Source organism: Lithobates pipiens, unplaced genomic scaffold (assembly GCF_037356315.1).
Source record: "Lithobates pipiens isolate NorthernLeopardFrog02 unplaced genomic scaffold, aLitPip1_a1.2 Scaffold_10, whole genome shotgun sequence".
In the NCBI taxonomy this organism is placed as follows: domain Eukaryota; kingdom Metazoa; phylum Chordata; class Amphibia; order Anura; family Ranidae; genus Lithobates; species Lithobates pipiens.
In genome coordinates this window covers 225,301,714-225,373,802 of record NW_027507686.1, presented here as the reverse complement: position 1 = coordinate 225,373,802, position 72,089 = coordinate 225,301,714, and the positions used below count along the sequence as shown (strand labels likewise).

At 44.1% G+C, this 72,089-nt stretch overlaps 1 protein-coding gene across 4 annotated transcripts; it reads right to left on the bottom strand.

The window, feature by feature from the left end:
* Positions 1-39,785: 39,785 nt before the first annotated feature.
* SMIM38 (small integral membrane protein 38) lies at positions 39,786-58,194 on the bottom strand. Of its 4 annotated transcripts, none has more exons than XM_077462133.1 (3): positions 58,004-58,127; positions 52,635-52,850; positions 39,786-40,344 (listed from the first exon to the last, which is right to left on the bottom strand). In XM_077462133.1, exon 3 carries the CDS (start codon positions 40,054-40,056, stop codon positions 39,916-39,918), a length of 141 nt encoding a protein of 46 aa, XP_077318259.1. In that variant the 5' UTR covers positions 40,057-40,344; positions 52,635-52,850; positions 58,004-58,127; the 3' UTR covers positions 39,786-39,915. The 4 variants fall into 4 exon arrangements, with proteins under 4 accessions (XP_077318259.1, XP_077318268.1, XP_077318278.1 ...); XM_077462142.1 differs by lacking the exon at positions 52,635-52,850 and adding an exon at positions 53,721-53,900 and having other exon boundaries at positions 58,004-58,074; XM_077462152.1 differs by lacking the exons at positions 52,635-52,850; positions 58,004-58,127 and adding an exon at positions 58,172-58,194.
* Between the last annotated feature and the right edge of the window lie 13,895 nt (positions 58,195-72,089).

The window sequence follows — 72,089 nt, the reverse complement described above, 5'->3', positions numbered from 1 at the left end:
AGCGAGCATGAGTCCATCCACAGTGAGTGTACCGAGCACTCTTCAGACACCATGTGCACTGCTGAGCCACCTCAAAGCTCCTCCTCACACAAGGGACTCCTCACGTACCCTTCTTTCTATTGTCTTTATCAGTCCTGACTACAATGGGAACCCGAGTGTCAGAGACGAGCAGGGATCTTTCAGTGCCTGGCGCAACCGCAGTGTCATTCCCGCCTCCTGGACCTGGCAGAGCCTATGATGGACATTACACGTCCTGTGGTCCCGACATTGGACCAGTATGACATCTTTCATAGGAACCGGGTCCAGGAGATGGGACTTTGTGTACATCACTTGGCTGCCCTGGGTAAGTGGGAGATCGATCCCCGCTCTCTGTGGAAATGGCTCGGGTCTAAGAATCGACGGAGCGAACCCCACTGAGCAAGCGGATGTCCAGGGGGCGGATCATCACCTGTGTGAAAGAGCCCTTAGAGTGCTGCATCGGGAGAGCCACATTCTCCCAGTGTAATTTGCAGGACTGAACGGGCACTTTGGGCTCTTTTTGGCCACTGAAACTGCAGAATTAAAGTCATGAGTAAGCTCCAAACAAACTTGTCAGAACTTACACGGGGCTATAGATTCCTTTCCTGCTCCCCATGTGACAACATTGGGCCAATTACAACAAAAGAGCGCTGTCACATGGGAGAAGGGCAGCAAGTCACATGACCACCTGGAGCGGCGTTCCCTTTTCCTTGAACTCTCACATGATCACCCATGCCTGGAATTCCCACGTATTTCACTTTTGCTCCCAGCTGCCAAACAGAGCGACAAAGAAGCAAATTAAAGGTGAGCACATGCTGCTGTGTAGATGGTGGAAGTAAGTGAATTAGCCTTTTTATTTTGCCCTGTTTGCCCTGTATGGTTGAATAAAGGATCACTTTGTTGTAAATCTTGTACTTTTTAAGACCCCTTTATCACTGGAGGTGTTTTTCAGGTGTTTTAGCGCTAAAAACCTGTGAAGCGCCTAAAAAAAGCCTCAGCTGTAATCCCAGTGTGAAAGCCCGAGTGCTTTCACACCGGGGCACTGCGCTGGCAGGACGTCAAAAAAAGCTTCTTTGCAGCGCTGTAGGAGCGGTCAATACACCCCTCCTAAAGCACACCATGCCAATTGAAATCAATAGGCAGCACCACCGAATGCAGTGCTTTGCTGGTGGTTTTAACCCTTTTTCGGCCGCTAGAGGGGGGTTAAAAGCACCCCATTAGTGGCCAAAAAGCACTGCAAAAACAACGGTAAAGCACCGCTAAGAATAGTGGCGCTTTACCGCTGAGGCACGGGCACTGGCAGTGTGAAAGTGCCCTAACATCTACTATTTCAAGTGAGTTGGGGGAACCCCATGCTCCTTTTTACATGTTTCTAACATTCAAAAAAAAAATGGCCCCTTTTCCTGCCTGCTGTGTTTAGGAGAACACATCAGACAAAGCTAAACACAAATGGAGGAGCAGTTGATAGAAGTGCCTTTAATGCCTGGTACACACGATGATATTATCGGACGAATGATCATCTGTTTTTTTTTTTTTTGCATGCTAATTTCATATCGAAAATTAAGAATTTATGAAAATTCTCGTACGACAGAATAAAAATTCATAAGTGATGCCACGTGTTTTATTGTATTTGACATTCCATGTCTTTATGGACCTTGCTTTGTGCACTGGTGCGCAGTCATGTTGAAACAGGAAGGGGCCGTCCCCAAACTGTTCCCACAAAGTTGGGAGCATGAAATTGTCCAAATTGTCTTGGTATGCTGACACCTTAAAACTTCTCTTCACTGGAACTAAGGGGCCAAGCACAACCCCTGAAAAAACAACCCCACACCATAATCCCTCCTCCACCAAAGGATTTGGACCAGCGCACAAAGCAAGGTCCATAAAGACATGGATGAGCGAATTGGGGGAGGAACTTGACTGGCCTGCACAGAGTCCTGAACTTAACCCAATAGAACATATTTTGGATGAATTAGAGCACAGACTGCGAGCCAGGCCTTCTCGCCCTACATAAGTGGCTGACCTCACAAATATGCTTCTGGAAGACACACTCCTAAACCTTATGAACAGCTTTCCCAGAAGAGTTGAAGCTGTTATAGCTGCAAAGGGTGGGCCAACTCAATATTAAACCCTACGGACTAAGAATGGGATGCTAATACAGTTCATGTGCATGTAAAGGCAGGAGGACCAATACTTTTGGTAATATAGTGTATATTACAAAGGGAGAAGCTACTGCTTTGTTCTAATTTTAGAAAACCAAGAATGTTCCATAATACCAATGTGATGGGTCCATCAGGGCCGTTTTTAAGGCAGGGCAAAAGGGGCAGCTGCCCTGGGCCCTGTCATTGTTGTGGGGCCCAAAGCAGCTGCTTCATACTTGCCAACTATCCCGGTTTAAATTTCCTCGCCCCTTGAGATTTTAGTCCTATGCTGTGTCCCAGATGACTCACCTGGAGACCTTGTGTTTACATGTAAATTGTCGGCATTCATATGTAAATAGAGGCGGCCGGCAGCATTGATATCTATATATCATGCCCCCCTAAGGTCATATCCACAGTAATCTCTAGCAACCAATCAACAAGCAGAAATCATGTGCTGTAACCTCTAGCAACTAACCAGTGAGCTGTAATGTGTTCTGTAACCTCTAGTAACCAGTCAGTGAGCGGTAATGATACACTGAAACCTCTGGCAACCAATCGCAATAGCTGCCTGATCTGATTCAGTAAACTGATTTTGAGTCTAGCTGCTATTTATTTTATGTCTCAGAGCAGGTGGAGAGCGAGACTGCATGGGTAGGGGGCCCCCAAGAAAAGTTTTGCCCAGGGTCCAATCAATATTAAAGACGGCCCTGGGGTCCATCCCGCATTCAATGTGTTTAAGTTGATCATTTTAAAAAGAAAACATAAAACAAAATTCACTCCACAAAGTTATAATTTCCAAATTTACCATCCAAGGTCAGTTTGAGACCATTTTGCACTTTGCTTTTATTCCTCTATACAGGTCAATGTGAATGCGTGGGAAACTCATGACAAACACATTGCAAACATCCGTGTATTCTAGTCCTAAAATCTGTCACAAGTTCACTTTAAAATCCCACAATGGAGCTTCATGTACTGTACACGTATATCTATAGAGAAAAAAAAATATTGACAGAACAAACTATTTAAAATGAACATAAGAATATTTCACTTTTATAGGGAACATCATCTCCCCAGCCAATCTTCCTTTACTTAGATGTGGTCTGGTTATAGGCAGTTTACTTAGACAAACCTGGCAAAGCATCAGCAACATTAAATAAAGCAAAGGAATAAAGTATGCTACTTGTATGATGAGAGAAAGTTTGGAAAGGCTTCTTATTACTCTGCAAAAAATTAATGGAAAAAAGGAAACTTTCCTCTGCACAATTTTCTATATTTCAATGCTATCTAAAAATACGTTCCCTTGTATCTGTATTTTACATTAGGGTAAAAATTTCCATTTCCGGCCAGCCTGCAACCAAAATATGTAAAATACAGTCTTAAAAATGTAAAATAAAAAGTGCATTCAAATGAAAGGAGAAGCTATCAGTGAGAGTGAAAACCCATCATAAGACGGCTTTCACACCAAGCCACCCATAGCGTCGGCGGTAAAATGCCGCTATTTTTAGCGGCATATTACCGTCGGATTTGCAGCGCATTTCGGCCGATAGCTGGACACTTTTACCCCCGTTAGCGGCTGAGAAAGGGTTAAAACCGCCCGCAATACGCAGCAATAGCGCCGTTTTGCTGGCGGTAATGCAGCGCTGCCCCATTGATTTCAATGGGGAGCAGCGGCGGAGGAGCGGTCGAGTTCACCGCTCCAAATAAGCTGCTGGCAGGACTTTTCCTGACGTCCTGCCAGCGCACCGCTCCAGTGTAAAAGCCCTCAGGGTTTTCATACTGGAGTGAATGGAGCAGCAGTTTGAGGGCGGATTGCAGGCGCTATTTCTAATGCTATAGCGCCTTCAAAACACCCTCGGTGTGAAAGGGGTCTTAATGTTATGATGGATGGGTGGGATTGGTGCAGAGATCTAAGGCTGACCACAATGTCTCCCCAAGGGATCAGTGGTGTAATTTGGTTTTATGTTGCCCTAGGCAAGACTAAAATTGGAGGGGCCCCCCCCATCTAAATTTGTCTCACTCTTTCCTGTCTGTTGACACCGGCCGCCATCCGATCTGTTCCTGTCCGCCAAAAACAGACGGGTGGGAGATCTATTCCCCATCTGTCTGGTGGATCTGATGGAAATTAACTAGGGCTGTGGAAATTAAAGATTAATTCCTCGATTAATCGTAAATTTTTTTGATAGATCAAAATTCCTTTGATCGGTACTCACCTCTCCGCCGGCTTTTGGGTCTTCAGGGAGTTCCGTCGGAGATACGGTGGCGTCACGTACAGGAGGAGTTCGGTGACATCGAAGTTCTGATTGAACGTAATGCGCACAGGGGGAGGAGCTACGCATGACGTCACCCGCTGCTGCCCTACGGAACTAACACGATTGTCGGCTTTACATGCTGTGTGTGTTAATCATCTTTATGTGAGTAGTTTGTGTTTGAAAACAAAAATTGGAGGTAGCGAGTTCCAGAGGATGGAAGAGGCTCTGGAGAAATCCTGGAGCCGGCATGGGCGGAGGAGATGAGAGAGCTTGAGAGTAGGAGGACTTGAGAAGAGTGGAGAGGATGATTAGGGTGATATTTGGAGACAAGATTGGTAATGTAGCTATAATAATCGCTGTATACAGTCAGAAGAATTCATTATCGCTTCTCTGAGAATGAGATTGATATGTTTATTGTGACCCCAGAAACCTTAAAAAAGCCAGTAGGTAATTTAGGGCCCATTTGCGTCAAATGGGTTTTAATTTTGCATACATGTCTACAAGGATGCAAAACCCGATTGATGAATTATCAAATGCACCTGTCAACGAATTCTGAATGATCTCAGAAGTGTCTCAAATCAACATAGGCCCTTCACCTGCCAGCATGCATTAAAGTCAGAAATGTATTTCTGGGTGTTATTAATGTAAGTATAATAAAACTGATTGGTTGTTCTTGGCAAATTTTACACCTATATTGGAATGAGAGCTTACTTGAGTGGAGGTCTAGGGTCAGATGAACTACAAAAAGCTGCTAGGATAGAGAATACAGGAAGATGCAAGTGAGGAGAGAAGATTTTACCCTGTCCCCCCTCATTTAGGCATGAAAAGATAGAAATGGGAGGATGACAAAATGACTGCCACAACAGCAAGGCGGGTTGGGTGTCTTTGGGGGTGACTGGCAGAGTTTGGAATATTACGATATGAGGGGGGTAGTTTGGTGCTTCCTTTTAATGGGTTGTTGGTGGTTCCTGCAAAAACTATGTTTCCTGGTGGAAAAAAAGTAAATGATTCTGGCCCGATGCATCAGAATCATAATACAGGGCTACTTTGCAGCCTACAGTATGTGCATTTCAAACTGTAAAGCCTAATGCCGCGTACACACGACCAAACTTTCCGTCGGATATTATGATCGTGTGGGCTTCATCTGACTTTATTCTTCAAAAATTCAGACGGACCTAGAAATAGTACATGTTTCAAATCTGTCCGACGGAATCAATTTCTATTGGGAAAACCATTCATCCGTATGTTGGTCTGACGGACCAAATACGACGCAAGGGCAGCTATTGGCTACTGGCTATTGAACTTCCTTTTCTAGTCCCATTGTACGTCATCACATTCAAAATGAACGGACTTTGGTCTGTTTGTGTGTGGGCAAGTCCGTTCCTTCGGAAGTCCATGGTAACTCCGTCAAAAGTCAGTCGGAACTCCATCGGGAAGACCATCTGACCTTTTCTGCCGGAAAGTCCAGTCGCGTGTACGCGGCATAACTCCATCCATGTTTTTTTTTAGTTTTGGACAGACTAGGGTTTGATTAAAATTATTTGTCAGGTTTTTTTTTCTGTATGTAACTCACTGAAGACATTTTTTCTGTGACAGTGGTACAAGAAGTAGGGTTTGTGGTTGTTACCAGGATGGGACGGTTTAGACGATAGTAAACCATTGTTCTAAACCTGAAAGACAAAAACAGGAAATTCCCAGCTCAACTCACCAACCAGTCTAATTCGGTTGGTAAGAAGACTGGTTGGTGAGTTGAGCTGGGAGTTTCCTCTGTTTTTGTCTTTCATGCGTTTGCCCTTCCATGTGCCCATTGCTATGAAGGCCAGTTATAGGTAGGGCAGGGGCTATCTCTTTGTGACCATTGTTGTAAACCTTTCTTACCCTACTAAAAAGGTGTTTTTCCATGTCCCTGTTGGAGAAATAACTCATTAGGGTAAATCTCCCCAACAGGGACACAAAGGGCAATAAAACCCTGGCAGAGACTGCAAAACAAATTAAAGTAGAACTATATGCAAAACCTTTTTTTTTTTTTTTCATTTTGAAGGATTATAACCCCTGTAGGTTTTTTTTCTCCATCTTCGCCCCATTGGGGAGATTTACTTTCACTTCCTGCCCTATAGTCAAAACAGGAAGTGAGAGGAAATCCCTGCAAATTAAGGGGATATCTTGGGGACCCCCAGGTCATCAGAACTAGGGGGTGATTTCCCCTCTATTACTTTTCTGAGGACAACCTAAAATTTGGGATTTTCTTTTACTTTTACTTTCACTTTCAATGATAATGGTAAACAGAGAGGGTGACACTCCCTAACATTGACACAGGCAGTAATAAAAACCATACAGGTGTTCTAATCCTTCTCCACTCTATCCAAAACGAATACAAAAAAGTTTTACCATTAGTTATACTTTAAGTTTTAGCTAGAGTTGGCCTTTGACGAAAGTGTAGCTTTAATTTCCAACTGCCTAGCCCATGTTCATTTTTGGTAACCAAATAGGTGGTGGATCATTTTTACAAAAAGGCCAAATCTTTTCAACAAACAAATGCTAGTGCAAAAATACCTGAAATGGAGCTTGAAAAGCAAACACATCATAAAAAAAAATGTTGTATAAATTCTACAGAAATAGCTTTCACTATGAGAGAAAGATGAAAGAAAGGCGGAAATCCCCTTCACATGTGGAGCCGAGGAGAAGAGCCAAGTCTCACTGCCTACGTACACCCAAGAGCCGCACCCGGCCAACAATGAATAGCTTTTATCATGTTGCTGCTACTGTGCTGTGCATATTCTGGGAGTGATACAAAATAAATATACAGCCTTCAATTTAATTGTTATTAAGCAGGAACCATTACAGCATTAGTTAACCCTTCTCATGGCCTTGGCTGGCCAAACAAACATAGCTCAATGAGAACTGGCAGAGAGAGATTTACTCAAGCTTGTTTGAATGCGCATGTACAGAAAACTCTGGTAGGCTTTGCACTGGGGTGGTTGAAGTGGTTGTAAACCTGAAAAATCAAAAGTAAAATAAGCAATATACCCATACCTCCCAACTGTCCCAGATTTGCCGCCCCGGCTCGGAGGAAAACTATCTGGCCTTCAGGAAGAAGCTCAAGACCCATCTCTTCTGAAAACCCAGACGGACACTGGCAGCAAAAGTGCCCTGAGGTGATTTAGTTTGCATATATAGCTCTATACAAGTTATTCATTCATTCATTCATTCAAATTTCATGAGTTGACACACGTCCATGTGTCTCCCCTATGTTATTCAAGGTTTCCCTATATATGTGATCCAATTTAATTTGGAAACGTTCCAGGTACTGAGGGAAAAGGTTCCTGCTCACCCTTAGTTACAACTTGTACACGTTCATAGGATTGCTTCAAGTTTTGAGTCAATGTGCTGATTGCCATGATCTCTGGCTAGAGATCTGTTCAGCCTTGAAGTACCCAACTGCCAGTGGCTACTCTCTGGGTGGAATTAGAGACTTTGCTGGACCTGCAGTTCAAGGTGCCTGAGTTCCTCACCCGTGCCCTCTGTTCCCATGAGAGACTGTGTTATTGGATGCTACTACTGCAAAATACCTTTGAAAAAGGACTTTATCCATGTCAGTGTTCAAGTCGTTGGGTATCAATCCTGGGAACCCTTAGACGTGGAAGAGCAGGCCAAGAAAAGGTAACTGGTAAGCCCAATAAGTCAAGGCCGCCCTGCAAGGGTTGTGACCGCTACACTATTCTTCCACCATTTCTGTTGCAAACAGAGCCAGCACCCTGTTTAATTGCGAAGACAGCTGTCCTTAGGAGAAGTGATTACCCTGGAGCGGTGAACTCCCATATTTCTCTAGTAATTATATCAGTTAGCTTACTGTGAGCAAACAGTTGCTTTTACCTGCTTATTGATATTTGTGCATTGCTATTTACTTTTATCCCTAGCCAATATACTTGCTTTACTTATAAATAAAGTGGTTTTAAAAAGAAAGTAAACTCTCCCACTCTGATGCTTCTTTTCATTTAGTCCATTATAATAAGTAATTATCAAACCATAGCCACTGTAATCCAGCCCAAATCGCATATTACTTACTGTTTAAAGAAACTTTAAAAAACTTGTTTCCAGGGGTTAGGCAGCGCCATCTTAAGTATTGTTTTCTGAGTCCACAGTGGAGTGTATTTCCGCTCTTGAGCACTTCCTGTACTGTTAACCAAGCCTCCTTCTCAATCCAACGTTTCTATGGCAACTCTGCTTCCCTAATCATAGCTGACTTGTTTTATTTCATAGTGTTTACTTGTGCCGATTGTCTAATGTTTGCCTTTGTCAGTCTTATCAGCTTTGACTGCAGTAATGGCCAGGTTTACACTGCATGTGATGACACATGGTCACATGGTGTGTAGGAGGAAGCTCTAAATGATTTTGCAGCCTTCTGGGATATCAGTGGTGTGCCGTAGGAAGTCCTGATAACAGATAGACAAGCACATAGACAGTGTGCCGTAAATCAGGGGAGATCTGGGCATGCTCAGGGACATCATTCTAAAAAACAAAAAGGATTACAACAATACTAAGCAAGTAAGGAGATATCTACAAGCAGCTTTTTTTTCAGCTTTTTATGCTGATTTACATGGGTTAAAGTTTTTTTTTGGGGGGGGGGGGGGTTTACAACCACTTTAAAGGCTCGTGTGTGTGTGTGTTTTTTTTTTTTTTTACAATAAATATGTTATACTTACCTGCTCTGTGCATTTTTTTTTTTTGCACAGCACCCCCAAACCTGCCATTCTGGGGTCCCCCGCTGGTGCTCCTGGCTCCTCCTTTTCTACATGCATCACGTACGGTGCCCTCTAGTTGGTGGTCCAATAATAGTGACCAGGTCATGTAATGTATCTGAGGTCAGCTGGGATTGCCCCCGAGGTGGTGTCTTGCAGGTGGGGGCAAATCTTAGCTAGTGGGTGCCACAGACACAATGTTTCAGTAAAATGGTGCCTTCAAGGACTCCCAACCCAAGTTGACCTGTAATGTAATATTTTGTTATTTATTCGTATGTTGTTTCTCATAAAAGGACTTACGGCCATTTAATCCCACTTTGAGTAAAGTATTTTATTGGGTAGTGGGAGGTAGAGCTTGGAAGGCAGGCCAGGTATCATTGGTAATTGGTGACCTCTGATTTACCTTAGTCAAGTATCTAATTTACAGTATATACAGGTATTATTCCCACAATGTTCTCCAGCAAGGTCCTAGCATGTGACGCACTTGCCTCAGTTCTCCGGGTTTAATGCCTGCAAGGTATTCACTTTGTTGGTATAATAGCTAAACATTGGGTGGAAAGCTAAGTATGCGCTGAAATACATATTTATAAATTTTTCATCGCTAGGCGATTCGCATGGACTCCTGGGATATCGGTGTCATCTATCCCAGGAGTCCACGGGAATTGCATTATACCAAAATCTTGCATTATAACTGGAAACCTATGATTGACAGGTTGCTATAGCAATTGCAACTTGTCAGGAAGAAGAAGCGCCGCACAGTGGCATTAACGCGCAGGCACAAAATCGGGAGGAACCACCTGCACCGAATCCCAGGAACAAATACAAGAGGGCTTCAGATGCCCCAGCATTGATGGACCCTGCCTGCTTTTGAGATCAGGCTAGTTTTGCACAAATTAAACATAAAATAAAAGGACCAAATTAATGACATGATCTAAATGTTACAGTTGAAGTGGACACAGCGGCAGCGGTGCTGTAAGCTGCACCTGCCCCTCCCAGGGGGCACTTAAACAACGGAAGTAATGCACTGCAGTTTCATCGCCCTGCGGGCAAAGAGCTTTATGCATATTCTCCTTATCCTGCACACAGTGCCGGGATAAGGTCACCTGGAGCCCAGGGCGAATATGCCAAATTGCACCCTCCCTAAGATGTATGAACAAATGATCCCCCCCCCCAAATAAAATTGAGGACCAGTCTGCATGCTTACCCTTTAAGCACAAGTTACCCCTCCTACCAGTACTAACCCACCCCCCTGCTGAAAGCACAAATCTTTGCCCCCCCACCCCCCCTCAGCTCACATCCACTCTCTCTTTCAGTATGCCCCCAGCACAAATACCCCCCGAAAACAGTCCCTCCCTCCTAGCATAAATCGTCTACCCCTCAAATTTCCCCCTCGAGCACAAATCCTCTCCCCCCAACTCCAGATTCCCCCTCCTAGTACAAATTCCCCCACCCATCCTAGCAAAAATCCTCTTCCCCCATCCCTCTTTCCAAAACAAATCCCCCCAAATCACCACTCTGAGCACACCTCTCCAAATCTCCCCTCCTAGAACAATTCTTACCCCCTACCACCCTCCAAATTCCCCTAACAACATAAATCTCCTCCCCCAATCTCTTTGTGGTGCCGCCCCCCACCTCACATGATACCACAATGCCCAATGCAGCTGTCTCTCCTGCCCACCCCTTGTCCTGGACCTGTCTGGGCATCATTTACCGTAAAGCACCTTTGAGCAGAATTCAGTTTATGTAAAAAAAAAAATTCAAATTAATTTATGCAGGAAAACATTTTCCGTCCAGGTCTAGAAATTCAGCTCACTTATCTTCCCTTCTGAGAAGCTCCTAAAACATTTGCATGTATTGATTAAAAATTATTAATTAAAAATTAAAAAAGGGTTGTAATTGTAGCTCGTTCCTTTTTAATAGCATCCCTGTGTGGTTTCCTTTTAAGGCACACTAACAATAATAGAAGCAGCATGCAGAAAATGTGGGGAATCCCAGAATATTCACTGCGTGCTGGAACTGGAAATGAGTCAGCTCTCAGTTAATGGAAAATAATACTGCTATAAACTACCTTGGCAACAGGAAAGGGGGACGTTGATTGGTTCGCTAGAGGTGAAACAGATAGTTCTTCATGCAGATACTTGAAGCTCATTGTGCCTGTCTACAAGAGATACAGATTAGATTTCTGCATTCGCCCCAACAAATCTTTGACATATTTGTACAGTTACGCTCCAAATTAAATTACTGGTCGAGGGAGGTGCGACTTTATTCTTTTATTGCCACATAACAGGATTGAGAATGAACAGCTGATTTATATACAGATTCTATTTTTTTTTTTTTAAGATGGCCAAAATTAAAAGGAAATGTTATATGAAATTATTTATAACTTTTCTTTCTTGTTCTTTTTCTAATCTGCACCATTTCTCTCCCATTCTAGGGCTGTTCGCACGACTCTTCGTGTTTTTGTTCACCTTTCCTATTTTTCTTCTTACTCCTTCAGTTCCCTTCTTTTTCCCCTCTTTTTTTTAGTCTTTGAAAGGTTTGTTTAATTGACCAGTAGCAGGCTGCAGGAATCTAACTCTCCAGGTAACGGAGTGTCATTGTAATGTACTGCTTGAGTTGATGCAATGCTGTACTCTATGCCTTTGCTTGCTGTGGTCTGTGACCGTTTGCTTTTATTACTTGTGCCTTATTGTTCCTTCTTTGATTTTTTTGTTTCCCTTGAAATTTCAATAAAATGTCAGTTTTCAAAAAAAAAATTATTTATAACAATGTTTATAACAATGTTCTGCATAAAGAACTCCAGGCAAACAGCTAAATACACAGATAAAAAGAAAAAGCGTTACGTAGAAGAAGAGAAATGGGAATGCTCTAGGAGCATATTAAACAAAGGTATCAAACAGTGAATTTGAATGGGCAATAAATATAGAAGAACGGAAATTAAACCTGGGTGGTTAAAACGTAATGTGAGTAGCCTCATCAAGGAGATAAGTATGGCCTTTAAATATAAAGGGAATGGGTCACCATCAGCACTCCAGCATTACAGGGAATGCAGTAAGAAATGTAAAATCGCAAAGAGGATGGCTAAAAAGGATTACGAGAGACACATAGCGGAAGAGCGTAAAAATAACCCAAAACATTTTTTCAGATATATTAACAGTAAAAAGACAAAATCGGAGCACATATTGCACACTTAAAAGATGAGGATGGGAGGATGGTTACAGATGACACAGAGAAGGCAACTGTACTAAATGCCTTCTTCTCCATAGTTTTATACGCTAGAAATAGAAGGGTTTACTGACAGCGACTGCAATGTTAGTGACACAACACATGGCTAACAGAGGCGGGATTCGATGAAAGACTTAATAAACTTAGCACAAATAAATCACCAGGACCAGATGGCTTACACCCGAGAGTCCTCAGAGAACTCAGGCAAGTTATAGCCAGGCCATTATTCCTGATCTCTGTGGACAGCATAAAGACAGGATTGGTACCAGCTGATTAGAGAAAAGCCAACGTGGTACCAATATTCAAAAAAAGGCAAAGACATATTCTTGCCAATTGTAGGCCAGTCAGCCTAACATCAATAGTGGGTAAATTATTGGAGGGGATGATTAGGGACTATATCCAAAGTTTTACTGAGGAGAAGAATAATATTAGTGGTAATCAGCATGGGTTCATAAGAGGATGTTCCTGACAGACCAATCTGCTAACATTCTGCGAGGAAGTGAGCAGCCATCTAGTTAGGGCAGGGATGTGCAAACTTTTTTCAAAGAGGGCCAGATTTGATAAAGTGAACATGTGTGAGGGCCGACCATTTTGCCTGACATTCATTAAACCATTAAAATTCAGTCTAAGTGTGTGTCTGAGCACTAATTCACTGCCCAACAAGAATTCTCTTGCCTTTGTGGCTGTGTGTGGTGAAGAGATGAGCTCAGGCGTGTTATTTGGATATACCGTATTTATCGACGTATAACACGAACCTTCACTTTAAAAAGGATGTTTCAGAAAACAATCTTACATTTTAAATAATGAACTGTGAAGCAAAATAAGGGTCAGTGCCCATGAATGCAGCCCAATCAGTGCCCACCTGCAGCCTCACAAGTGCCATGAATGCAGCCCCGCCATTGCCATGAATGCAGCCCCACCATTGCCATGAATGCAGCACTCATATTGACATGAATGCAGCCCCACCATTGCCATGAATGCAGCCCCACCATTGCCATGAATGCAGCACTCACATTGACATGAATGCAGCCCCACCATTGCCATGAATGCAGCCCCACCATTGCCATGAATGCAGCACTCACATTGACATGAATGCAGCCCCGCCATTGCCATGAATGCAGCCCCACCATTGCCATGAATGCAGCACTCATATTGACATGAATGCAGCCCCACCATTGCCATGAATGCAGCCCCACCATTGCCATGAATGCAGCACTCACATTGACATGAATGCAGCCCCACCATTGCCATGAATGCAGCCCCACCATTGCCATGAATGCAGCACTCACATTGACATGAATGCAGCCCCGCCATTGCCATGAATGCAGCCCCACCATTGCCATGAATGCAGCACTCACATTGCCATGAATGCAGCACTCACATTGACATGAATGCAGCCCCTCCATTGCCATGAATGTAGCACCCGCATTGACATGAATGCAGACTCACCGTTGCCATAAATGCAGCACCCACGTTGCTCGGGGATTCGTTGGGAGGCCACAAAAGATATACATGTCAAAATTACCAGGCAGGCCGTCCGAAACCAGAACTGGACTTTGGACATGCCTGAGATAGGGGAAGGTCTGTGTATGTGGTGTATCTGGACTTTGCAAAAGCATTTGAGACAGTCCCCCATAAAAGCTTAATTTACAAGCTGAAGTCTGCAGGCTTGGACCATAGGGTTTTTATTTGGGTAAAAAAATGGTTACAGGGTAGTGATAAATAACATTTATTCAGACTTGTCTGGAGTGGTGAGTGGGGTACCCCAAGGTTCTGTCTTGGGACCAATTCTATTCAACATATTCATAAATGATATAGAGTATGGGATAACTAGTTCAGTCTTATTTTTTGCGGATGACACAAAGATAAGCAAAGTAATAAACTCGCATCATCAAAACTATAATTCTGCCACTTTTTAAAACTCTGGGATTTGGCGTTTTCCATCCAGTTTTGGTCACGAGTCCTCCGAAGGGATGTGCTGGAGCTGGAGAGAGTTCAAAGAAGGGCAACAAAACTAACAAGGGGACTGGAGAACCTCAATTACGAGGAACGGCTGCAAACACTAAATTTATTCTGGCTGGAGATGAGACGTTTGAGAGGGGACATGATAGTGATCTACAAATATCTCAATGGGGATCCCAGCATAGAAAAAAAACGATTCCGACCTAGAGTGTGTAAAAGAACATGGGGGGGCACACGATGAGACTGGAGGAGAAGCGGTTTATGTCCTTATCCACCTACAGTCAACCTGCTGACATTTGCTACAGCACCTTTCTACTCCCACCGGCTCCCGATCATTATTAGGGACCAGGAGCTTTCTGTGACAGTTCATTCTCTGTACTGGGAGTATGCAGTGAGGGTGCGCTCAGCACAGAAACCCCTGCTGCTCATGGATGCACTTTGCAGCATGTGGTTGTTATAGCCCACCCTCTTTGCCCCTGAACATAACCATTATGTGCAGTGCAATGACAAGGTCATCTAGAACCCAGGGCGAACATGCCAAAAATCTTTGCCCCCCATCTCCCAAATTCCCCAGCACAAGTGACCCCCCCCCTCCCAAAAAAAAGGCACCCCTCCTAGCACAAAACCTCTACCCCCTCAAATTTCACATCCTCTCTCCCCCCACTCCAAACTCCCCCAGCACAAATTTCCCCCCAAACCCCCCTGCTAGCATAAATCCTCCTCCCCCTCAATTTCCTAGCACACCCCCCAAATTTCCCCTCCTAGAATAATCCTTACACCTTGCAACCCCCCAAATTCCCCCTCCCAACACAAAAAACCCTCACTCCCAATCTCCTCACGGCACCCCCCCACCTCACCTCACATGATACCACAGTGCCTAGGGCAGCTTCCCCTCCTGCTTACCTCTTGTCCTGGCCCTGATTACATGGGTGGCAATAGGTTAATGAAGATTATACCATTTTTTTTTTTTATTGAAGTTCCTTTAGATTTACCTTCAACTATATAGTAAAAGCGCCTGCCTGATTGCATACAAATTGAAAGTGTTTAGTTTTAACCTCATATCATATGGTTTTGGTAAGTCCAAAGGAAAATTTAATAATAAAATTGTATAATGTATGGCCAGCCTATCCTTTCTAGACTGATTTTTGAATGGTAGGGTATGTGTTCATTATAACCACCTGGCGCACTTTCAATGTTTTGAAAGTCCTATTATGGGGATGCCACAATTTTACTTGCATCTTAGTGCAATTGTCTAAAAAGTATAGCGAGACAGAATACAAAGCAGCGCTGTGTCTTATGTCACTGAAACTCATCAACCATGTCTGATGATATAAAAACACTTCTGAGAATTGGTTTGTGGTCCCTTAAGGGGTTTCCTGGATGTGTTTGCGGATGGATTCAAAAATACAAACTAATCTAATAATACAGTTTGTTTTAAGCAATTAACACACAAAATTATTATGCTGGTTTAAACAAGTCATGTTCAATAATGGAAAAATGGACATGGACCTCGAGGATAAGGACTATCAATGAGTTAGGTATTGCAATCAATTCAGGCGTAGGTTTGACATGTCCTGTATTGCAGAACCTTGATCAGAAGAATGTTGAAGTGCTGTATGATCTGATCAAAAGCTAATATGATTAGAGCTGATCTCCAAGCTGGTCAAAACAAACCATTTCCATCACTAAGTGCTGTATGAACTGTATGTACCTTCAGCTATATACAGTAGACAGTGATGGGTTCAGTCAGAGATTGTGACGTCATCAGCCCGCCTCTCCACCTCAGCCAATCAGAGGAAGCTTTGCATTCATTCACAGCCTGCTGCTATTTTGATTGTGAAAAACTTGGCTTCCATCTTTCCATAGTCAGCTCAAAATTTGAATTTCTGTCACTGCTTTCTCAAGGGGTTACCCTCTTATTTATGCTATATGACCAACACAGGGATGTCTTCAGACAATGTTTTTGGGGGAGCTAATGTGGCACACAAAACGCGCTGCCTCCCACACATTCACACACCTATGGGCATGGTCAAAAAGTGGTTGTTTCATTTGCATTCAGAAGTGTGCTGTGTACAGAGTGCAGTAATCAGAAGTGTGCTGTGTACAGAGTGCAGCAATCAGAAGTGTTCTACGTACAGAGTGCGGTGTTCAGGAGTTCTTTATGTACAGAGAAAATTTACTTAAAGTGAAGCAATACCTTTTTTCACTTCTCAATGCATGTAAATTCACTAGCTCTATGGGAAATCTTGGTCAGTTTGACATGGCACTGCTCCCAGTTTTTAACTTTTAACATTTGTATCTATGGGAAATTTTGGTTAGCTTGACATGGCACTGCTCCTGAACCATAAGTGACAGAGACACCAAACTTGGGGAGCACTGAGAGGGGACCCCTGACTATTACAAGGTAGATTACTTAGGCAAGCTGGCTGACTCCAAAATCGGATATGCTGTAGTCCTAGGCCCCCTCTCGGTGCTCCCCAAGTTTAATGCCCCTGTCACTTATGGTTTGGGAGCAGTGCCATGTCAAGCTGATCAAGATTACCCATAGATGCCAATGTTAAAAACTGGGAGCACTGCCACATCAAGCTGACCAAGATTACCCATGGACTCCAATGTTAAAAACCGGGAGCAGTGCCATGTCAAGCTGACCAAGACTACCCATAGACGGCAATGTTAAAAACCCGGGAGCAGTGCTATGTCAAACTGACCAAGATTTCCCATAGACATCAATGTGTTTGTACTTGGGAGGCACTTTATGTACACTCGCACGGGTATGTCAATATTAGCGAGTGTACGCAAAGTGGGGTATGCCCGTATAGCCTGCTGTCTGCATGCTGGCAGAAGTTGCTTGTGCCCCTCTATAAGATCATGTGCAGGGAAAAACTCACGTGGCTCATTGCAGGTGCTTCGATGTCTCTCTTTCTCTCACCCCTAAGGCTGTGCTCTTCTCTCCATCCTGATCCAGCGGCCAGCACCACTTTCTTCCTGTACAGCTTAGATGTCAAATAAGGCGGCTGAGGAAGGGGGTGGGTACAATGCCCTTCCTATTGGCTGAGGAAGCAGCAGAGGAGTGAAGCATCTGCAGGCTCTGTGTGTTTACTGACACTGGAGTGCATATCAATCCCTGCCGGACTAACTAAGCATCAGTGGCTTTTGGGGCCAGACCTGCTGTATCCCTCCACAAGGAAAAACAGTCCTCAACCTTTGGGTATTAATAAGGGAATTTGCAGATAAAATACTATTAAAAAACAGTTTGGAACGTGCAAGAAGTGGCTTGTGAATTTTGGGGGTGCTAATGGTGGAGCTTAAATAATTGTTGGGGGAGCTTTAGCACACCCAAGCACCCACCTGGCCCCGCCCCTAGACCAACACTTTATGACAACCTGACCATCACATTTGTGTGAGCTTGTTGGACATCCCATGCCAAAGCCATGGGCATTCATGGGGGTGGGCTTCCCTTTTGTGGCTATAATAGCCTCCACCTTTTCACAAGATTTTTAAATATGTCAGCTGGAATTTGTGGTCTTTCAACCAAAAACGCATTGATGAGGTCAGATACTGATGTTGAATGGCTCACAACTGGCATTTCTATTCATCCATAAGGTGTTACAGTAAGTAAGGCTGAGATCAGGTCTCTGTGTACTCTAGTTCCTCCACACCAGACTCATCAAACCATGTCTTTATGGACTTGAGCCAAGCTGGAACAAAAAAGGGTATTCCCTAAATGGGTGATACAAAATTCTGTATGCCTAAATATTAACCATATGCTTCATTGAAAATACCCGAGCCCAATAATTTGGAGAAGTGGCACATGCTCTTGGCCATATAGCGCACTGCCAAAAGTTAGGGTAAATTTAGTTTTTTTTGGCTTCATTGTACTGTGGAGAAATTATCTTTTTTTTTTTTGCTCTGGTCAGGGTTTCTATAAGGCCGGTAATTGATTGCTCCAGTCTTCTTCTGGAGGAAGCTTCCAGAAAATAAATTAAGAGGGTCAACCACTGATTTATGAATATTTATCAGACCCTAGCCAACCCCTGGGAAGGGGGTGCCCAGAAGGTGGCTGTAGAACTAATAAATGTTTGGAAGGCTTGGGCAGAGCGTTCTTATGCTGGGGCTGCCCCCCTTGGGATGCAGCCTTTGTACTGGAGTTGCTGTCTGAGCTAAAAGGAAATTATTTGCATGATCTTGGAGTCTGGTCTGGAGAAGGATCTTTGTCTCCCTCACTGAAGAGTGTCGCATAGAAGCTGGGTGGAAGCGGCTGTCCTAGGGCTTTTGAGTGAGACCTGGTTCTGAACGCTCAGGTGTGCAAGTGCTAGAAGGAATTGTGTGCCAGAGGTTACTGGGTGGATTGGGTCTGCTCTTACAGGGAACTAGAACTACTGTCCATTTCCTATTACCTCCAGTTAAGGCTGTTTCAAGAGGATTTTGTAAATCTTTCAGCCACCAAACAGATTCACACCAACCTTTAAAAAAGACATCTAGACAATGAATGTTTGAGTGATTGCTTTTCGCGTCTTAGAAACAGAGGTAAGTTCAGACCAGTGTCCCTAGCAGTAGAGGTCAAAATAATAAAAGACAAAATCAGAACTCAGGGACAAACGCAAATGTCAGACAGATAAGGTACCAATCCAAATCCATAGAGGGTGGTCAAATTCCAAGGCAAGGTTTAAGGCATTAGGTAAACAAACAAGGCCAAGGTCAAACACAAAGAATATTCAGCAGCACACATATTACCAGGAGCTAAAACATTCTGTACTGAACAAGTATTGAGTCTATCCTCAGAAAGGCCAGCTGAAATGGCAGATAGAGGGGTCCAGTTTGGATAATTATACGGTACTTTTTGAGTCCCTAGTCATGGAAAGGATCTATAAAACAAACTTAAATTTGTGTTTTTGTGGTGAAGTAAAACTCCCCTTGTGCTGCTAGGCTTTGGTTTCTCAGGCTGCTAGATGATCAGTATATTTATCTTAGGCTACTTTCACACTGGGGCATTGTGGGCGCTGACGGTAAAGCGACACTATATTTAGGGGCGCTTTACCGTCGTTTTAGTGGTGCTATGCGGCCGCTATCGGGGCATTTTCAACCCCCACTAGCAGCCGAAAAAGGGTTAAAACCGCCCGCTGCAGCGGTGCTTTGCAGGCGGGTTTGCAGCGCTTCCCCATTGTTTTCTATGGGAAGGGGCACTTTAGGAGCAGTAAATACACCGCTCCTACAGCGCTCCAAAGATGTGGCTTGTAGGACTTTTTGGACTGTCCTGCAAGTGCACCGCTCCAGTGTGAAAGTCCTCGGGGCTTTCACACTGGAGAGACAGCAGCGGCTGTTTCAGGGCACTTTGCAGGTGCTATTTTTAGCGCTGTAGCACCTGCAAAGAGCCCCAATGTGAAAGGGGTCTTATTCTTATCTGCTCAATATTTGATGAAATATCATTTTAAGTCTAAGTTCACACCTATGTAGTTGCGGTTGATGCGTTTTTCAGGCACATTTTGTGGTGCGTTTCTAAATCCATGATTTTAATGCATTTTTGCATGAAGTTTTCATGCATTTTGCATTTGCCACCACATCCTTCACAACTGATGGGTTGCCTGCTGACAGCTGAATGTAAAAAAAAAAAGAATTGCAAAAACATTTGTGAAAAAATCAGCCTGGGGTCCACCTCCAAATCCATACCAGGGCCATTGGGTCTGGTATGGATTTGGAGGAGAACCCCACACCAAAATAAAAAATGGCATGGGCCCCCCCTCCAAATCCATACCAGGCCTTTATCAGAGCATGGTCAGGAAAGGGAGAGGAAGAGCAAGCACCCCCCTCCTGAATCATACCAGGCCACATACCCTCAACAATGCTCGTCTCCTCCCTTTCCTGACCAGGGGCGTTGCATGCTCAAACAAGGGTCTGGCATTTTATTTTGGCGTCAACTTCCCCTTCAAATGGTATGGATCTGGGGCGGGAAACCAATGCTGTTTTTTTCACAAATTGATTTGCCAGCAATTCTTTTTTTTACATTCAGCTGTCAGCAGGGAACCCCGCTGACAGCTGATGACTCATCGGTTGTTAAGGATGTGGCAGTCGCCTTCCCAGCCCACTCCTTAGTAACCAGCTATATACAGTGTTTATAAAGTGTCTTTCATATCTCTCATGTAATGACATAATGACCCTTTAATACCCTGTACACACCGTCGGAAATTCTGACAGAAGCGGTCTGATCAGATTATGTTGTCGGAAAATCCGATCATGTGTGGGCTCTATCGGACTTTTTCCATTGAAAATTCAGAGTTTCAAAAGTTTGAAAGCTGAATCTAAAATTTTTCCACAACAAAATCCAATCGGACTTTTTCCGATCGTTTGTAGAGAATTCCGACGGACAAAGTGCCACGCATGCTCAGAATAAATTACGAGACGAAAGCTATTGGCTACTAGCCTCTACGTAGTCCCGTCGTACACAACGAATGGCACAGCATTAAGAACGATCGGATTTTCCGACAACTTTGTATGCAACACAAGTTTCGGCCACAATCCGTCAGAAAAAATCTGACGGATTTTGTGGTCAGAATGTCCGACCGTGTGTACAGGGAAAAAGACTTCAGGACTCTTGAAAGACACTTTTGTCAGTCAAAGAGAAGCATCAGGATAAAGAAGGGCCAACCAAACTCCAGACCAAATAAAAGAAGATCTGAGGCCAGATCTACTATGTAACAGCTGTTTAAGCCAAGTAACTGAGCTTTTAGTTGCAATTTTTTAAATAAAATTGGAAAATTGCTAGAGGTAGGGGAAACCCTTTGTTTCCACCAAGGTTGAGCTTTAAATTAATACATTACTTACACTTCTATAAGTAGTTAAATCTGTTTTATATTATATTACTTCAATCCACTATGCAGTAGAATCTAGGTTAAAAAATTATATGTCTAATGAATGTTAGACAATAGAAGCTTTCTGATACAAGTAGAGCACAAAGCGATGACCTTACCTTAAAGTACATGGAAACCCTTACCGTGTAAAACAACCCATTCAGTTTAAAATAGAAATGAAAGGCAAAACATCTGTGTGTGTGTGTGTATATATATATATATATATATATATATATATATATATATATAGATCCCATAATTCCTGTTCTCGGAACTGCATAAGGAGCTGGAGAAGGACAAACAGCAGCACACAAATCTTCCAAGTGAATGGCTGTGTCAGCAGTCTGATCATTGGAGGAGAGCAGGCTGAATTCCCAGCACAACTAGAGAACTGACCACACTGTGCTCTCAACTGGCAGGAACACCAGGGATTTCACACAAAGGAAGCCATGCAGAGAGAACAAGATACTTTCCCATACAGGTACATGGTACAGCAGACACATATCAGGTATATGTAATGTGGGGTTTACATATTCTTTAAAGTGGTTGTAAACCCTTACAAACCACTTTGACCTACAGGTAAGCCTAGATTAAGGCTTACCTGTAGGTCCAAGAAATATCTCCCAAACCTATACGGTTAAGGAGATATTTGCCCGAAGACGGGCACCGCTATCTACGGCGCATGCGCCGTAGACAGCGGCGCGCAGGCGCACTGAGAGGGGCATCGTCGATGACGGCAATGCCGCGAGTCTCGGCTACCGTGCGCATGCGCGGGAGTGACGTCATCGCTGCTCCGGCGATTCACAGCGCCGGAGCAGCGAGACCCACGGAGACCCACCAAGAAGATGGACGCTCGGAACTACAGGGGACAGCGGTGACTTCGCTGGCTCCTGTGTCAGGGAAGTGACACATAATGGACTACTATGCGATGCATAGTAGTCCATTATGCTTTGCCTTTACAGGGAATGAAAGAGGAAGTAAACTCATCAGGGTTTACTTCCTCTTTAACAGTGTGGTAATGCTCCTCCAAAGTCAACAGGCTAGGGGCAGGCCAGTGACCAAGCTCTGCTGCTTAAACATATTGGAGAAATATGAGGTCACTGATTTGGCTGTGCAGTCTAAAAGCATTGCCTGGAACGCCAGATTTTTTCAGAATTACATGTCCTTTGTATAAACTGTACATTTGAAAGTGTGCATTCTGGAGTTTATCTTTAAGGAATAGATCCCATTTTAAGGGATTGGAAAATAAATCCCCTCTTTGCTAAACCCACCACTGGGACTCTTTCCTCAACAGAAAAGAAGGAAAGAAGAAAAGGAAAGAAGAAGAAGAGGAAAGAAGAGGAAAGAAAAGGAAAGAAAGAAACGTTAACTAATTAATGTCATTTTTTTTTTGTTGCTATTTAAATCATAATTTATAATAAATTCAAGGGGAGGATGGTGGGAGAGGAGGGGGAAGGAAGGCAAAAAGGTGGGAGAGGAAGGGGGAAGGAAGGCAAAAAGGTGGGAGAGGAAGGGAGAAGGAAAGGAAAAAGGTGGGAGAGGAAGGGAGAAGGAAGGGAAAAGGATGGGAGAGGAAGGGAGAAGGAAGGGAAAAAGGTGGGAGAGGAAGGGAGAAGGAAGGGAAAAAGGTGGGAGAGGAAGGGGGAAGGAAGGGAGGAAGGTGGGAGGGGGAAGGAAGGGAGGAAGGTGGAAGGAAGGTGGGAGGGGAAGGGGGAAGGAAGGGACTAAGGTGGGAGGGGAAGGGGGAAGGAAGGGACTAAGGTGGGAGGGGAAGGGGGAAGGAAGGGAGGAAGGTGGCAGGGGAAGGGGGAAGGAAGGGAGGAAGGTGGGAGGGGAAGGGGGAAGGAAGGGAGGAAGGTGGAAGGAAGGTGGGAAGGGAGGGAGGAAGGTGGAAGGAAGGTGGGAGAGGAAGGGGGAAGGAAGGGATGAAGGTAGGAGAGGAAGGGAGGAATGATGTGTATCTGAATGGCAGAATCCATATTAAGGCCCATACACACGATCAGACTTTTTGACAACAAACATGCAAATTAGCTGTTTTGGAGCAACATCCGACCGTGTGTACGCTCCATCGGACAAACTTTTTCGGTTTTTCATTAGACTTTTGTTGGCTGTGCGAACGGACAAACTTTCTGGCAACAAAAGTCTGATGGAGCAAAGTCTGATCGTGTGTACAGAAAACCATAGGACTTTTGTACAAAGTACAAACAGGCATGCTCAGAACCAATGCAAAAGATCAGACAACAATACAGAAGTTGACCAAAGGTGGTGGTAAAGAGCAGAAAAACCACATGATTTGGTGAAAGTTGGCTGAAAAAGTCCTGCTGTGTGTATGCTTAACAAGTTCAGGGCTGACGCCCTTTGTACAAAAATCCAAGGTAAAGTTTGTACAAAGTCCTATCGTGTGTAAAGGCCCATACACATGATCTGACTTTTTGACAACAAACATGCAAATTAGCTGTTTTGGAGCAACATCCGACTGTGTGTACGCTCCATCGGACAAACTTTTTTGGTTTTCATCGGACTTTTGTTGGCTGTGCGAACGGACAAACTTTCTGGCAACAAAAGTCCGATGGAGCAAAGTCTGATCGTGTGTACAGAAAACCATAGGACTTTTGTACAAAGTACAAACAGGCATGCTCCGAACCAATGCAAAAGATCAGACAACAATACAGAAGTTGACCAAAGGTGGCGGTAAAGAGCAGAAAAACCACATGATTTGGTGAAAGTTGGCTGAAAAAGTCCTGCTGTGTGTATGCTTAACCACCTTCAGACCGAACCATTTTGCTGGTAAATGACCAGAGGTCTTTTTACAATTTGGCACTGCGCTGCTTTAACTGGTAATTGCGCGGTCATGCAATGTTGTACCCAAACAAAATTTGCGTCCTTTTCTTCCCACAAATAGAGCTTTCTTTTGATGGTATTTGATTGCCTCTGCGATTTTTATTTTTTGCGATATAAACGTAAAAAGACCGCAAATTTTGAAAAAAAATGATATTTTCTACTTTTTGTTATTAGAAAAATCCAATAAACTCAATTTTAGTCATACATTTAGGCCAAAATGTATTCAGCCACATGTCTTTGGTAAAAAAAAAGTCAATAATTGTATATTTATTGGTTTGCGCAAAAGTTGTCACATCTACAAACTAAGGTACGTTTTCTGGAATTTACGCAGCTTTTAGTTTACGACTGCCTATCTAATTTCTTGAGGTGCTAAAATGGCAGGGCAGTACAAAACCCCCCCAAATGACCCCATTTTGGAAAGTAGACCCCCTAAGGAAATTGATAAGTGGCATGTTGAGCCCATTGAATATTTTATTTTTTTGCCTCAAGCGATTGAATAATGACAAAAAAAAATTTTTTTTTTTTTTTTACACAAAGTTGTCACTAAATGATATATTGCTCACACATGCTATGGGCATATGTGAAATGACACCCCAAAATAAATTCTGCTGCTTCTCCTGAGTACGGGGATACCACATATGTGGGACTTTTTGGGAGCCTAGCCGCGTACGGGGCCCCGAAAACCAAGCACCGCCTTCAGGCTTTCTAAGGGCGTAAATTTTTTATTTCACTTCTCACTACCTATTACAGTTTTGAAGGCCATAAAATGCCAAGATGGCACAAAACCCCCACAAATGACCCCATTTTAGAAAGTAGACACGCCAAGCTATTTGCTGAGAGGCATTTTGAGTCCATGGAATATTTTATATTTTGCCACAAGTTGCGGGAAAATTACAAACTTTAATTTTTTTTAATTTTTTTTTCACAAAGTTGTCACTAAATGATATATTGCTCACACATGCTATAGGCATATGTGAAATGACACCCCAAAATAATTTCTGCTGCTTCTCCTGAGTACGGGGATACCACATATGTGGGACTTTTTGGGAGCCTAGCCACGTACGGGGCCCCGAAAACCAAGAACCGCCTTCAGGTTTTCTAAGGGCGTAAATATTTGACTTCACTCCTCACTACCTATTACAGTTTTGAAGGCCATAAAATGCCAAGATGGCACAAAACCCCCACAAATGACCCCATTTTAGAAAGTAGACACCCCAAGCTTATTTACTGAGAGGCATGTTGAGTCCATGGAATATTTTATATTTTGCCACAAGTTTGTGGGAAAATTACAAACTTTTTTTTTTTTTTTTTTTTTTCACAAAGTTGTCACTAAATGATATATTGCTCACGCATGCCATGGGCATATGTGAAATGACACCCCAAAATAAATTCTGCTGCTTCTCCTGAGTACGGGGATACCACATATGTGGGACTTTTTGGGAGCCTAGCCGCGTACGGGGCCCCGAAAACCAAGCACCGCCTTCAGGCTTTCTAAGGGCGTTACAGTTTTGAAGGCCATAAAATGTCAAGATGGCACAAACCCCCCCCCAAATGACCCCATTTTGGAAAGTAGACACCCCTAAATTTAGGGGTACACTAGTGAGACTAGGTAATAAATGGCGGGTGCCCTGAAACTATAAAAAAAATAACTAACCAACCAGCGTCACCTGTAACAGTTATATGGTGATCACTGGTGAAAGGGTTAACTAGGGGGCAATCAGGGGGCTTTATGCGGTAGTATATGGGGGTCCCTGGCGCTATAAAAAGCTGCGGCGAACCTAAATACCTACCTGCCTAACTAGCGTCACCTGTGACACTAATACAGTGATCAGAAAAACGATCGCTTATTAGGCTGGGTTCACACTGGAGCGATGTGGGAACGCCACGAATGCGCGGCGGGTTCCCGCATCACATGCCTCCCGGCGGCAGTTCACACTGCCCTATGCGAACTGCTGGGAGTGTCAGTGAAATGTTAATGACACCCCCAGATCAGTTTGCATATCGCAGTGCGATCTGCAAACTCGGATCGCATGGTGTGAACACCCATGCGATCCGATTCTGCTGCGGACCAAAAAAAGGGTCCCGTGCGAGTTTGCGGCGGGTGCGACACGAATTCAGCCATACTATCTGTATGGCTGAACTCGAATCGCACAGAGATCGGATGTGATTTGCACTGCAGTGCGGTGCGAATCACATCCGTTCTCATAAACCGCTGCAATGTGAACCCAGCCTTAGTGACACTGGCGACGGGGGGTGATCACGGGGTTAAACCTTTATTGGGGGGGGTTAGGGGGGTACCTTAGAACTAAAGGGGGCTAACCCTAACTGCCCTAACAGTTATTACAGTCACAAATGACACCCGCCGGGTGATCAGGGGGTTAAACCTTTATTAGGTAATAAATGGCGGGTGCCCTGAAACTATGAAAAAATAACTAACCAACCAGCGTCACCTGTAACAGTTATATGGTGATCACTGGTGAAAGGGTTAACTAGGGGGAAATCAGGGGGCTTTATGCGGTAGTATATGGGGGTCCCTGGCGCTATAAAAAGCTGCGGCGAACCTAAATACCTACCTGCCTAACTAGCGTCAACTGTGACACTAATACAGTGATCAGAAAAATGATCGCTTATTAGGCTGGGTTCACACTGGAGCGATGCGGGAACGCCATGAATCCGCGGCAGGTTCCCGCATCGCATGCCTCCCGGCGGCAGTTCACACTGCCCTATGCGAACTGCTGGGAGTGTCAGTGAAATGTTAATGACACCCCCAGATCAGTTCGCAAATCGCAGTGCGATCTGCAAACTCAGATCGCATGGTGTGAACACCCATGCGATCCGATTCTGCTGCGGGCCAAAAAAAGGGTCCCGTGCGAATTTGCGGCGGGTGCGGCGGGTGCGACACGAATTCAGCCATACTATCTGTATGGCTGAACTCGAATCGCACAGAGATCGGATGTGATTTGCACTGCAGTGCGGTGCGAATCACATTCGTTCTCATAAACCGCTGCAATGTGAACCCAGCCTTAGTGACACTGGCGAGGGGGGGTGATCACGGGGTTAAACCTTTATTGGGGGGGTTAGGGGGGCACATTAGAACTAAAGGGGGCTAACCCTAACTGCCCTAACAGTTATTACAGTCACAAATGACACCAATGCAAAAAAAAAAAAAGCAATTGGTGTCACTGTGACTGGGGGGGCAGGGGTAATTGGGGGGTGATCGGGGGGTAAAGGGGGGGTGTGAGTGTGCCTGGCATGTTCTACTGTGTAGTGTAGTGCTTGTGCAACTCACCGATGCTCTCTCCTCGGTGCCGGAACGAAAAATACCGACACGGAGGAGAGAATACATCACTTCCTCTCCTGTGTTTACATTACAGGAGAGGAAGTGATGTCACGGGACATTTTCATTCGTCGGGAGCGATCGCGAGGGGGTGGCCATGAATGAATGGCCGTCCCCTCGTCCGGGATCGCTCCCGAACGAATACCGACCGCCGCAGGCACCGGGCGGGGGCCCGATCGGGCCCCCGACCCGCGGGCAGGCAAGGACGTACATGTAAGCCCTTATGCATGCCCGTGCCATTCTGTCGACGTACATCGTCGTGCGCCGGTCGGCAAGTGGTTAACAAGTTCAGGGCCGACGCCCTTTGTACAAAAATCCAAGGGAAAGTTTGTACAAAGTCCTATCGTGTGTATGAGGCTTTAGAATCACAAATTTAAAATAAATGAAGGGGTGAAAAGGGTGGGAGAGGAAGCGGGGAAAAGGATGTTATGGAGGTGGAAATAAGTTATGGAAGGAGAAAGAAGGAAAAAAGAAGGAAAGAAAGCAAGCAAGAAAATGGTTAACTATTAATTGTATTTATTTTGTTATTTGAATCATAATTTTAAAATAAATTAAAGGGAATAAAGGTGGGAGAGGATATTATGGAGGTAGAAAGAAAGAAAAAAAAGTTAATGTCATTTTTTTTGCTATTTGAATCGTAATTTTAAATAAACTCAAGGGGAGGAAAATGGGAACAGAAGGGGGAAGGAAGGAAGGATGGATTTGTCACTGTGTATCTAAATGGCAGAAGCTCTGAGGGATGAGCCACTAGACCCACTCCCACTACTAGTACTCTTTTCTGTTGTTGTAATAAAAGAAAAGTAATAAAGAAAAAAATGTAATTAATTCATTCATTTTTTTTTTTGTTATTTGAATTATAATTTTAAATACTGTAAATTCAAGCGGAGGAAGGTGGAGGAGGAAGGAATGAAGGAAGGAAGGAAGGAAGGGGGAAGGAAGGAAGGAAGGAAGGAAGGAAGGAAGGAAAACAGGAAGGATGGATTTGTCACTGTGTATCTGAATGGCAGAAGCTCAAAGGGATGAGCCACTAGACCTAAAGGCTTGCATTTGATTGGTAGCTGTCAGAATAAATCTGCAGATCTTGGCAAGCACACCTTCATTCATAACCCTTAATGTGTTTCAAAAACTGGCTATAAATAGAATCATCTCAAGTACCCAAGGGTCTACTATTGATACAATTTTTTATTACTCACAACAGAATTAATTGACTATGACGACTTCATAGTAATACATAGTCAACTGCGGATGCTGGTCTATGGGGACTGGCTGTTCTGTGGTTCTGTTAGGGTTGGATATTTAAATGGGACTCCATCAGGTCTCCAGGTAGAATCGCTCTTTAACAAGTAGGATTTTTTTGTTGTGTACACACATCATATTTTCTGTACAAATAACATTTCCATATTAGAACATGTAGCATATTTGTTGCGATATCGATTGTATTCCAGTTGAGGCTAGTTTCATCTCAATTTGTTTCACATTGACCTTTCCAGTTAATCTATTCCATCTTTATTTATCACCCTGGAATGCATGAGTCATTCTCATGTTTAGTGATGGACGAACTTCCGACGGGACGTTTCGCGAACGCGAAATGCGAACGGACCCAAACGTTCGCGAAACCGAACGTTCGCCGCGGGCCCCATTGACTTCAATGGGAGGCGAACTTTGCAAACCTTCATGTCGAATTTGCGGCCACGTGGTAATTATTAGGGGGTAAAACGTAGTCCCACCATCTGGACAATGACATAATACATGTATGAGGTGAATTTGGGATCGATAACTACAAGCATTTTTATTTTATTTGGGAAATTGTTCTAACAATTCAGGACTATGGAGCTAATGAAGGCAATGGAGGAGAGGGAAGGTCAGGGACCAGGGTAGGCAAAGAAGAGGGTGCAGGAGATGATCACCAGCAGCGTGACATACCGGAATGACACATGCACCGTGATAGAGGCATCTGACAGCAGCACCGTAATACAGAGCACTGACAGCAGCACCGTGACATACAGCGCTGACAGCAGCACCGTGACATACAGCGCTGACAGCAGCACCGTGACATACAGCGCTGACAGCAGCACCGTGACATACAGCGCTGACAGCAGCACCGTGACATACAGCGCTGACAGCAGCACCGTGACATACAGCGCTGACAGCAGCACCGTGACATACAGCGCTGACAGCAGCACCGTGACATACAGCGCTGACAGCAGCACCGTGACATACAGCGCTGACAGCAGCACCGTGACATACAGCGCTGACAGCAGCACCGTGACATACAGCGCTGACAGCAGCACCGTGACATACAGCACTGACAGCAGCACCGTAAGCAGCCCCAGGAGGAAGTCAGCACAGCACAGGGATGGTGTGATCCCCTCATAATAAGAACCCCCAGGAGGAAGTCAGCACAGCACAGGGATAGTGTGATCCCTTCATAATAAGAACCCCCAGGAGGAAGTCAGCACAGCACAGGGATATCATAAGCAGCCCCAGTAGAAATATGACACCGCTCAACCTCTTCAAAGAGGAGGGTAGGGGCATATAGTACGGTGTGCTTTTTTGGGTCAAGGAAGTGAGCCAAATGAATTAAGAAGGTCTGTGTGCTTGATTAAAAAAATAGTTTATAGACATATACATGGTCTACTGGTCACATGTGTTGAATTCCTCCGAGATCCATGCCTCATTCATTTTTAGAAATGTGAGGTAGTTAACACTGTGGTGAGCTAGGCGAGTACGCTTATCGGTCACAATCCCCCCTGCTGCGCTGAACGTCCTTTCGGACAGGACACTGGATGAGGGGCAAGCCAACAGTTCGATTGCAAATTGGGCAAGCTCTGGCCAGAGGTCAAGCCTGCCCACCCAGTAGTCTAGGGGTTCATCACTCCTCAGAGCGTCCACATCGGCCGTTAACCCAATGTAGTCGGACACCTGACGGTCTAGGCGTTCCCTGATGCTGGATCCGGATGACACCTGTCGATGGGTCGGCTGAAAGAATGACCTCATATCCGAAGTCACCAACACATCTTCAAACCGGCCTCTTCTTGCAGGCGCTGTTGGATTGGTACCCGCAAATCCTTCTCTGGGAGTGGGAATTGCTCCTCTGCCAGCGCACGCAAAAGCAGAATGCAGCATTTCTCGAAGCAAGGCCTGGAAGTGCTGCATTCTGACAGCCCTCTGCGACGGCGGTAACATTTCCGCCATTTTGTGTTTGTACCGGGGGTCTAAGTACGTTGCCACCCAGTACTGGTCCTTGACCCTCATGCTTTTTATACGGGGGTCCCTATTAAAACACTGGAGCATGAAGGCCCCCATTTGCACTAAAGTGGAAGCGGTGTGGTGGCCTGGCTCCTGCTCATCATCCAGGATAATGTCGTCCTCTTCATTCTCCTCTCCCCATCCTCGCACAACAGGGATCCCAGAAAGGTTTAAAGCATGCTCTTCTTGCTCCTGCTCATCCGCCCCGGCACCATCCTCCTCTGACTCCTCATCAGACTCCTGTTGTTGACTTGTCTCAGATAGAGTAGCCCCCCCTGGGAATTCATCCAGCATTGCGACTTCCTCATCTTCCCGCTCCTGCTCCTCCACAGCCTGATCAATGACACGACGCAATGCACGCTCCAGAAAGAAGGCATAAGGTACCATGTCACTGATGGCGCCATGGCTGCGACTGACCAGTTTGGTGATCTCCTCAAATGGCCGCAGAAGTCTGCATGTGTCGCGCATGAGCAGCCACTGGCGCGGTGAAAAAAAAACCAGCTCCCCAGAACCGTTTCTTTCGCAGAGTTCATACAGGTAGACGTTAACTGCACGTTTCTGCTGGAGCAGCCTATCAAGCATATAGAAGGTTGAGTTCCATCGCGTCGGGCAATCGCAAATAAGACGTCTGACCGGCAGATGGTGTCGCCGCTGAATGTCAGCAAGGCGAGCCATGGCCGTGTAAGATCTTCTGAAATGGGCCGAGATTTTCCTTGCCTGCCGCAAGATGTCCTGGACCCCAGGGTATTTGACAAGGAATCGCTGCACGACCAAGTTTAAGACGTGTGCCATGCACGGCACGTGCGTGATTTTGCCCTGTTTCAATGCGCTAAGCAGATTGGCACCGTTGTCACACACCACTTTACCAACTGTCAAATTGAGCGGTGTTAGCCACTCATCTGCCTGTGAACGCAAAGCTGAAAGGAGTGCCGGGCCAGTGTGGCTCTTTGCTTCCAGGCACAACAGACGCAGCACGGCATGGCAACGTCTCACCTGGCATGTGGAATAGGTTCTGGGGAGCTTGGGCGGTGCAGTGGAAGAGACGCTAGCAGCGGAAAAGGAGGAGGCAGCTGAGGAGGAGAGGGAGGAGGATGGAGTAGGAGGAGGAGAAGAAGAGTCAGGCCTGCATGCAATCCGTGGCGGTAAAACCAAATCTACACGGGTGCCACGGGTTACATGCTTGACGGCCGTCAGAAGGTTCACCCAGTGGGCAGTAAAACTGATATACCTTCCCTGCCCGTGTTTGCTAGACCACGTGTCTGTGGTCAGATGTATCTTGGCACCGACACTGTGTGCCAGAGATACATTCACTTGCCGCTGAACATGGCCATATAGCTCTGGGATGCCCTTCTCTGAGAAATACTTCCTTCCTGGGACCTTCCATTGTGGTGTTCCAATGGCCACAAATTTGCGAAAGGCCTCCGAGTCCACCAGTTTATATGGCAGTAGTTGGCGGGCTATGAGTTCTGACAAGCCAGCCGCCAACCGTTGGGCAAGAGGGTTATCCGGCATCATCATTTTTTTACGCTCAAACATTAGGCCCACGGAAGCCTGCCTTTTTGCAGAAAAATGTGAGCTTGGCGTGATGGAAGGTGGAGTGGAGGACAATTGTGAGGAGAGAGGAGAAGGAGAAGTAGAAGACGAGGCTGGACGGTGAGAGCCTGCAGTGTGGCTTTGTGTGTTCCGTTGCTCCCACTGGGCTCGGTGATGGCTGCTCATGTGCCTTCTTAAGGCGGTCGTCCCTAGGTGAGTATTGGGCTTACCGCGACTAACGCGTTGACTGCAAAGATTGCAGATGGCAACGCTATTGTCAGCAGCGGACACGTTAAAAAAAGCCCACACTGCGGAGCCATGTGCCGGTGTCCTGGGAGCGCCAGATGTGACCGTACATGGTCGATGACTCGCTCCTGATACATTTGCAGTCTGCTTTGTCCCTGCTGTGCAATGTAAGTCATTGCTGCTTCTCCTCCCTATCTGCTGGTCCATATCTCCCTCTGAACTCCCCTCCTCTTCCTCTCTTGTGGGCACCCACGTGACATCACTAGACACGTCATCATCAACGTCACCTTCCCCACCGCTATAAGTAGAGATCTCGGAGTAGGCAGCAACACCGGGGACCAACCTCCTCCTTGGGCTGATCTGGGTACTGGCGTCAGACTGCTGAGTAGCGCTTGTTGCTACCTCCTCTTCCTGATCCAATACCAAGAGTGGCTGCGCATCAGAAATGTCCTCTTGATATGGATCGGAAAATAATTCCAGTGACTCAAGCGGAAGGTATGTGGTGGTGGTGGTGGTGGTCGTGTTGTTGGTGGTAGTGTCTTTGGGGGTGCACATAGCAGAGAGTGAAGAAGAGGGTGCAGATCGAGAGGATGAGGAGGGTGCAGAAGAGTAAGGCTGAGCGAGCCACTCAACCAAGTCTGGTGCATCCTTTAAAGTAATTGAACGCACCTTCTGCAACTTCCCACTTTGGCTCAAGCCTGTTGCTCCTGCCCTACCCCTACCACCCCTGCGGAAGGGCCTGCCTCTTCCTCTGCATGTCATTTTTTAAATGACCCTGTGACAAAACTCTTAGTCCCTATACCGCTGAAGGACTGCTGCAGTATAGGTGAGCGGTCAGCAGTGGTGCACGTCAACCCTATCTATTGTGGACCTATAGCGGTCCTTACAGAACAGCAGACTGTACCGCACTCAAGCCTATGTACCGTAGCACCCTATACCAAGTTACCAGTCCTTATAAGAACTTTTGTGGACCAAGCAGGTTGTGTATTAGTGTTTAGCAGACTGTACGTCAGTCCCTATACCGCTGAAGGACTGCTGCAGTATAGGGCAGCGGTCAGCAGTGGTGCACGTCAACCCTATCTATTGTGGACCGATAGCGGTCCTTACAGAACAGCAGACTGTACCGCACTCAAGCCTATGTACCGTAGCACCCTATACCAAGTTACCAGTCCTTATAAGAACTTTTGTGGAACAAGCAGGTTGTGTGTTAGTGATTAGCAGACTGTACGTCAGTCCCTATACCGCTGAAGGACTGCTGCAGTATAGGTGAGCGGTCAGCAGTGGTGCACGTCAACCCTATCTATTGTGGACCGATAGCGGTCCTTACAGAACAGCAGACTGTACCGCACTCAAGCCTATGTACCGTAGCACCCTATACCAAGTTACCAGTCCTTATAAGAACTTTTGTGGAACAAGCAGGTTGTGTGTTAGTGATTAGCAGACTGTACGTCAGTCCCTATACCGCTGAAGGACTGCTGCAGTATAGGTGAGCGGTCAGCAGTGGTGCACGTCAACCCTATCTATTGTGGACCGATAGCGGTCCTTACAGAACAGCAGACTGTACCGCACTCAAGCCTATGTACCGTAGCACCCTATACCAAGTTACCAGTCCTTATAAGAACTTTTGTGGACCAAGCAGGTTGTGTATTAGTGTTTAGCAGACTGTACGTCAGTCCCTATACCGCTGAAGGACTGCTGCAGTATAGGGCAGCGGTCAGCAGTGGTGCACGTCAACCCTATCTATTGTGGACCGATAGCGGTCCTTACAGAACAGCAGACTGTACCGCACTCAAGCCTATGTACCGTAGCACCCTATACCAAGTTACCAGTCCTTATAAGAACTTTTGTGGAACAAGCAGGTTGTGTGTTAGTGATTAGCAGACTGTACGTCAGTCCCTATACCGCTGAAGGACTGCTGCAGTATAGGTGAGCGGTCAGCAGTGGTGCACGTCAACCCTATCTATTGTGGACCGATAGCGGTCCTTACAGAACAGCAGACTGTACCGCACTCAAGCCTATGTACCGTAGCACCCTATACCAAGTTACCAGTCCTTATAAGAACTTTTGTGGACCAAGCAGGTTGTGTATTAGTGTTTAGCAGACTGTACGTCAGTCCCTATACCGCTGAAGGACTGCTGCAGTATAGGGCAGCGGTCAGCAGTGGTGCACGTCAACCCTATCTATTGTGGACCGATAGCGGTCCTTACAGAACAGCAGACTGTACCGCACTCAAGCCTATGTACCGTAGCACCCTATACCAAGTTACCAGTCCTTATAAGAACTTTTGTGGACCAAGCAGGTTGTGTATTAGTGTTTAGCAGACTGTACGTCAGTCCCTATACCGCTGAAGGACTGCTGCAGTATAGGGCAGCGGTCAGCAGTGGTGCACGTCAACCCTATCTATTGTGGACCGATAGCGGTCCTTACAGAACAGCAGACTGTACCGCACTCAAGCCTATGTACCGTAGCACCCTATACCAAGTTACCAGTCCTTATAAGAACTTTTGTGGAACAAGTGAGTTGTGAATGTTTAGCAGACTGCAGCAGAAGGGCAGCAGTCAAGTATAATATCCTTTCTATATTTGGAAGAAAGAATATTATACATGTACAAGCCTATTACTGTACCACTGATACCAGTCCTGAAAAGAACCTTTGTGGAACTAATAATAACAGCAAGTCTTTAAAATTACCCTCACTGCCTGACAACACTGCTTCCTTCCTGTCCCTATACAAATTGGCAAAAAAAGAGAACGATTAGTGGTTACTGGAACAGCTCTTTTGTGGACCTTGATAGTAACAGCTAATGATGATGATGATGATGATGATGATGAAAGACTAATCTGGCTGTCCCTGTAGCATACACCGTCCTTTCCCTTTCTCTAAACTAACAAAAGACACTCAGGCTGCTGCAAGAATCAGCAGCACAGCAAACCTATCAACACCTAACACCTATACCAGTCCTGAAAAGAACTTTTGTGTACCAAATAGCTAGTGGTTTATCTCTCCCTACTCCACACAGGAACCTGTCCCTATCTTAACAGAAGAAAGAATGTAAAATGGCCACCGGATCGGGTGTATTTATAGGTTAGGGGGAATGTACAAGTGTCCATGTGCTGTCATGTCTCAATTGGCTGTCCTGTATCACATGATAAACGTGTCACCAAAGGTTAAAGTTCTTGTATACATTAAACACGTAAGTCCGCCGCGGCGAACGACGGAAAAAGGCGTTCGAACGTGCGGACCGCGAATGTCGGAAATTCGCCGCGAAACGACCGCCGGGCGAACCGTTCGGCCATCACTACTCATGTTTGATATTAGGATGCATTGCTTTCATTCCAGTGGTGAGGATATTAGTCAGGACAGGCCTGCCAATTAGATTAATTATCTAAATTCATTGTTTATTTCATTTTATAAAGCTTTCACTGTGTAATATTTCCAATGACAATTAAATGCCAACATTCCTGTCTTTGTACTGTAACTGGCTATATATTTAATAAGAACACCAAGCAAATCTAAAAAAAAAAAAAAAAAAACACCCGGTTACATATTAAATCATTAATTTAATTGCAATTTGAACTAACTGCCTGCAATGCCCTGCAGATAGATACACTTAAAGTGGTTGTATACTCATTTTTTTTACTTTTACCTACAGGAAAGCCTATAATAAGGCTTACCTGTAGGTAAAAAAAATATCTCCTAAACCTGTACGGTTTAGGAGATATTCCCCTCGGTATGCGCCGCTGATGCGCACAAGGGGATTCTCGGCTGAAAGCCCGGCAGTGGCCGGACCCGGCCGGGATGAAATCTCCCCCGTGCACGCGCGGGAGTGACGATATCGCGGCTCCGGCCACTCACAGCGCCGGAGCCGCGATCCCCAGAAGAAACACAGTTGGAGCATGTCAGCTCCCTCGGCGTGGATCGGGCCAGATGTCGGGGCCTCGTTCTAAGGTAAGTATTTCATAATGAGCTAGTATGCGGTGCATACTAGCTCATTATGCCTTTTCCTTTGCAGGTAGGAAAAAAAAAAACATCTGCGGGTTTACTCCCTCTTTAAAGGCCCATACACACGATCAGACTTTTTGACAACAAACCTGCAAATTAGCTGTTGTGGAGCAACATCCGACCGTGTGTACGCTCCATCGGACAAACTTTTTTGGTTTTCATCAGACTTTTGTTGGCTGTGCGAACGGACAAACTTTCTGGCAACAAAAGTCCGATGGAGCAAAGTCTGATCGTGTGGACAGAAAACCATCAGACTTTTGTACAAAGTACAAACAGGCATGCTCAGAACCAATGCAAAAGATCAGACAACAATACAGAAGTTGACCAAAGGTGGCGGTAAAGAGCAGAAAAACCACATGATTTGGTGAAAGTTGGCTGAAAAAGTCCTGCCGTGTGTATACAATACAAGATTTCGTCCGACGCCCTTTGTACAAAAATCCACAGGAAAGTTTGTACAAAGTCTGATCGTGTGTATGAGGCTTAAAAATGAGAGGCTACATACACTGTGAGTCGGTGGTCCTATGATTTTGCTCAGTGTTGTCAGTCTCGTGTTTTCAGGCATTGGGAGCCAAAATAGTAGCTGCTTTAGGCAGTTTACAGGAGGAGGACACTTGGAGAACCTCATAGGTGCGAAAATGCTAACTTACAGTCCAATGAGCAAACAATAGGGATGAGTGAAATTTAAAGTTTTAGGTTCTCTGAAATTTTGGTAAGAATCAGAAGAATTGGACATTGAATTCAATGAAGTGAATATGGCAGGAGAAATGATAGTGTGTTTTAAAGGTGCAGTAAAGCCTCATACACACGATAGGACTTTGTACAAACTTTCCCTTGGATTTTTGTACAAAGGGCGTCGGCCCTGAACTTGTATTGCATACACACAGCAGGACTTTTTCAGCCAACTTTCACCAAATCATGTGGTTTTTCTGCTCTTTACCGCCACCTTTGGTCAACTTCTGTATTGTCGTCTGATGTTTTGCATTGGTTCTGAGCATGCCTGTTTGTACTTTGTACAAAAGTCCTATGGTTTTCTGTACACACGATCAGACTTTGCTCCATCGGACTTTTGTTGCCAGAAAGTTTGTCCGTTCGAACAGCCAACAAAAGTCAGATGAAAACCAAAAAAGTTTGTCCGATGGAGCGTACACACAGTCGGATGTTGCTCCAAAACAGCTAATTTGCATGTTTGTTGTCAAAAAGTCTGATAGTGTGTATGGGCCTTAAGCTTTAAATTCCTCCTGAGCATTATGAAATCTCCTACCAACTCTCTGGAAGTAATCCTTATGCCAAAACATATTCGCCACATTGTTAACAGTTTTTTCCCCAAATTAAAAAAGGAAATATACTCCCCTGCCACCAGTATTGGCAGTTACTGGCTGTCAAAATGACTGTAAATGCTTAGTGTTTCACAGAAGAAGATGCTGTCAAAATTGTGCTGCTCCTATGTAAAATGTTACTTGCAGATAGTCTTCAAGTGTCAATGAGTACATACAATTAATAAATGTATTGTTTCATTGTATTTACTATTTCATTTGTAGTGGTGTAGTTGCCACTAGTAACAAACATCCACCATATAGCCCTGCTGCCTGACCTCCATATTTAACATCTGAGACAATGAACAGCCATTTGCTTTGTTTTGTATTTTCGTTTATTGGGGGGTATAACTTGGTTGGGTAAAGGGGTATATGGGATGCCCACAGATCAATACTTTGCCATCATATTTATAGATTAGAACTTATTTTGAGCCTGAAGAAATGATGCACATGTATAACAGCTACAGTCTCTCTTCCCTGCATCAACATGCAGATTATTGTTCCTCCTCTATGTAACTCCGGCAGACCATTGCTTCTAGGACTTCCTCATCAATGACCGTGTAAAGATGAGGACTTCGCCCATGACTATGTAAGGGTGAAGTTCCCAGAGATCCTTCCCTCCTGCACAAAACTTATACTGTAGCACATTCATTTCTTGTCCCATCTTCTTCTATGTGCAAAAGATCCCACTCTGAATAGTCTCTTATGCTGACTCTGATTGGTTGCTGCTACTAGGCCAGAGGCCTGCAGTACCTCTCCCCAGAGGCCTAGTAGTTTAATAGCATGTATTGAATGATGGACTACTGTTCCCAGCCAGCTTGCAAATCCTGCGCCCTCGGGCCGCATCAATTTGGCACTATTCCCCACAGTCTCTTCTCTGATCCAGGACTCCTCATCAATGACCGTGTAATGATGAGGACTTCACTAATGACGTGTTAAGGTGAAGTTCCCTCACAGACTTCTTAGCATGTCTCCACATCAAGCCCTTCACTGTGGTACACTCACCAACCTTTCTCTGCCCCGAGTCCATGATGGAGAACTTAACCGGACCACACGTTCCGACAGCTTCACCTGCCCCTCTACTCCAGGAATTCCTCATCAATGACCATGTAATGATGAAGACTTCACCCATGACCGTGTAAAGGTGAAGTTCCCTCACAGTTCTCCCCGGGCCACCTGATGGGTGCCCTCCTGCTGCTGTCTGGTACTCCTGTCTCCACTTCTCCCAGCCGACAACTCCACCCAGTGGCCTGGTACCTGAGCTTATATAAGAGGCCCGCTCCCTGCCAATTCAAGTAGGGGTTGGTCAGTGCTCCCACATGAGCCACCTGCCACTCCAGTTCCAGGACCTGCCCCTCTTCCAGAACATTCTCCCTGGAAGCAGGGGAGGCACCTCAGAACTAGAGCACATGGGGTCACACCCACTGCTACACTAACCACTCCCTGCCCCCAGATCAAAACAAGCAGCATAGGCCTGCCTAAATTTACCTGTACTGACAGTTCTAGAAAAAATCCTATGCTAACACCTACCTAAGGTAGAGGGTGCTACACATTTATATGTAGATCTAAGGACCATTAATCTGCCTTTGACATCACTTAAAGTGGAACTACACTGCTTCTGAGCACCAGAAACCATTTCATTTTCATTCATCTATCCATATCTCCATGTTTTATTTTGCTGAAAAATCATCATCTGCCCTTAGCTTAGGCATGCATGCAGGAAGGTGTTAATACCTGAGAAAATCCCTCCTCCCCTCCTGAAGATTCCTGGGATTTATACCATCATTTGCTCAGACCTGTAAACCATGAAGAACTGTAGAAATGTAAAAGAAAAGTTTAAAGCAAGCAATCAACTCCTTCTTTTTCTCTCAATGTATCTATTATTTTTCTGCAGATTTTTTAGTTATTTCCATTTTTTACTATTAATATACATTTACTTATTTATTTATATCATTTTTTAATTTTAAATTTTTTAAAAACTAGGGTTGCATCACAAGAAAGGGTACATTTTTTTTTTCACTGGAAATAATGTTACCATTCTTTTTACCAAAAACATCATGTTAGAGTCATTTTAAATGGGAGAAATTGGAATATAAACTGTATACATTTTATTTACAGTAAAATTACTTTTTCAAAAAAAATTAACACTGGTCAAAACTGGAATTTTTTTTTTGTCCTCACTGCATTATAGCAATTAAAAGGGATGAGTTGAGTTCTAATCATTCCAGCCTTTCTTTGGTCTATTAGGGAACCTTTTGGAAAGTTTATAGTCAATGTATGCACTCAGACAAGACCCTAAGAGGAACCTGGAAAGTATTATAATCACAAGTAAAAATACCAAAATCCAAGACTCCATGTTTATAGATGACTATAATTTTATGGGTATGACATAAGGAAGTCTCTTGTCCGCGCATATGATGGTGGCAGTTTTGTAATTTGGAACCGATGGTAGAAATCTGAAAAGTTATGGTAATTTCTCAAGCCAGCAGTTGACAGTCAATCACCAGATTTGGCTTGTACAGTACACTCAGGATTTACGCCAAACAGCCTCCGGTTGTCAGACTTAGCGTATCGAAAGAAGTCTGAATTTCTCACAAAGGGGTCAGCGCCTGGATTATAGTTCTTGATGCTTTGTCCACTGGCACTAGAAATAAAAAAAAAGGTGGCATGTGTTTTAGAGTTCAATTTTGTCCATCTACATCTTGGATTTTTCCATAGCATTATTTTTCACTAAAGACTTGTCTAACTGAGAAGAAGGATGGAAGGGTGAGATCGGGTTATTACAAATGGATTTTGCACCAGATGAGGCCGGTTTCCCACACGCTACCTATTTGCCTGGAGAAAAACACATTTTTGTAAACTGTTCAAGAGAACCCTTACCAGTTCATTATGTTGCAGATATTATCACCTCCAGTGATATCACCTTACTAAGCCCTTGTACACACGGTCGGAGAATCTGTCGGAATGTGTCCTATCGGACCGTGTCGTCGGATAATCCGACTGTGTGTGGTATGCATCGGACTGATTCCGTCGGAATATCCGTCGGACCCAATTTTCCAACATGTTGGAAATATTTCCTGACCAACTGGTTCGATCGGACATACTCCGATCATGTGTAGAGAATTTTGATCGGACCAAGTGCCATGCATGCTCAGATCAAATTCTTACATCAAAGCTATTGGCTACTAGCCTGAACGTAGTCCCATCGTAACGAAATTACGTCATCACGTTCTGAATGATCGGATTTTTCGACAACTTAGTCCGACCGTGTGTATGCAACAGTTTCGGACAAGATCCGACGGGCAAAATCCGACGTATTTGGTTGTCGAAATCTCCGACCGTGTGTACAGGGGCTATGACATTATCGTCTGCAATGGCAATATCCCACAAAGGAAGTACTATGCTCTTTCCTTAAGCCCCATTTACACTGCAAGGTTCAGCAAGAATCCGGCAAATATTTTTCTGTTTCCAATAGTTTTTATTGATGTTTTGAAAAGAACGGGTAAGTACAAAACAGTACAATAATTTTCTTTGGTCCATCTCAGAGTACAGTACTGGTTACAAAAGATAAGATGTTATCAATCAGTAGCATAAAACCCATAGGTAACTAATTATGAGGTCCGATAGCCAAGTCATCATTTACATGGATACGTGACAGGGTATGAACTACTTGAACATGTTCTTCAAAGAAAAAGAAACCCAAATAAGAACAAAACCCATATCTGTGTATATATATATATATCAACATAAGATAAACATCAACCTATTTGACTCAGTAGGCCTCTTCAAAACCCCTCAACATTTTATCTGGTGATGAGGCCACACCAGATCAATGATTGCGTAGGAGTATTACCAGCATTTGAAAAGAAGAGATGGAAAGCGAAAAGAAAAGTGAAAAAGAAGACACTAGTAAAGCAAAGGACTAAGTACAAGACGTGTATCCGCGATCCATTGTATAAAAAGGTCCCTCCGACCAGTTCAGGGGGGTCCCAAAAGGTATTTTATCCATGGATCCCTTGTCTTCTCAAAATAGGTCAGCTTATCCCTGAGAGTAGCCACCATGCATTCATTGATCATGATCCACGTCAGAATCCAGCGAATTCTTGCGGCTGATTGTACAGGTGGATGTGGACAGTTGAGCCCGCTACATCTGTATAAACCAATGACAGTGGCCGCAGCTGTCCGCTGGTGTTCCGATGTAACTGCACAGCCAGAGATTAGCTGTGGTTAGAGACAGATGATCTCCTCTGGATGCAAATTGCTTGCTCTGCATCCACCTTTAGACCCCTTTCACACTGGGGTGTTTTTCAGGCGTTTTTTCAGGCGCTTTAGCGTTAAACAAAGCGCCTGTAAAGCGCTTGAAAGAAGCCTCATCTACAGTCCCAATGTGAAAGCCCAAGTGCTTTAAGAGCCCTTTCACAATGTCAGCGCCCGAAAAACGCTCGTACAGCACCACTTAAACTAGCAGCGCTTTACCAGTGTTTTTCAAGCGTTATTTGGGCGCTTTTAACCCCGTGCTAGTGGCCAAATAAAGGGTTAAAAGCACCCACAAAACACTGCTGCCAATATCGCTTTTCAGGCGCTTTTCAGGCGTTTTACATGCGCTTCCCATTGATTTCAATGGGAAGGAGTGCTTTAGGAGCGTTGTATTCACCGCTCCAAAGAAGCTGCTTGCAGGACATTTTTTTGCTGCCAGCGCAGCGCCTCAGTATGAAAGCACTTGGGCTTTAACATTGGGATTGCAGTTGCGGCCTTTTTCAGGCGCTTTTTTTTAAAGCTAAAGCGGCTGAAAAACGCTCCAGTGTGAAAGGGATCTCAGTGTGAAAGCACTCGGGCTTTTACAATGGGATTGCAGTTGCAGCTTCTTTCAAGCGCTTTATAGGCGCTTTTTTTTAACGCTAAATCGCCTGAAAAATGCCCCAGTGTGAAAGGGGTCTTAAATTCCACCCCAAGAATCTGCGAGAATCTTGCAACAACTTACACTTTTTTGCAGCATAAATGAGGCCTTATTACGACTGTGATGTCACAGGTGCCAGCACTCATTCTGTTCCTCACCCCTTTGCTAGGAATTAAAGCATTCAAGCTTGATCTTTATGTTTGCCATTACGAGGCTGCATAAATCCACTGGTTTGAGACCAGCAGAAAAATCAGCATTATGTAATTATCTCTCCAAAATGACAAAAGCAACTTTATTTGTGTTTAGTGGTCCTTTAATTGGCTTCCGTGAATAGTGACCAGGAATCTCCTATGTATAAGGCTGCCTCTTTCATGTGAGCTATTGGATAAACAGGACGCTGATTATATAAACCATTACCCCCCGCTTATGTTACAGCCAGAGGACTCTTAATTCACATTATTGTTACACATCAGAAGATTCCGTAATGCGTACAATAACTGCAAATAAATAAAAAGCAAAATAAAATAAATTGTCTTTGATAATGCACTTTACAGATGTAGGTGGCCTGTTCTCATGATAACCACTTTAAGACCCAGCCTTTTTCTGACATTTGTTGTTTACAAGTAAAAATCTGTATTCTTTTGCTAGAAAAATATTTGAAACCCCCAAACAGTATATATTTTTTTTAGCACAGACCCTAGAGAATAAAATGGCGGTCGTTGCAACATTTTATGTCACACTGTATTTGCGCAGCAGTCTTTCAAACGCAATTTTTGGGGAAAAAATACACTTAAAGGGGTTGTAAAAGTAAATGTTTTTTCACCTTAATGCATTCTATGCATTAAGGTGAAAAAACATCTGACAGTGCCGGCGCCCCCAGCCCCCCCCGTTTTACTTACCTCACCCCTCGAAAGTCCCGCGCTCGTCCCCCGACATCCTTTCCACCGTTCAGCCTGGCCGCTGATTGGCTGGAGTGGATGGATGGAAAGCAGCGCAGCCATTGGCTCGCGCTGCTGTCAATCACATCCACTGACGCGGAGCGCCAGGGGGCGGGGCCGTGTGATACAGCGAGCGGCTATAGCCGCCGGCTGTATCACGGGAGCGCGCCCGCAGATGCTTCTCACCATGCGAGGGAGCTCACATGAACGTGAGAAGCATCTGAGGGAGGAAGCAGAGACAGCCGCCGAGGGACCCCAGAAGAGCAGGTTCGGGGCCACTCTGTGCAAAACGAGATGCACAGTGGAGGTAAGTATAACATGTTTGTTATTTAAAAAAAAAAAAATAATTCACTTTACAATCACTTTAAAGCATAACTCCACTTTTTTTGAGAAAAATACATCCCTCCTGGATGATCTATGTGCATTCAGAGCTGTCTTAATAGCATCATGGGCCCCTGAGCCCAATATTGCTCTGGGGCCCCTACAATGAAGACAGCAGGTAAACAGACATCAAGTAGGTAGGAGGCAGACAAGCGGAGCGTCCCCTTTTGGCTGGAGCTCCGCATTAAATACATGAACAATTATTCTGTACAGCAAAGAAACAGTGGGAAAATACTACATACATAAAGTAACAAAGCTGTCCTGTGCATGTAATGTAAGTGATAGACTGATGCCTCCCCAGCACTATGGATCCTCTACATCCTAGATATTCCCCCTCTGATCCCTTTACACCCCAGATATCCTCTGAGCACTCTGACCCCTCTACATCCCAGATACCCCCCCAGCACTCTGACCCCTCTACATCCCAGATACCCCCCCAGCACTCTGACCCCTTTACACCCCAGATATCCCCCCCAGCACTCTGACCCCTCTACATCCCAGATATCTCACCAGCACTCTGATCCCTCTACACCCCAGATATCCTCCGAGCACTCTGACCCCTCTACATCCCAGATATCCCACCAGCACTCTGACCTATCTACACCCCAGCACTCTGACCCCTCTACATCCCAGATATCCCCCCCCCCAGCACTCTGACCCCTCTACACCCCATATCTCCCCCCAGAACTCTGACCTCTTTACACCCCAGATATCCCCCCAGCACTCTGACCTCTTTACACCCCAGATATCCCCCCAGCACTCTGACCCCTCTACATCCCAGATATCCCCCCCCCCAGCACTCTGACCCCTCTACATCCCAGATATCCCCCCCAGCACTCTGACCCCTCTACATCCCAGATATCCCCCCAGCACTCTGATCCCTCTACACCCCAGATATCCCCCCAGCAGGGCTGCTGTTAGAAATCACGGCCCCATACAGCTTACCTGACAGGCCCCCTTCCCCCATCCGAAAGTGATTGAGGATAGATTTATCAGTCCCTTTCTCTGTAGCCTCAAACACGAAGCTCTCTGCAACTCATTCACAAGCTGAACCATAATAAACACAATTTACTATGCTTCACTGATGAATAAAGTTATTGGTAACAATCGCTCACTGTTCATTCAGTCAGGAAAGGAAGGGGCCAGTAAATGACCGGTATATTTACCGGCCCCTTCCCTCGTTCTCCATCTTGAAACATCCCCCTGTGTGCCTGTAGCAGTGCTGGCGAAAGAGGAGATGAGGGAAGCTGCGGGGGGAAAGTGGCACACGGAGGAACCAGACAGCAGATGGAAGGGGCGCATGTGCTAGAACCAATCCCCCTGCAGTGCAGCCAGAGGGGGAAAGAAGAGGAGAAGCTGGCAACACTGCAGTGGGAGGCAGAAGTGGATCAGTGTCTGCATTAAGACAGTACAGCCAGACCTCCTGCTCAACAGGTGCACAGGCCCCCCTTTGAACTGATGGGGCCTGGGCCCAGTACAGGAGGGCTGGCTGTACTGCCTTATCAGCGGCCCTGCCCCCCAGCACTCTGACCCCTCTACACCCTAGATATTCCCCCCGCACTCTGACCCCTCTACACCCTAGATATTCTCCCCAGCACTATTACCATATACCATAAGATACCCCTTGTATTGTGGCTCCACTACAGCCCTGATACCCCCTACACTGTGGCCTCTCTACATCCCGGATACCTCTAGCACTATAGTCACCCAAGCTACCCAAAACATTGCTACCCCCTATACACCCCAGATCCACTCTCAGCATTGTTTTCCCCCATAAACACTTGATATCCCCAGCACCATTATTCCATCCATTTAGTATGCTCTTTTCCAGTGGAGATACAGTGCATGTAAACATTTGGCTATGTGCCAACCTCCAGCACTGGACTCACCTATACCAATCAAGCAGGTAGAAGGAGGGGTGGAGGAGGGAGAATTAATTTGGTGCAAACAGTGTTGGACAGCTGGGCTCACCATGACACCATCCACAATGATACTTCCGCAGGTGGGCTCTTAGTGTTGCCGACTCAGCAGCTCTAATTCCAGCTCCTACCCTGCAGCTGCATGGGGCGGGGTCAGAGCATCACTGGCACTCCGGCCCTGCTCCTTCCCGCTGGCTGTAAAATAATAGGTATCATTCTGCACAGCATGGTGCACCGATGCCAGCCTGCCTCCCCTGTGTATCCATCAGCTGCTTTGGGGAAAGTGCAGGGGCCCCCCATGCGGCTGGGGCCCCTGGGCAGTGCACAGGTGTGCCCACTCATTAAGACAGCCCTGTGTGCATTGCAAGGATTATAACAAATTTTGTTGCAGATTTCTACCTTTTATTATTCTGAAGAAATCCATGGGGGTAATTTACCAACATGAATGCGCTGCGCCGGTTCATACCTTAATTTGTGCACCAGATAAATTATTAATTCAGCGTGTGAATCTGCGCATGTATAAGCACAACAGATAATATGCCGGCGCACTCGTTAATGATATGCCATAGATAATAGCGCACGCCATATCATTAACAGTCCATTCACACAGGGGTAACATGACTTCTAGCACAACTTTGGGAGGCAACTTGGAGACGACTTGATTATGAATAACAGCGCTCCTTGGGCGACTTATAACACAATTTTAAGTCGCCCCCAGGCCAGGCGACTTTAATTTAAAAAAAAACGGCATGGGTTCCCCTCCAAGAGCATACCAGGCCCTTCAGGTCTGGCATGGATATTAAGGGGAACCCCGCACCAAAAAAAAAATGGCATGGGGGTCCCCCTCAAAATCCATACCAGACCCTTATCCAAGCACACAACCTGGCAGGCCGCAGGAAAAGAGGCGCCCGAAAACGAAGCGGGGAAGAAGAGACGCTGTGGAGGAAGATGTGGGACGAGAACACCGGAGCAAGAAGCAGAGGATCGGAGGAAGAAGAAGATGGAGGAAGAAGAAGATGGAGGAAGAAACCGAAGGATGACGTAAGGAAGAAGACCCGAAGAAGATGAAAAGAAGGACTTGTCAAAAACTGGCTCTTGTCATTTTTAACACTTTTGTCACTTTTTTGGTGAAATGGTAGGGTACCCCCTTACCATTTCACACAGGAGGGAGGCTGGGATCTGGGCGTCCCCTTGTTAAAGGGGGCTTCCAGATTCCGATAAGCCCCCCGCACGCAGACCCCCACAACCACCGGCCAGGGTTGTGGGCATGAGGCCCTTGTCCTCATCAACATGGGGACAAGGTGCTTTGATACACTGATTAGTGTATAAATGTCACTGGCAGGGAAGGGGTTAAACACAAGGGGGAGAGCATGGGGTTAAGTGTGTTCCCTGGATGTGTTCTAACTGTAGGGGGGGCTCACTACAACATGATAGAGATCACTGCTCCCGATGACAGGGAGCAGGAGATCCCTGTCGTGTTGCTATGCAGAACAGGGAAATGCCTTTTTTACATAGGCATCTCCCTGTTCTGCCTCTCCTCACTGCAATCACTGGCCCCTGGCGAACACCGAGTTCGCGGGACCCACGTGCAAATGAACTAGGCGTGAATTTCAAAGGAACGTACGGGTACACCCTTTTACCTGCCCATGCCTTTCTGCTGACGTAAATCGGCATACAACGGTTGGCATGTGGTTAAAGGGTAACTCCACTGTCGTGGGGGAAAAAAAATAGCAAATAAAGAAAAAATAATATAGTATATACAATTGCGATACAAGTCATATTATAACTGAATGTTATTAAAAATTACCTTTTCTTTTCAATCTGCAGCCACTGTAAATTTCTGAAAATGCAACATGGCTACCTGGAGGTGTTCTGTATACAGAATGACCCCCAGAAACATAATTTCCTGCTTTTTGATTGGCTGACCGATTTTCCCAGAAGTCTACACTAAGGTACAAGTCAGATATCAGACATCTCCTGCAACAAAAATTTCATTTTTGGTGAGATACTTTCAATAGGAAATCACGTCTAAAGGGATGCAGACCCTGCAATTTTCATCATTAGTGCTGTGCAGGTGCAGCAGCTTATTGATAATTATGAAACCTCTCCCATTAGATTCACTTTCCCACATGGATACAGAGAAACACACAGGGATTTCTTTAGGGCACTTTCACAAAATACACAGCTTGTAAAGGAGGAATGCTCCCATGCACATCAGCAAAAGGGCATTGGGGGTAAAGCGCCACTATTTTTTATCATAGTTTTTGCGGCGCTTTTTGGCCGCTAGCGGTGCGCTTTTAACCCCCGCTAACAGCCGAAAAGGGTTAAAAGCACCCGCAAAGCGCTGCCGCAGCAGTGGTGCTTTAAGAGCGGTGTATACACTGCTCCTAGAGTACCTCAAAGATGCTGCTTGCAGGACTTTTTTGAGCGTCCTGCGATCGCACCGCTCCAGTGTGAGAGCCCTCAGGCTTTCACATTGGAGTGAAAGGAGCGGCGATTTGCAGGTGCTATTTTTAGCGTTATAGCACCTGTAAAGCGCCTCAGTGTGAAAGGGGTCTTAGAATAACAAAAAGTAGGATTCTGCAAAAAAGTTTGTTAAAATCCTTGCAATGTACAGAGATCACCCAGAGGGGAATGTTTTTTTCTGAACAAAAGTGGAGTAGAGCTTTAAGGTAAAAAACCTTCTGCCTTTAGAACCACTTTAAGCTTAAAGGAACACATGAGCTTCTTTGGAGCCAAATTGCCTGTTTTGGGCCAATAGACTTTATTGGGAGTGCATGAAAAACACTTAAAATATGTTTTTCAGGAGTTCCCATTTGAATGTCTATGGGGCTGAAAATGCATGATTTTGCTCCTGTACTACGAATCGCGCTTACACCAAGGGGTCTACTTAAAAAAAAAAAAATCAGGATGAGAATCTATCCCACATTATTTCAGCTGTGATTCCTGTATTATGCCAAAATACGTTTATTTTCTATAGTCAACGGCTCCATCTAGTGGCCAATGCTGCATTTTCCCGATTGAGGTATTTCAGGAAAATATCACATCATGACCACTAGATGGAGCTGACTATCATAGGAAATAAACATATTTGGCAAAAATTATTTGTGACAGCTGAGCAAATGCTTGAGACATTTTTTAAATAGACCCCCCTCCCTCCTTAGTGTGAATAGGAGCCATTTAAGACCCCTTTCACACTGGGGGGCTTTGCATGCCTACAGCACTAAAAATAGCGCCGGCAAAGCACCCTGAAAGAGCCGCTGCTGTGTTGTGTCTCCAGTGTGAATGCCCTCAGTGCGCAGGCAGGACGCTAAAAAAAAAAGTCCTGTTAGCAGCATCTTTGGAGCGGTAAAGGAGCGGCTTATACACCACTCCTGCCCATTGAAATCAATGGGGCAGCGCGGCTATACCACCGGAAAAGAGCTTCTGCAGCAGCGCTTTGCAGTGATTTTTACCCTTTCTCAGCTTTTTTTCAAAAAGAACCAAAAACACTGCGCTATTCAAATGTGTAGACGGTATACAAACAGCAGCTAACACAACATCTAGGTGTACAATTGTGGCATAATAAATTTTGTGAAAAACAGTGTAGCGCTTATTTGTTTTTACCACATTACAATGTGACCAATGTAATCAGTGCATACATTAGACTGTGCAAACAAATAAATACATTTAAACACTCTTTGCTATATATGATAATTAAAGCTAGAATGTCCAAACAAATATATGAAAAAATATATCAAAAATAGGAAAACAACGTGAAAACAAGTGAAAAGTTCTCCAAATTTTCCAAATTTTCTGTGTATGATACAATGAAGTGAAAACAGTCCTACACCTTCTCCAAGGAATGATCGCACAATCACCGCGTGAACCCTCCACCACATAAAATGGGGGCTTACCAGATTTAATGGATCCTACTCAAAATTATATTTGGAGGATCATATATGCTTGTAGATATACATAGGCTTTTTCGGTGTTGTCCTTTTCTGGAAGACTTTCAAGTGTGGCTATTTCCTCTACAGTATGTCTCCATCCACATAAATCATCATAGGTAATGGGATAGATATAAAAGAAGAAAGCAGGGACCACAATACTGTAACTCCGTTTTTCGTTTCAAGTAATTTAATAAAAAATTATCAAACTCACGTGTACAAAGAACATAAGCGCTTTTTCAATAAAATCTCAGGCTGCAGTGAAGTCCCGACGCGTTTCGTCTTAAGCAGACATCATCTGGGGTACAACTTCAAGGCAGCCCTCCAGTTTATATAGCCAGACCCCCAATCAGGCCTAGATTTCGTCCATCAGTGTCACCACACATCACTTCTGGTATCCAATATGGCCGCCGGGCGATTATTACATCGTGACACCCTATATAGATAATGACCTACGCAACATCAATCCAAAAAGATTTTTAATCTAATTTAAAAATTGAAAAAATTTAAAAAATATAAAACTTATAAAAATCAAATGTAGTCATACGTTTTGAGATATATATGAAGAGACTTAACCAAAAAAAAATATATATATACTCAAGAATGGCGCTCTATTGATATTGTGGCCCAATCGAAAAGAGACCGAAAGTCATATGTGTTGACATATTAGGTGGACCAAACCCAAATGGCCTTTAACCATCTATTAATACTCACAAAATACATTTTCCCCACATATTTCTACCATGTATAACCAAAAGAGAGGAAAAGAGGAGAATAAAATAAAATAAAGATATAGATGTAAGAGATAGACAGACCTCAACCATCATCAATAAATACATCCATATCACACACCACGCCCAAGCCAAACGGGGAGTGGGACCCAACGCCATGTGTCAACCATCGTTGATGAATGCATTGATGTCCCACTCCACGTTTAGACCAAACGGGAAGTAGGATTTGATGGTGTATATCCAATAGGTCTCTAACCTGGACCCTTCACACGGCCATATTGGATATCGGAAGTGATGTGTGGTGACACTGATGGAGGAAATCTAGGCCTGATTGGGGGTCTGGCTATATAAACTGGAGGGCTGCCTTGAAGTTGTACCCCAGATGATGTCTGCTTAAGACGAAACGCGTCGGGACTTCACTGTCCCCTGAGATTTTATTGAAAAAGCGCTTATGTTCTTTGTACACGTGAGTTTGATAATTTTTTATTAAATTACTTGAAACGAAAAACGGAGTTACAGTATTGTGGTCCCTGCTTTCTTCTTTTATATCTATCCCATTACCTATGATGATTTATGTGGATGGAGACATACTGTAGAGGAAATAGCCACACTTGAAAGTCTTCCAGAAAAGGACAACACCGAAAAAGCCTATGTATATCTACAAGCATATATGATCCTCCAAATATAATTTTGAGTAGGATCCATTAAATCTGGTAAGCCCCCATTTTATGTGGTGGAGGGTTCACGCGGTGATTGTGCGATCATTCCTTGGAGAAGGTGTAGGACTGTTTTCACTTCATCGTATCATACCCTTTCTCAGCTGCTAGTGGCCGAATACCGCCGCTAAAACAACGGTAAAGCGGCCATTTTACCGCCGACACCGATCCCTAAGAGAAGAGATCTTTATTCCCCTTGTTCAGCTAATTACCTTATGCTAAAATGTAATTAAAGCGGGAGTCCGCCGGGAATCCTTTTTTTTTTTTTTTTTAAAGCCAGCAGCTACAAATACTGCAGCTGCTGACTTTTAAAATAGTGACACTTACCCGCCCAGCGCGCCCGCGATGTCGGCACCAGAAGCCGATCTCTCGATCGTCTCTCGGGTGCTGCCGCCGCCATCTTGGGTATGGGAATCAGGAAGTGGAGCCTTTCGGCTTCATTTCCCGGTTCCCTACTGCGCATGCGCGAGTCGCGCTGCGCAATAAGGATGGACCCGCTGCCTCTGGGATCTGTGTGTTTCCCAGCAGGCAGCGGGGGACTTTCGGAAAGGGGCGTAATCTACGCCCTTTCCGCAGAGAGCTATCCCGGAAGTGGGTGCAGATACCTGTACTGTACAGGTACCTGCACCCCCCTCCCCCCTGAAAGGTGCCAATTGTGGCGCCGGAGGGGGGGAGGGTTCCGATGAGCGGAAGGTCCACTTTAGGGTGGACCTCCGCTTTAAATGAATTAATTAAAATTAATTAAAATTAGAAGGGTCCTGTAGTTAAACTAAAAATATAACTACGGATTTAACTAAAGGCAAAACTTTTTTATTTATTTATAATCTTGGATAGAGTGGAAAGGGATAAGAACACTCATCAGGTTTTTATTGCGCTATGTGCCCCCTGGGAGATTCGCACTCTATATTTTGTCCTATTTAACATTATCACTGAGAGTGAAAGTGAAAGTAAACTCTGATTAGGAACCAGAACAGGAATAGAAGGGAAATCTTCCAATGGAGACACTAATTCTGGTGGCACATCAGGATTCCCTCACTTCCTGTTTTGGCTATGGGACAGGAAGTGAAGGGAAGTCTCCCTAATGGGACACAAAATGGAAAAAGAAGTTTTGCCTTTTGTTCTACTTGAAAATATAAATACATTTCAAGGAAATTGCTAAGAGTTCCCATTAAAGTGTACAGTATGTCTAGGCCGAACATTATTTTCTTACTTTCGGTTAGAGTGTCAGAGTCAGATGATGAGATCTATGTAAATGAATTACAGTATGGATGTGTATTTGATGATCCATTTCTGACTTTTGTCACAACAACCAAATTGGCAGATTTAACACATGAATACATCCTGTATGATCATGTGTATTTAGAGTGACTAATAGAATTTGGCTGACTACATTAGCAGCTCATAAGATTAGAATGTAACTCACTTATGTGTGTGCTGAGGTTTAAAGAGCAATTTAGAAAATTCTCGGTGGGAGAGTCATCTCATTGATCCCAATCTGTGTTCCGGGCATTTATTCCTGGGCGCACACTGCCCTAAATATCACCATCCCTAAGTACATCGTCCAGCATCCTGCAGCCTCTCGTAGAGTTTGACAGGCTGGCAGCGTTGAGGCTGGACAGTTCACCTGCACCTAAATGGGCTAGAGAGGCACAGGGTCAAAGACAGGCTGAAATAAGCAGTGCTTACATACACTATGTTGTCAAAAGTATTGGGACGCCTGCCTTTACACGCACATGAACTTTCATGGCATCCCAGTCTTTGTCCGTAGGGTTCAATATCGAGTTGGCCCACCCTTTCCACAAGGTTTAGGAGTGTTTCTATGGGAATGTTTGATCATTCTTCCAGAAGTGCATTTGTAAGGTCAGGCACCAGTGGCGGCTGGTGCTCAAAAATTTTTGGGGGGCGCAAACAAACTCAAAAATTCTGAAAAAAACCCCATCAATTGCAGCCTCACTTTGTCCATCAAACGCAACCACTGTGCCATCAAACGCAGCCATTGTGCCATCAAACACAGCCATTGTGCCATCAAACGCAGCCATTGTGCCATCAAACACAGCCATTGTGCCATCAAACGCAGCCACTGTGCCCATCACACACTGCCACTGTGCCCATCACACGCTGCCACTGTGCCATCAAATGCTACCACTGTGCCCATCAAATGCTCCAACTGTGCCCATCAAATGCTCCCACTGTGCCATCAAATGCTGCCACTGTGTCATCAAATGCTCCCACTGTGCCATCAAATGCTCCCATTGTGCCCATCAAAGGCTGCCACTATGTCATCAAATGCTGCCAATTTGGCCATCAAATGCTCCCACTGTGCCATCAAATGCTGCCACTGTGTCATCAAATTCTGCCACTGTGCCCATCAAATGCTCCCACTGTGCCCATCAAATGCTGCCACTGTGACATCAAATTCTGCCAATGTGGCCATCAAATGCTCCCACTGTGCCCATCAAAGGCTGCTACTGGGCCCCCCCACCCCGCCTGCCATCTTGCCAGCTCTTACATTGTCTCGGTGGGGCAGCGGGTGACGGCAGCGGGCGGTGTCCTCCATGCTCCTCCATGTCCTTAATGTGTTCTCCCGTCTTCTCCTCCCATCCTCTCCTATGATTGGGCGCCTGATAGGTGTCCAATCGCAGCGCCTGTTGTTTCCGCCAATCAGGCGATGGGTAACAGACCCGAGCACCTGATTGGCGGAGAGGCGATTCAGTGTTAGGAAAATGAATATAAATTTTTTCTATTTATTCTATTTAATATTAAGCTTTTCTAACACAGCTTGGTGAACTGCAAGCACATGGCTGTAGGGCCTATGGCTCTAATCAAGTGCTTCAAAAATACCCCTCGCCACTGTAATTCAAGTGGCCAGTGCTCGAAAATGGGCCGGGCCCCTAAATAGGGGGTGGCAGCAGCGGCCATGGATAGATTCATGCAATGCATGAATATATCTATTAGTGATAGAGGGGGTAGCTGGAGAGAGGGGGCGGCCCTTATGGACACACCACCACTATCAGGCACTGATGTAGGACGAGAAGGCCTGGCTCACAGTCTACACTCTAATTCATCCCAAAGATGTTCTATTGAGTTGAGGTCAGGCCAGTCAAGTTCCTCCACCCAAACTCGCTCATCCATGTCTTTACGGACCTTGCTTTGTACACTGGTCCAAATCATTTGGTAGAAGGAGGATTATGGAGTGAGTTTGTTTTTCAGGGGTTGAGTTTGGCCCCTTAGTTCCAGTGAAGGGAACTTTTAAGGTGTTCCGCATACCAAGACATTTTGGACAATTTCATGCTCCCAACTTTGTGGGAACAGTTTGGGGATGGCCCCTTCCTGTTCCAACATGACTGTGCACCAGTGCACAAAGCAAGATCCATAAAGACATGGATGAGTGAATATATTGGCAGAAGAAAGGAAATGGGATTTTTATGGTGCCCAAGAAAATATAATAGTCAAATATATAAAAAATATATTGAATTTATTGATACAATATATATATATATATATATATATATATATATATATATATATATATGTATATATATATATATGTATGTATATACACAATATAAATATCTAAAAAACATCACAGTGTCATCATACAATAACCATAATATGAGTAACCAGCAGTAGCTTCATGCTCTACATGTTTCGCCATGCAATGGCTTTCTCGGGAGACTTCCAATAAGCACTATATAATGCAGTCACTATATGTAAAAGACAATTTGTTAGAAGATCGATATTCACTAATCTTAACAAATTTAAACAAATCAAAACAAAATGTAATTTTCTCGCAAATGCCTTAAACCAAAGGAAGCCTCCCTGCAGGACATTGAGAGATGCAGAGAAATCTGGTGTATCACAGAGAAGGACATACAGGCTCCAAAGGTAGAGTTCTTTCTGGAATGGGATATATTGTGAGCTCAAGCTAAAAAATCAACAAAAAAATTATCAAGGGAGAATAGACATGTTCTAACCTAAGAACACAGATTTCAGAACTAGTCAGTCAAAGGTGGATGATATTTTAGCAAATCTTAATCCCAGATGGTTAACAAATTTGAAGGCAGACTTTCCCAGAAAGGAATTTCCAAGCAGTCATGTATCCTAATCAATAAGCAACAAGCAGGAGAAAAACATTCAGACCAACTTGCTAATTTCCAATATGGCAGTCCTTACTACTATCAAAATAACTTTACCTTGAAAGGACTTGAAGCATCACATCCCACTTGATCCACGACTTCACCACTACCATATCTGCAGAAAAGGAGAATCTTTTATGTCCCCTCCACCTCCTCGGCATCCAATGGCACCTAAGGAGGCACGGATGCCCAAAATATGCCACATGCATGCGCGAACGGTGCCAGAAATGACCTCACGCGCAAGTGCTATAGTCATACATCGCCAATGCGCCAGAAATGACATCAGCGATAGTCTTACAGCGCCAAGATGGAAAATTTGCCCGTAACTGGGTGCGGCCTCTGGTTAAATGGACCAGTGCATGCCAACTCTATGCCCATTTCCCAACCCTGAGGCTGGTATCCAGTCAAGGGAATGCAATGCGCAGGTGGCCAGTGGCGACCACGCCACAAACACATACAGGAGAAATCCCCCTATATGGCTGGCGGAGAGGACGCCCTGGGCGTCCGTATGATCACCTATCTACATATCAATTTGCTTCCAAGTAACTTAAAACGGTTGTATACCTGAACAAATATTTTTTTTAAACCTGTAAGGCAAAATGCATAATGAGCTAGTATGTACCGCATACTAGCTCATTATGAAATGCTTACTTTAGAACGAGGTGTCGGCAGCTGTTCTTAGTCCACACCGAGACATTTCCCCTCGGCGTGTCTTCCAGGTTGTGCTGGGAGTGGCCGGAGTCGCAATGTCGTCACTCCCCCTCATGCACGCTGGAGACTTCTTTCCGGTAAGGTCCGGCAGCCGGACCTTCATAGTGCATGCCCTGCTGACATCAGCAATGTGCATATCTCCTAAACCATACAGGTTTAGGAGATATTCATTTTACCTACAGGTAAGCCTTATTGAAGGCTTACCTGTAGGTAAAAATACAAAAAAAGGGTATACAACCGCTTTGATTAAATCATGCCATCTAGAACTCTACCTCTTGGAGCCTGTATGTCCTTCTCTGTGATACACCAGATTTCTCCACATCTTTCAATGTCCTTCAGACATCAGAGTCATGACCTCCATTTTACAGCTCAGGTGGGGATGCAGGGAGGCTTCCTTTGGTTCAAGGCATTTGCGAGAAAATTATATTTTGTTTTGATTTGTTTAAATTTGTTATGATTAGTGAATATCGATCTTCTAACAAAATTTATTTTTACCTATAGTGACCGCATTATGTAGTGCTTATTGGAAATCTCCTGGGAAAGCCATTGCATGGCGAAACATGTAGAGCATGAAGCTCCTGCTGGTTACTCATATGGTGGTTATTGTATGATGACACTGTGATGTTTTCTAGATATTTTGTATCAATAAATTCAATATATTTTTTATATATTTGACTATTATATTTTGTTGGGCCAAATATCCCATTCCCTTTCTTCTGCCAATATAGGCATTCATAGGGATGTTGTGCCCTTTTGATTATCCAACTTTCAGCAATGCACAATATTTACATGAATGAGTGAGTTTGGGGTGGAGGAACTTGACTGGCCTGCACAGAGTCCCGACCTCAACACGATAGATCACCTTTGGGATGAATTAGAGTGGAGACTGCAAGCCAGGCTTTTTCATCCAGCATCAGTGCCTGACCTCACAAATGCGCTTCTGGAAGAATGGTCAAACTTTCCCATAGACACACTCCTAAACCTTGTGGACAGCCTTCCCAGAAGAGTTGAAGCTGTTATAGCTGCAGAGGATGGGCCAACTCAGTACTGAACCCTACAGACCAAGACTAGGATGCCATTAAAGTTCATGTGCATGTAAAGGCAGGCGTTCCAATACTTTTGGTAATAAAGTATATTCTATTATATCCAAAATTAAACACTAATGCCCTGTACACACGGTCAGACATTCCGAATACAAAATCCGGCGTATTTTTTCAGACGGATTTTGGCCCAAACTTGTCTTGCATACACACGGTCGCACAAAGTTGTCGGAAAATCCGATCGCTCAGAATGCGGTGACGTAGAACACGTACGACAGGACTATAAAGAGGGCAGTAGCCAATAGCTTTCGTCCGGTAATTTATTCTGAGCATGCGTGGCACTTTGTCCGTCGGAATTGTCTACAAACAATCGGAATTTAAACGATCGGATTTCGTTGTTGGAAAATTTTAGATCCAGTTTTCAAACTTTGTGTGTCGGGAATTCCAAAGGAAAAGGTCAGATGGAGCCCACACAAGATCGGATTTTCCGACAACAAGATCCGATCGCACATTTTCCGTTGGAAAGTCCGACCGTGTGTAGAGGGCATTAGACTTTAAACTTGCATGCTATGTACAAAAAGCAGTTGCGGCTGTAACAGTAGCACTAATCATAATACAAATATGGTCATTATAGGTCAGTAGGGTTCAGTATATGGTCCAAGGCAATGGGCCGGATCTTGTGATACAGTCAGATGGTACTGGAGATCAAAGAACGTAATATTGATCAATGTTTCCTTGGTCACATATGACATTCATTTGTTAGACATAAAGATAATATTGTATACCTTTCATGACCCAATACACTGACCCACTTTGGCTATTAAAAGGCCCCATGACTGGGCTATTCACATCACAGCAGGTCGCCCCATGCTATAGTTAAGCCAAATAAAATTAGTTTTACTCACTTATTCGGAACACTTTCTAAGCCAATTGCATCTTCTCCATATTAGATCTCAGCTGAAAGTCACAATGAGAGGGGCAGTAGATGACTTTATGCAAGTTCCCATGATGCACTGCCCAATGATTAGAAGTTAAGAAAAGAATCAAAGTGACAAGCTAAGTCAACAGTATACCTTTTTCTTCTTTACATTTGATAGCAGGTGTCACCTTGAGACTTTCTCTGTGGTGAAAGCATAAAGTGAAATTATCCATGTTAGAATGAGAAGTTAGAAGTTACCAATACATACGATATATACAATGGGCATCACACTCCCCCCCCCCCCCCCGCTCTCTCCACCTCCATGCCCCCCTTCTCTCACCACCAACATCTGTACCCCTTCCAAATGTGTGTGCAGGGGGTGTGCCAGGTGTGCCTGGGCACACCCTATTACTACTATGTGCATTGGCGATTCCCCCTATTTCCCAGACCCCCCACCCCCCGTCCTCCAGTATAATCCATCCCTGGTCTGTTTGTCCCCAGTACATCCCCCCCAGGTCAGTGGGTACCCCAGTACACCCCCCAGTATAATCCCACCCGAGTCAGACTCTCCCCCAGTATAATCCCCCCCAGATCAGTCTGTACTCCAGTACATCCCCCCTGGCCAATCTGTCCTCCAGTATAATGCCTCCTTGGTCTGTCTGTCCCCCAGTACATCCCCCCAGATCAGTCTGTCCCCAAGTACATTTCCCAGGTCAGCCTGTCCCCCAGTATAATCCTCTCAGGTCATTCTGCCCCCCAGTATAATCCCCCAAATCAGTCTGTCCCCCAGTACAATCCCCAAAGTCTGTCTGTCCCCCAGTATGAATAATCCCCCCCGTCAATCTGTACCCCAGTTAAAGCATCACCGCTAACAATATAATTAAATGAACGGGAGGGGAAAGGGGGATAGGAGGACTGGTGCTGCATGGTTGCCACTATTGCATCTGGGTTTCAAGTATACTGAAACCCAGACACAGGGTTTAAAACCCGGACTGTCCGGGTGAAACCCTAACATGGGCCCCCCTTTCTCTCACCAACCTCCACCCATGCACATGCCCCCCCAATCACTCCATACCTCCATGGCTCCTGCTTACACCCAGGATATTCCTCCGCATTTTCCCTCAATCTTATCTACCTCCCCCTGCTCTCCCCACTGCACCTGCAACCCCCCCCTTCCCCTATCTAGACCACCTTCCCTCGTTTGATTTTCACATAGTGTGTACACAAGTAACACAACTGACAAAATTCAAAATTTTTCTCAATAATGAACAGAAGGGACGATTTTCATTTAATGTGTACCGTCTTTGTATGATTTCCGTACGAGAAATATCGAATGATACGAATGACTGTACATGAACAGAAAACAAAAGCCTTTGTCTATCAGAATTTTCGTACATTATATTTATACTCGGTTCCGAGGCAAACCGGCCGATCATTCACCTAATTTTCTTACAGTGTGTACCGCCCTTAATTCTACTTTCTTCACCACCCTTCACACCTGTTCTCCCCTTCCCTAAACATTCTCAGCACCTTTTCACACCTTCCTTTACCCCCCCCCCTTTGTGCCTTAGACCCCCTACCTTTACCAGGCATAGCACCTGGGCCCCCCTTCACCACAAACTGTACTTGCACTCACTCCCGCCATCACCCCGACTTTTGGTTGTCCGATGTAAGCAACCAGCCTGAAGTGATATGCATTGCATAATTCCCAGGTTACTCCACCACTTTCTCCAGCCACTATGCTCCATTAGCTTCAGTGGAGGGCAGGTGAGACATCAGGGGTCCAAAAGACCCCTGATGACTTATTAAAAAGATACAAAAATCAAAAAGGTTGCGCTCCTAAAAGTAATTTGTGAATAAATAAATAAATTGATTAATTAAGTGAATAAATAAATCAATTAAATAAACGAAATAAATAAATATTATCTCATATATTCCAATACCAGTGAAAAATAGCTCATGAACAGGTTCATGTAAATGGAAAAAATGTCCTGTGAAAAAATGTATATATATAAGTCCACAATCCGCGAATAATCAAGTGACAGCTTGTGATGATTTCCACTATATGGTAACTTGTGCTGAATGAATCCCACCACTGAGTGAAATACACGCTTACCAGCTGTAAGAGTTTAAACACATATAGCCATTGCCCAGCCAGGGCCTTTCCCTCAGAAGGTTTTCACCGGACGATCCGGTCGCCCAACGATCTAATCGGCACCTCTTCCGCTGATCGCCGCCATTACTAGTAAAAGTTAAAACAACATGGGCAGAAGATTTAATAGATGGAAAGATGAAAAAATTACTGAAGGTCCACTTTAAGGACGCAGCGGCTCTGCTCCTTAACAAATCATAGTTCCCGTTTTTTTTTTTTTTTACATTTCAGCTGCCAGAGAGGGAATCCCGCTGACAACTGAAAGAACTGAGCCTGAAAGTATCAGTTTCAGGTATCGAAGCATGTGCATGAGTACTGATACTCATGCAAATGCTTTGTATCGGCACCATTACCGGTATTGGTGCAACCTTAATTAAGATTATTATAAAGTTATTTCAAACCTTTACTACAACTGCCTATTTCTGTCATGCCACAGGGGCTTAGAGGACATAATTAGAGGAAGGTTACATAAAATGTTCTCATTTATCGTAACTGTGACATTTTGGTGGACACATCGGACAATTTTGACACATTTTTGGGACCATTGGCATTAATACAGAGATTGATGCTATAAAATTGCATTGATTACTGTAAAAATGTTACTGGCAGTGAAGGGGTTAACCACTAGGTGGCAGTTTGGGGTTAAGTGTTCCTAGGGGCGTGTTTCTAACTGTATGGGGGCGTGGCTGTGTGTGACACGACACTGATCGCTGCTCCCGATGACAGGGAGCAGATGATCAGTGTGCTGTCACTAGGCAGAACGGGGAGATGCTGTTTACATCGGCATCTCCCCATTCTTGAGCTCCGTTACACGATCACGGGTATTCCTGTGGCGATCGAGTCCGCGGGACCCGCGACCACGGTCATGGAGATCTCGGCAGGCGCTCGCACTGCGGGGAATTCAAAGTACGGGTACATTACTTTGCCCAGCCGCGCCATTCTGCCAACGTATATCTGCAGGAGCCAGCCGGGAACAAATTAATATTAATTATGTAATTAATATTACATAAACTACTTTTATTTTTAAATATTATGAGTCATATTATTACAAAACTCTTTCCAAACTGTACCAAAGCTGGCCATTTCTGGGGCTTCACCGAAGTCCATAGAGGAAGGTTACTTTGAGTTTGCGCATTGCTGTTGAGAGTACTATTAATAATACTTCTTAAATATTACAAGTTAATGTTAAACTGCTATTAATATTACATAAACTACTTTTATTTTTAAATATTATGATTAATCTTCTTGTTAAAAAAAATATATATTATGATTAATATTATTACAAAATTCTTTCCAAACTTTACCACAGCTGGCCATTTCTGCGGTTTCACTGGAGTCCATAAAGGAAGGTTACTTTGAGTTTGCTCATTGCTGGTGACGAGTACTATTAATATTACTTCTTAAATATTACATATTAATGTTAAAATGCTATTGATATTACATAAACTACTTTTATTTTTAAATATTATCATTCATATTATTCCAAAATTCTTTGCAAACTTTATCACAGCTGGCCATTTCTGGGGCTTTACCGGAGTCCATAAAGGAAGGTTACTTTGAGTTAGCTCATTGCTGGTGACGAGTACTATTAATATTACTTCTTAAATATTACATATTAATGTTAAAATGCTATTGATATCACATAAACGACTTTTATTTTTAAATATTATGATTTATATTATTCCAAAATTCTTTCCAAACTTTACCACAGCTGGCCATTTCTGGGGCTTCACCGGAGTCCATAGAGGAAGGTTACTTTGTGTTTTTTCATTGCTGGTGACGAGTACTATTAATATTACTTCTTAAATATTACATATTAATGTTAAAGTGCTATTAATATTACATAAACTTCTTTTATTTTTAAATATTATGATTTATAGTATTACAAAATTCTTTCCAAACTTTACCACAGCTGGCCATTTCTGGGGCTTCACCGTGGTCCATAGAGGAAGGTTACTTTGAGTTTGCTCATTGCTGGTGACAAGTACTATTAATATTACTTCTTAAATATTACATATTAATGTTAAAGTGCTATTAATATTACATAAACTACTTTTATTTTTAAATATTCTGATTCATATTATTACATAATTTCTTTCCAAACTTTACCACAGCTGGCCATTTCTGCTGTGCCACTGGGGCTTCACCGAAGTCCTTAGAGGAAGGTTACTTTGAGTTTGCTCGCTGTCGGTGACGTAATGCCCATGGCTTTTATCAGCAAGTTTAGAAAGAAATTTGAAGACTCACTTGAGCGTGAAAATACATTGCACTATCGGTTTGTTATAGTTAACAACTGTTCCCTCATTGTCAGTGTGGCATTCGTATTAAAATAATCAAATCAGCTTTATCCAGGATTTAAATGGACCCTCTGCGAGGGCCCCCCATGCCTGCCGTCATTTCCAAGGTGCACAGTTGCTTTTTAAGCCATTAGCCGAGGCTATTCTTGTAGCCCCAATGTGCCCCAACATACAGCTCTTGTAAAGTTTTACTGCCAGTGAATAGGCTGGAGTCCAGGCGTCATTAGGTATGAGAAATGAGGAATACATGGCTGTTCAGGGGGAATTTCACAGACCATTGATCACAGGCTGCTCCAGTGGCTTCTAACACCAGCTGCAAGGCTCGTGCGGCCCAGCGAAAACAAAAGCACAAAGCTTGGCGCTAAGAAAATGTTGACAGCTTGTTGGTAGTGGCAGAGACGAGCTGTGTGAGGCTTGGCACAATAACAACATGTGGAAGTACAAACAGGTTTTTGTAGGATTTTTTTTTATTTTAATTTTTTTTATTTCAGACTGGTTGGATTTGGTTATCTTTATTGGATAAACAGAAAAAAAAATACTTATTTTCTCAGTATATTTTAAGAAGTTGCAATTTAAATTTAAGAATATTCATGTAGAGGAAAAGTTAATTTATTTTGTCCTCTTCAATAATATGGTTGGTTTAAATAAAAATTGAGTCCTGGTGTTTATTGCAATCTATGTATGACCAGACATTTGCACTTGTAGTAATTTTCTTTTTTTTTTACCTATCAGGGGTTACATAAAACGAGTCACATCAGTCACTGTCACAGAGAAGCTTACAGTCCAATGCTTACAGTCCAATGCTTACAGTCCAATGCTCGTAGCGCGGTAATACACATTTACATTCTAAATTGCTGGTTCTTGTGCCAGGTGGCCAGGGCAAGCCAAGTAAAAATAAACAATTAAATCAGTAATTATTTATGTTCTCTAGCTCCATGCCCCATGCCGGTGATACGTTACTAAACATCACACCTTTGAGAGTCACCAGTCAACACTTGTAGCTTTCAACCTGAGCGCCATGCCCCACACTGGGGATATGTTACTATTCATCCTAACTTTCAGAGTCACCAATCAACACCTGTAGCTTTCAATCCTGGCTGTCTCTTACAGCTCTGGTCCTCAGTTGGGAACCAATCAGAGAGATTCATGTGATCAATATGCTAAATATTATACAGCCCGTATTAATAAAATGAGGCTTAGGTGGCAGTGTTCACCTGTTTAAGACTGTTTAAAGCCTTGTATACACGGTCGGAGAATCCGTCGGAATGTGTCCTATCGGACCGTGTTGTCGGATAATCCGACTGTGTGTGGTATGCATCGGACTGATTCCGTCGGAATATCCGTCGGACCAAATTTTCCAACTTGTTGGAAATATTTCCCGACCAACTGGTTCGATCGGACATACTCCGATCATGTGTAGAGAATTTTGATCGGACAAAGTGCCACGCATGCTCAGATCAAATTCCTACATCAAAGCTATTGGCTACTAGCCTGAATGTAGTCCCATCGTAACGAAATTACGTCATCACGTTCTGAAAGATCGGATTTTTTGACAACTTAGTCCGACCGCGTGTATGCAACAGTTTCGGACAAGATCCGACGGACAAAATCCGACGGATTTGGTTGTCGAAATCTCCGACCGTGTGTACAGGGACTAAGACTGTTTAAGACTGTAATTGTCAGATACAATTATAGAAGTAAAATAATAATAATATAATATAAAAGGCTACTATTAAATATATATATATATATATATATATATACACATACTGTATATATCATTATGAAAATTAGTCATAGCATGGTTATCATGCTTCCTAATTTGGTTAGGCCAAAAAAGAATTAAACTGTCTTCTGCTAGATAAAGGAGAAGATTGGAGTTGATAAAGAAACAAATATGCATACTCATCTCCATGCTGCAGCATCGAACTGATGCTGCAGTTGTCCCTCACTGGTTATAAGGCCGAGGTCTTAGCAATCACATGACAGTAATTTTTAAAGGGACTATATAGAGCATAAATACAGGTGCACTGATTTGTAAAAGGGTGGTAACAACAGTGATCTGTAGCAGTCTCATGTAAGATGTCTGTGGTTCCTGACCATTTTTGCCCAATCTCCAAACATTCCTGTGACATTTTCACGGCCTCTGACCATGTCTCCTAGCATGTTACATAGTCCATACTTGAAGCCCCCTGCATCAGGTAAGTTGCCATGCAGACCAACACAACAGCCCTCATTTTGCATATACTCATCTTCCGATTGCTTACCTGCTGCTCCATTTGGATGGCAGGTATAAAGTGATGCATAGTATGGTATTTCAAAGTCCACAAAAGTACTGTGAATGCAATTTTTTCTAGTCTTTACAATGTACAATCTGCGGCACATTTTCTAACAACACTGGGCACCCTACAGGACTACATTGCTTATTTTTAGCCATGTTAAAAAAAAAAAAATATGAGCCACTAAAGGCAAGCTATAATGTTTTTGTGTCATTTTATGTTCTTCTTTTGTTTCATTTCTGGCTTTTACTCTTTAGAAGCAATCTTAAGTAACAAAAACATTTTTAATACATGATAAAGGATTCCCAAAGCACTGTGTAAAATTTTAGCAGACAGCAGAGCAGATGGCATCTAAGGCACTGCTATGTCTGATTGAGCTGGATGATAACTGAGGAGTCTCTACCTATGAGTCATCACCTACGTAATAATATTTCAGCTAAAGCTACTTTACTGTACTTTACCCGCTAGTGTGAAAAAATGCAAAATTTGTATAAGCATTATTCCATAAAAGAAAGAAGAATATTGTGTGTGTGTATATATATATATATATATATATATATATATATATATATATATATATATATATATATATTTTTTTTTTTTTTTTTGTCTGACCACAAAATTATGTATAAAACCACTTTACATTCACTTTACAGAACAGGTTCACTTAAAAATAAAAACAATCCAGCAACTTCCCATGGACTTGAATAGGACCTTAACCAATGGTACAGTCTATTAAATCTATGGGTAGTTACTGTGCAGATGTGGACAGTGCTGTAAACACCATAGGAGTCCACCATTCCCAAAGGAAAGAGATAAGCTGGCATCTGTGTGGAAGGAATTTAGCCTAAAATGTTAGGGGGCTTGGGGATTTTTATTTTAAAGTGAACCTATCCTTTAATAAAAGGCATGTCATTGGTTTGCTACATTATTTTGCAGGCTCAACACTGATGTCTTCTCTTCAGATCACCTTTTTTGAAACATTTTCCTATGCATAGAAAAAGTATTTACTTTTATTTATTATGGGTACTTATATAGCTTTGTCAATTTACACAGCACTTACACACACACACACACACACACATACATATATATATATATATATATATATATATATATATTGTACATTCACATCAGTCCCTTCCCCAGGAAGCTTGCAATCTAAGGTCCCTAACTCACATCCATACATATACTAGGGCCAATTTAGACTGGAGCCAATGAACCTACCAGCATGTCTTTGGAGTGTAGGAGGAAACCGGAGTACCCAGAGGAAACGCACACAGGCACAAGGAGAACATGCAAATACCAGGCAGGTAGTGTCGTGGTTGAAGTTTGAACCAGCGACCCCAGTGCTTTTGGACTTTAGGTCCACTTTTAGCAAGTTTTGATATTGCGCAGATTTCAGTGTGGTGGAAAATCCTTTTCCAATTCTGATGGCAGGAAGCTTCAATTAAAAAAAGGCATAGAAACACTCCAAGTGTAATTATGTATATACACTGACTTATTCACATGCCAAATGTGATTGAATCATAAACAGGATTATCCAGAAGAAGGCAAAAAAAAAACTAATAAAGCCTCATTCAATTTGCTGCAACAGGAAAAAATGCAATCTTACCTATTACCTAAGCAATTGAATACCACCTGGGAGTATTATTGTACAAGGTATACCTTATAAATATAATAGTGGTCATTTTGGTACATATTTTTTGCTCAGAAGGTGGATTTTACATATTAATAACACCTTCTCCATTCTACACCATTCTGCCTTCCCAGGTTAGTTCCACCTATCGTATTTTTTCACTCTTCATCTGATGCCATCATTAGTCCATAGCTCATCTATTGCCTTGGCACACAACCAGAGCAGGCAGCAATTTAAGCACCAGGAAATTTAACGATACGTCTTTTCTGGCAGCGGCATCAGTCCAGGATCACGGCACAATGCACAAAGTGTCCAGCAATAGCCTCTCCAATTCCTTAATAGCCTGCCAATTAGAGACGAGAATGGCACATGTCTAGGAAAACAAAAAGCTTGTCATTGCATACATTATGCTTGGCACAGAGAAATGGATTTGTCCTATTACCTCCCCCACTATTTGCTTTGGTGTCAGAGCCAGCAGTAAAGTGCCGGGTGGCAAGTGCCAAATTAACATCTTTATGTGTGTCCTTGAACCACACTAGGCTCGGGGCTTTCATGTAGTAACGATGGCAAGCCCCACACAGTCTTATGGTTCATGCCACTCGATACCAAGGTGACAAATAGGCATATTATTGATGGTTGTTAAAGCTTTCTCCAGGCAAGCAATCCAATCCAACGCTCGTCAAAGTCCCTTCTGTGTGCCTTATAAATATTTCAATTTTATTTTTTAATTGCTTTTTTAGACCCAGTGACCTTATCATTGGGTACATTTCATGTGCTCTACCACCAGTGGGAAGGGTCAGCAAGGCACCTTATGTGTTCAAACATTTTTGTTTGATTTCCTCTTGATTTTTTATTTTTTTATTTTTTTTGCAGCCTTCCTCATATACCACACCATTTATTGACTATAAAAACACAATATTATTGGTGTGGTATATGACGAAGGCTGCAATAATGGAGACGAGTAGCATTTACTCTACCTCGTTACTGACTGGTGGCACCTTATGCGTTTTCCTTCTGATGTAAGTCCACTCTGTTAGACTACAACTAGGCATTGCCCGTAACATTGTGGGCTGGCATATGAGTGAATACATAGGCAGTGATAAGGGAGTAGAGATATCATTGCTGCAGCTTCAATACCTGCCACGGACCAGTGCCGTATTGACCAACGCCCTGTGGTCCAGAGGAAGAAAAGTAAGAAAAAGAAGGAAGGGCATTGTTAAAAGTGCTGGATGATGCTGGATGTCATTCAACATCCATAGGCTGAACAAGGAGGTTTTCACAGCACAGATTATAAGTGCAATTATCTGTAGAAATAACAATACCGTATATACTCGAGTATAAGCCGAGATTTTCAGCCTCTTTTTTGAGGCTGAAAGTGCCCCCCTCGGCTTATACTCGAGTCATCACCATCTGCCTGCCCGATCAGCGTGTCAAGCAGACAGACGGCGACCATTCTACTATTCAAAAGCCGCGCCTCCCTGTCTGTGATAGGCGGAACACTCAATTTCCCAGCAGTCAGTGGTCCGCCTATCACGGACATCCGCTCATCCTCATACTACGGACGAGGATGAGAGGATGTCCGTGATAGGCGGAACACAGACTGCTGGGAAATTGAGTGTTCCGCCTATCACAGACGGAGGCGTGGCTTTTGAACAGTGGAATGGCCGCCGAGGCGCCGACGCCGTCTGTCAGACGAGAAGAGCGGCGATCCTGGCATGGCAGAAGCACACAGGCTCGGGACGCAGGCGGGACGCAGGCTCGGGACGCAGGCTCGGGACGCAGGCTCGGGACGCAGGCGGGACGCAGGCTCGGGACGCAGGCTCGGGACACAGGTAGGCTGGACACATAAGGCTGCACACACAGGGATGGACGGACACACAGGGATGGACGGACACACAGGGATGGACGGACACACAGGGATGGACGGACACACAGGGATGGACACAGGGATGTCTCACCCTCGGCTTATACACGAGTCAATAAGTTTCCCAGTTTTTTTGTGGTAAATTGGGGGCCTCGGCTTATATTCGGGTCGGCCTATACTCGAGTATATTCGGTAATCAGCACATATATTAAAACTAAGATCCTTACTTCCTGTAAAGAGTACTATGTTCATACTACATTTCATGTCATGTAACTGCTCTTATATGACTTGTATTCTACTACAAAAAATTCTTTGTCCTTACGATGTGGTATTTTTTGTCCTTTTCAATAAAATTTTTGTATAAAAAAAAAAAACTAAGATCCTTCTTGTGAAACTTGGGCTTGCTTGTTTCGGCACAGATGCTCTCTTCTGGATTGAATTTTAGATAAGCGCACACAAATGTAATCTTCAACTGAAATTTGATTATTTCATCCTTTCTTTTGATGCATGTTAGACATGAAAAAGCTGGCTCACATGTGTCAGAAGTGTCGCTGCTTTTCTAGGAATAGCGAGATGCTCTTCTTTCATAGAAATTCTGAATTTATTCAGGAGCAGGTGTGTACATTTCATCTTGAGGGTAGGATCAGACTGAAGTTCACAAAGTTCTTCCAGTTGCCTCAAAGTCAAGTTTTCAGACCCGGAGAAATGGTCCCTCAGCCAGCCATACATTGGTGTTGAAAGGGAAGGAAAGTAATACTCAATTTGGTTCTCCACGTGGTTTTCAATTAGACTTGAAATGTGCTGATAGCCTTCTTCACTTCCAAACCCAAGCAAAAGGGGGAATAACTCAAGATTTTCATATGCAGGATGTTTTATCCCAAGCATGCAGTTGCCTTTTAAATCAAAGAATATTGTGGCATGAAGTTTTATCTCCAGGGCCTTTCCGAGACGTATTCAACTGGTTCATGTAATGAAAATTGTCAGCTAAGTAGGCAACATTTCTGCAGCTATTTTCATCCTCAAAGCGCTCAGCCAAATGTGGCCTATTATTTCCTTGAAAGTACTTCTTCAATTCTTCTTTCAGCTCACTCTAATGAGAACTCGTCCTCTGCCGAGCCACATGATTTCTGTATGCAGCAGTAGACTTTCGTGCTCTTTGTTCATGTTTTCACAGTTTCTTTGAACATTCTTGAGTTTAATAAAGTTAACTGTTTTTTGTACGCCAACTATTTGTACTAAGGTGTCTTTTTAATTTTTAATAGAGCCATTGCCGTATTTGTAAGTTGTTTGCCACAGACAGGGATCAATGGATTTGGACAATTTGGATCACCTGTTCATGTAAAACCCATGGATAGTGTTATTTCTGAAGACAGAGGTTTTTTTGTGTCCAATATTGTATTTTTCTTTAATAATGGAGCATCACTGGCACACTGAATGCTCAAAAAAGAGCCCTTCTATTGATCAGTAACTGTTTGCCTAATGAAGGGGCTGATTCATAGGTCTGAACCTTTGCATCTTTAGTGATGTTGTCTGAGCTTACAATGTGTCAGTGATGATCCATTATTAAAGTTTTCCACTAGTAGCGCCATCCACTTTCTCATTGTAGCACTTGGTTCATATAGGCCACTTTAACTGTTTTAGAGTACACCCTGTGGAAATTATTTATGGGAAATTAGTTATGGAAATTAAAAATAGAAACATTTAGTGAATGGAAATTGCCCACAATGTCACAGGACAGCCAGACCCTTTCCAGCTTCCAACGGGCACTCTTCAGTGAGCTCTCCAGACTAGGTCTATAATCCTTTGATTATCTCCAGAAAAGGACTTTCAGAAGTAGGCCCCCCTCCTTTGCCACAAATGGGAACTCCATGAACATGCAGCAACCTCCAGTAGTCTGCTGAGAGAGGTAGAACTCTACTGGGAGCTCCTTCAATAGAACAAGAAGAACCTCTGCTCCAGGCCTCAGTTTATGTATGTGCTGTCCAGCCATCTACTGGACCCGCCTCCCCAGGGATTGGCTGAAGCACAATAAATATTCAGGCTGCCCATTTTCTTTTGCCAACCTCCTATGTTCCAGAAGCAGTCTAGAGCAATCAAATCTGCAGCCTGTGAGATCCAAAACATCTAAAAGCAATCAACACCTGCTCCACTGATTACAGGAGAGCCAAAAATATCTACATTTGCCTAATATCCTAGCAATCTAACTAGAAGGGTGCTACAACAGATAACACTAAGTATTCATCAGTGGTATGATTGGTTCCCAGTGCAAATCTCTACATTAATTCTCAGTGTAAATCCCACATTAGTTCTCAGTGCTAAACTCAGCACTGGTGCTCAGTGCTAAAGGTACATCACTGCAGCTCATGGTATAGAAAGTACACTGCTATTTTTCAGGAGCAATTCCAGACATAAAGTACTTTTTTTTCCAGGGCATTGCTTTGGCTCAATTACCATTTCTCAAAGTTTCTTGTGTTATAGAAAAACTTCACTTTTTGACCTCAGATCTCCATAAATATTATTTAAAGGCATTATAAACCCTCGTACCTATCATGAAAATTACTGACAGAGCCACAATTTTTACTGACACCGCAAAAAAGTACCCTTAATTACAGTTTTCAGTGCTAAACAGTGCAAATATCAATATTTAAACTATAAACACTTAGCTAGTGCTAATAGCAATGTGTTTAAGTTAAACAAAAATTGAAAAACATATTTCTCAATTTACATGAAGGTCAGGATACTATAACCCAGCCAGCACAGAGTTCTCCCTTACATCAGAGTCTGCAGGATCCCCCCTTACAGTGAAAGGGAACTCTTAGGTAAAGGGTAACACTGCAGATCATGATCTAAGGGGAACTCTGATGTAAGGGGGAGGGGCTCTGATGACTAGTAGAGACCATCTTCCGCAGAGTGAATACACTAAGATAAGGAGGTTTACTAACATAGGGGGAACCTTTATATCAGTGCCCCCTTACATTAGCACCCGCCTCACACTGGCCTGGTGGCGCTTTCACTCACCTCCTCTCAGGTGCACTGTGCAGGGCTCCAGCTTGGCAGCTCTTTTTTTCCCTATAGTCTCCTCTTCACAGTCCACACATGTCTGACTCCTATGACCCTCATCCCGGTGGCACTCCCACTCTTGACTCCTCTCCAGACTCCCCCTCAGAGACTGCAAACATGATAAAATACGAGAGATTATCAGAGGCTGCACACATGATACAGGAGGTGGACAGAGACTGTGGACATGATACAGGAGGTGGACAGAGGCTAAGGACATGATACAGGAGGTGGACAGAGGCTAAGGACATGATACATGAGGTGGACAGAGACTGCAGACATGATACAGGAGGTGGACAGAGACTGCGGATATGATACAGGAGGTGGACAGAGGCTAAGGACATGATACATGAGGTGGACAGAGACTGCGGACATGATACAGGAGGTGGACAGAGGCTAAGGACATGATACATGAGGTGGACAGAGACTGCGGACATGATACAGGAGGTGGACAGAGGCTAAGGACATGATACATGAGGTGGACAGAGACTGTGGACATGATACAGGAGGTGGACAGAGGCTAAGGACATGATACATGAGGTGGACAGAGACTGCGGATATGATACAGGAGTTTGTTAGAGACTGCAGAAATTATCCAGGAGGTGGATAGGGGCTAAGGACATGGTAGTGTCCTCACCCCCTCACAGTAGCTTCCTCCTCTGTCCACCTTCACATTACCTCTCCACACCAGTGAGTACTCCTCCTGTGCCCCTTTCACCTCTCCACAGGGCAGCACATCAGTGTCCTTCTCTGTCTCTGCATGGCTTCACTCCTCCCAATAATG

Excerpts from the sequence above, each read along its gene's own strand:
- SMIM38 (XM_077462152.1), bottom strand. The coding sequence starts at position 40,056 with ATGGAGTCTTGGATTTTGGTATTTTTACTTGTGATTATAATACTTTCC.